General features: G+C 43.3%; 2 protein-coding genes across 2 annotated transcripts; both read right to left on the minus strand.

Annotated features, from left to right (window-relative positions):
- Nucleotides 1–25,130: 25,130 nt before the first annotated feature.
- On the minus strand, nucleotides 25,131–25,493 carry LOC127316151 (uncharacterized mitochondrial protein AtMg00310-like). The gene has a single exon (XM_051346563.1). It carries the CDS (start codon nucleotides 25,491–25,493, stop codon nucleotides 25,131–25,133), a length of 363 nt encoding a protein of 120 aa, XP_051202523.1.
- Nucleotides 25,494–29,594: 4,101 nt separating this feature from the next.
- LOC127317915 (serine carboxypeptidase II-2) lies at nucleotides 29,595–38,211 on the minus strand. Its single transcript, XM_051348518.2, has 10 exons — nucleotides 37,802–38,211; nucleotides 36,480–36,587; nucleotides 36,091–36,186; nucleotides 35,873–35,965; nucleotides 35,682–35,767; nucleotides 32,410–32,676; nucleotides 31,906–32,039; nucleotides 31,094–31,189; nucleotides 30,621–30,729; nucleotides 29,595–30,016 (listed from the first exon to the last, which is right to left on the minus strand). Exons 1-10 carry the CDS (start codon nucleotides 38,067–38,069, stop codon nucleotides 29,852–29,854), a joined length of 1,422 nt encoding a protein of 473 aa, XP_051204478.1. The 5' UTR covers nucleotides 38,070–38,211; the 3' UTR covers nucleotides 29,595–29,851.
- Nucleotides 38,212–72,089: the final 33,878 nt, after the last annotated feature.

Below are 72,089 nucleotides of genomic sequence, written 5' to 3' on the forward strand. Positions count from 1 at the left end.
GATGGTCCCTTCTATTAAAATGCATGCATCCGGACGCTGTTTGAGGGACGCGGCTGGAAAGGGTCTCTTTTCTGTACAGATTTTTGATCTCTTTTTGTCCGGCGCGGTCCTAAACGCGCCCCAAATAATTTGTGCCGGACGTTTTTTGAGGGACGCGACTGGAGATGCTCTGAAACACAGCGAGGTCACGGTCTCCGCGATTAGTAGGCACCGCGATGCAAGATTGAGCCAGATGCCGGTGGGGGTGGTGGGCGAGATGGAGACGCCCTCTGATCGGGAGAACACGAAGGAAGGAGGAGGATGAGGGGATTCATGAGGGACGCTTGCCGCGGGCATCGAATCATCTGGCACTCAGGCTGGGAAGATGAGGAAATGGAGGCGCTGATCGTGGTGCGTCATCAGGAGTATGAGATCCATACGGGAGTAGATAAGGATAGAGTCCCTCCAGCCTAGGCCCACTTGCACACCGAGTTGAATTTTTCATCTACGCGCATGTCTTTCCCGCTGCGTGGTTTGAAAAAAGATTCAGCCATGAATGATAACAGGACTTGGAAAAATATATCTTCTATACGAACACACTGATCTTATTTCAACGAGCAGATAAATTTTATTCTGGAATCATCTCAACGCAAGGTCAGGCAAAATTGATGGTAAAATTACATGCATATATGATGCTATTTCATCTAGCCCGAAATATTTCTCACGGAATTGACTTTTGAATACGAGCTACATATTATTGGGACCTAAACTAACATCATAGTCTTGGTGGATTGCGGTGCGGGTAAGTTAAAGTATTTGAGTACTTCAAAGATGATACACTTGATAACTGATATGACATCGGGTGAGAAACTTACCAATATGATAGTTTTCCACCTCTGCGACGGGGAAAATGATTTTGTGGCCGTATGAATCTGAGTTCATATGGAAAACTGGATATGAGAGTACTCAAATAATTCAAACATGATGGTATGTGATTTGTTTGAACTCCTCCTATTGGAGTTTGTGTTGAGTTGCGCCAGTGTCATTCCACCGGAGGACAAACGAAAAATGATTGTGAAATTATTCAAATCATCATTTTCTTGGAGGTGCGGCGGCGATGACCGTGACCAAAATAGTATCCTTGTAACACATCTAGAGTAACTCAAATTTACATGTTACAAGAATAGTATCCTTGTAACACGTTTTTAGACCTTGCTTATCATATGTTACTGTCTGTATTTGTAACACACATGATGTGTTACCCCACTTTTACTTGTAACACCTTATTTAAAGTGTTACATGATTGTGTTACCAAAGCTCTGTCCTGTTGTAGTAGCTTCCTTTGTTGCCGGTGCAGGCGGTACAGGAACAGTTTCCGTTACTGCGCTACTCTGATCAACGAGTATAGATTCATCAATCTCATCGAGTTCTACTTTTCTTCCAGTCACTTCTTTAGTGAGAAATTCTTTCTCAAGAAAGGTTCCGTTCTTAGCAACAAATATTTTTCCTTCGGATTTGTGATAGAAAGTGTACCCTATAGTTTCCTTAGGGTATCCTATGAAGACGCATTTCTCCGCTTTGGGTTCTAGCTTATCCGGTTGTAACTTCTTTACATAGGCTTTGCAACCCCAAACTTTCAGGAACGACAGCTTAGGTTTCTTATTAAACCATAATTCATACGGTGTCATTTCTACGGATTTTGATGGTGCTCTATTTAAAGTGAATGCGGCTGTCTCTAATGCATAACTCCAAAATGATAACGGCAAATCAGTAAGAGACATCATAGAACGAACCATATCTAAGAGAGTTCGATTACGACGTTCGGACACACCGTTTCGTTGTGGTGTTCCCGGCGGTGTCAATTGTGAAAGTATTCCTCATTTCTTTAAATGCATGCCAAACTCATAACTCAGATATTCACCTCCATGATCAGATCGTAGAAATTTAATCTTCTTGTTACGTTGATTTTCTACTTCACTTTGAAATTCCTTAAACTTCTCGAAAGTTTCGGATTTATGTTTCATGAAATAGATATACCCATATTTACTCAGATCATCTGTGAAGGTTAGAACATAACGATAACCACCGCGCGATGCTACGCTCATTGGTCCGCACACATCGGTATGTATGATTTCCAATAAGTCAGTAGCTCGCTCCATCATACCAGAAAATGGAGTCTTAGTCATTTTTCCCATTAGACATGCTTCGCATCTATCAAGTGACTCAAAGTCAAGTGATTCAAGTAATCCATCGGTATGGAGTTTCTTCATGCGTTTCACTCCAATATGACCAAGACGACAGTGCCACATATAAGTAGAATTATCATTCAATTTAATTCGCTTAGCATCAATGTTATGTATATGTGTATTACTACTATCGAGATCTAACAGAAATAAGCCATTCTTTTCAGGTGCTCGACCATAAAAGATATTATTCATAAAAATAGAGCAACCATTATTCTCAGACTTGAATGAATAACCGTCTTGCATTAAACAAGATCGAGATATAATGTTCATGCTCAACGCGGGTACAAAATAACAATTATTTAGGCTTAAAACTAATCCCGAAGGTAGATGTAGAGAAAGTGTGCCGACAGCGATCACATCGACTTTGGATCCATTTCCAACGCGCATCGTCACTTCATCTTTCAGTAGTCTTCGTTTATTCTTTAGTTCCTGTTTCGAGTTACAAATATGAGCAACCGAACCAGTATCAAATACCCAGGTACTAGAACGAGAACCAGTGAGATAAACATCTGTAACATGTATATCAGATATACCTTCTTTCTTCTTCTTGACAAGGCCGCTCTTCAGATCAGCCAGATACTTGGAGCAATTACGCTTCCAGTGTCCCTTCTCCTTGCAGTAATAGCACTCAGCATCAGGCTTAGGGCCGTTCTTAGGTTTCATAGGAGGCGTGGCAGCTTTCTTGCCACCCTTCTTGAATTTTCCCTTAGACTTGCCCTGTTTCTTGAAACTGGTGGTCTTGTTGACCATCAACACTTGGTGCTCTTTCTTGATCTCAATCTCAGCAGCTTTTAGCATGCCAAAAAGTTCAGGTAACTCCTTGTTCATGTTCTGCATATTGTAGTTCATCACGAAGTTCTTGTAACTTGGTGGCAGTGATTGAAGGACACGATTAATCCCCAGTCTGTTAGGAATCACTATTCCCAAGTCACTGAGTTTCTTCGCATGCCCGGTCATGGCGAGCATGTGCTCACTAACGGAGCTGCCTTCTTCCATCATGCAGCTGAAGAAATGTTTCGATGCTTCATAGCATTCCACGGCCGCATGAGTCTCAAAAATAGCTTTCGGCTCTTTCATCAACTCATGAGGATCGTGGTGCTCAAAATGTTTTTGAAGATCGGATTCCAGACTGCACAGGATGGCACACTGAACTTGAGAGTACCGAGTTTTCCGAGTCTCGTAAACAGCTTTTACTTCATCGGTTTCAGTTTCTGCAGGAGGGTCACCTAGCGGTGCATCAAGCACATATTGCAGATTTCCGCCAGAGAGGAAAATCCTCACATGACGGAACCAGTCGGTGAAGTTGCTACCGTTGCTCTTAAGTTTTTCTTTCTCTAGGAACTGGTTAAAATTGATTGGGGACGCCATCTCTACAACATATATTTGCAAAAGTTTAGACTAAATTTATGACAAATTGAGTTCAAATTTTAATTCAACATAATTAAAAATCTAGGTGAACTCCCACTCAAAACAATATCCCTCGCATTGTCTTAGTGATCACACGAACCAAATCCACCGTACCTAAGTCCGATCATCACGAGACAAGGTGTGATTTCAACGGCGAACACTCAAAGTGTTCATCATATCAACCATATGATTCATGCTCTACCTTTCGGTATCACGTGTTCCGAGACCATGTCTGTACATGCTAGGCTCGTCAAGGCCACCTTAGTATCCGCATGTGCAAAACTGTCTTGCACCCGTTGTATGCACTTGTTGATTCTATCACACCCGATCATCACGAGATGCTTCGAAACGACAAGTCTTGGCAACGGTGCTACTAAGGATGAACACTTTATTATCTTGAGATTTTAGTGAGGGATCATCTTATAATGCTACCGTCGCGATCTAAGCAAAATAAGATGCATCAAAGGATTAACATCACATGCAGTTCATATGTGATATGATATGGCCCTTTTGTCTTTGCGCCTTTGATCTTCATCTCCAAAGCACGGACATGATCTCCATCATCTTCGGGCATGATCTCCATCATCGTCGGCGTAGCGTCAAGGTCAATGGCGCCGTCTTCATGATTGTCCTCCATGTAGCAACTATTACAACTACTTTGAAATACTACTCAACATGAAATTTAAAGACAACCATAAGGCTCCTGCCGATTGCCACAATACAATAATGATCATCTCATACATATTCATCATCATATTATGGCCATATCACATCACCAAACCCTGCAAAAACAAGTTAGACTTCTCTAATTTGGTTTGCATATTTTACGTGGTTTAGGGTTTTCAAGAGAGATCTAATCTACCTACGAACATGAACCACAACGTTGATACTAATGTTGTCAATAGAAGAGTAAATTGAATCTTCACTATAGTAGGAGAGACAGACACCCGCAAAGCCTCTTATGCAATACAAGTTGCATGTCGAACGAGGAACAAGTCTCATGAACGCGGTCATGTAAAGTTATTCCGAGCCGCTTCGTCCCACTATGCCACAAAGATGCAAAGTACTCAAACTAAAGACAACGAGAGCATCAACGCCCACAAAACCATTGTGTTCTACTCGTGCAACCATCTATGCATAGACACGGCTCTGATACCACTGTAGGATAATGTTGCATAGAAAACAAAAAATTTCCTACCGCGAACACGCAATCCAAGCCAAGATGCAATCTAGAAGACGGTAGCAACGAGGGGATTATCGAGTCTCACCCTTGAAGAGATTCCAAAGCCTACAAGATGAGGCTCTTATTGCTGCGGTAGACGTTCACTTGCCGCTTGCAAAAGCGCGTAGAAGATCTTGATCACGGCGCCACGAACGGGAAGCACCTCCGTACTCGGTCACACGTTCGGTTGTTGATGAAGACGACGTCCACCTCCCGTTCCAGCGGGCAGCGGAAGTAGTAGCTCCTCTTGAATCCGACAGCACGACGGCGTGGTGTCGGTGGTGGTGGAGAAATCCGGCGGAGCTTCGCTAAGCGTGCGGGATGTGGTGGAGGAGAGAGGGCCGCTAGGGTTTGGGAGAGGGGGGCGCCGGCCACTAGGGGTGCGGCCACCTTGGTGGTTCTTGGGGTGGCCGGCCCCCTCCCCTTGGCCCCTCATTATATAGGTGGAAGCCCCAAGAGTTGGACTGCAAGTCTCCGAATAAGACCCGAACCCAAAACTTTCCATGTGATAGGGAAACCTACCCAAGGTGGGAATCCCACTTGGGGTGGGATTCCCCCCTTCCATGTGGGGGGGGTGGCCGGCCGTCCACTTGGGACTCCTCCCCCTCTAGGGTTGGCCGGCCATGGAGGTGGAGTCCCTCCGGGACTCCGCCTTCCTTGGTGGTTTCTTCCGGACTTTTCTAGAACCTTCTAGAACCTTCCATAGAACCTTCCGGATCATTTTAAATCTCATAAAATGACTTCCTATATATGAATCTTATTCTCCGGACCATTTCGGAACTCCTCGTGATGTCCGGGATCTCATCCGGGACTCCGAACAAATATTCGAACTCCATTCCATATTCAAGTTCTACCATTTCAACATCCAACTTTAAGTGTGTCACCCTACGGTTCGCGAACTATGCGGACATGGTTGAGTACTCACTCCGACCAATAACCAATAGCGGGATCTGGAGATCCATAATGGCTCCCACATATTCAACGATGACTTTAGTGATCGAATGAACCATTGTAACATCCCAAGTTTCAACAATAACAATCAAGAAAGAAAATTTCCCCAAACTCAAAAATTGCAATTAACAAAAACTTTTTCTATGCATATAGTGCCACATATAGTTTCATGCATTTGAGTGAATTTCTTTTATGCAATTTCCATGATGAGTGTTAATATGATGATCAAGTTTGCTTAAACCCTAAACCAAGATCATCTAACCCTAATTTGAGAAGAAAAGAAGAAATTGAGAAAAACCTATTTCTCCCTCACATATACATTATGCCAAATTGCAAATCTTCACCCTAGGCCAAAATTGCTTGCTCTCTTGCTTGTAGAATACTTAAATACGATAAACTAACACAATTGCATCATTGAAACAAGAATCAAACCAAAGGAAATCTAAAAATCTTCACACATATGATAATGGTCATATGTCACCAAAATATTTTCTTCACTACTTTACCCCTCTGGTTTTCTTTATTCCTAAACTAAACTTGGTCAACCAAAGCCATGTCATCCAAGACCATGTCAAGGTGAGTAACTTTCATGTTGACCACCATTGCTAGAGTTGACTAGGTTGACCAGTATGAATGTGACAAGTAGTGATGCTGAAACAAAGAGAAGATCATCTCACTTTTGCCATTTTGCAAAACAACTCCAAATTGAACAAAACCACCACCATTCCAACACATTAATTATATAAATTAGATTCACCAAAAAGAAAACCAAAATTCAACCAAAATGTTCATGCGGCCATATGACCGAACACTTGGCAGGCATAGTTTCAACTTTGTGTTACACTCTATTGTCCACTGGTTTCTTGCCTAAACCACCTTTAACCCGTGATCATTTGATCCCTCTGCCTCCCCTGCATCGAGCTTGGTACTTGCTAGGGTTGGGTAGAGTGGAAAAGTGAGGAGAAATGAACCATGCCATGCACACCCGGCCACCTTTGGCATCTCTCCCTCTGGCCACCATCTCAACGCTTCTCCTTGTCCTGGAGCATCTATGCCACTCAAGGACGCCGACGGTACACGCCCCAGCGACGCCAAGCCACGGCATTGGCCAGACGAGCCGCGTCCAAAGCATGCCAGGACGTGCCAGCCCACGCGGTGACCGCGCTCTGGCCGCGCCAGGACGCCATGCGCTCGAGCACCCCCGTCCTCCCCTGCCCAAGCTATCACTGCGTCGAGCATCTACTCCCCGCCCTCTACACGCTAGACAAGCGCCCAGGCCTGCCCCTGCTCCGTCGCCGTCGTCCTCATCCACTTTTGGCCGCGCGCCCCGTGACAGACATTGGATGCGCTCGAGCCATCCTTTCACGCTTTGGCCGCGCCAGCTACAAGTTGAGCATCGCCAGGACGAGAGCTAGCCCTAGCCGTCCTTCACTTGCCCCTTGGATCGCCAGAAGCGCCGCGCCATGGACGCTCCTCCACAGCACACTCGGCCACCTCCCTCCCGCTATAAATAGAGCACCTCAGCCCTCCATCTCTTCATACACCTTGCTCCCCTCTCCTCACTGATCAATCTCCCCCAACCAATTTCACCTCCCACCGCCGGAGTTGCTCGAATCGCGAGCTCGAAGCCGCCGGAGCCCGCGGAAGCTCTGCTTCGCCTGGAGCCTCGCCGAGCTCCGCTGCTGCACCAGGGGCTTCCTCATCGACGTCCACTTCCCCGAGCAGCTTGCCCACCACCTGCAACGGCCTGGTACTCCCTCCCACCCCCTAGGCTCGCCGCCAGGGAGCTCGTCGCTCGTCGGAGACGACGACGCTCACACGCCATCGATTTCTGTTCTAATCCTACGGCTTAGATCCCGCGTACCGTTTCGCTGGCTTAAACGCCACTGACAGGTGGCCCCCACCTCGTCAGGGCAGCCCATTCGCACCCATTGCTTGTTGGGCTGCGCAGCGTTTTTAATTTCTGTTTCGGCCCAGTAACGTTTCCCGCCTAAGCCCACAAATTCAAAAATAGGTTTAATAATATTTCAAATGTGCTGCAAATGCTTTAGTAAATTTTGAATAGTTTGAAATCTGCCTAACCAAATTTAGCAAACTTTATACCGTTGGAAAGCCCATGAAATTATCTAACTAATGCCACTGGTCTCATCTTCAAATTCGAAATAGAATTAATCTGAGAAAAATAACAAGACAGGGACTTTTGTAAATTCAAACTTTATTTAAAATTCAACCATAATTGATTTTGAATTGATTCCAACTCTAATAAATCACAAATAATGTCCTCTAATTGATTATTCAATAATATAGACATGTTATTTGTATGATCATGGACTAGATCAAAATAGTGGCTATGTAGCCATTACTAGTGCATTGAAAATGTGGAATTCAAATTCTATAAATAGTATGAGAGCTACTCTCTCATTTAAATCTTGATCCTAAGTAATATAACCAGAGGGAATAACCTTAGGCTAATGAACCTCTGATAATTATTACTTAGAGATTTTAAATCATTTAAAGGTTAGTAGTAAACTATGTGAAGTGTAGCACTTCAATTAAATTATACTCACATATAATAGATATGGAATGTTGACTTGGGTCAACCTATATTTCATGCCTGATTATTATATGAAGAGACTAAATCTTAATAGGATTTAATGAGAGGAAGTTATTTTCCCTAAAGATCTAAATAGCAAATTAAAGAAATAATAATAATGAGAGGAAATTATTTTCCCCTTAAATAAGAACTAACCAAGTAATCCACCATGCCATGTTTGATTGATGATAGGATTAGTGTGTGAACTCTTTTGAGTGTTTTTAGTTTGGTATGTGAGCTTGGTTTAGTATTTATACCTCGTATTCGTATATAGACGCTAATAACGAGGAATATCAAGAGGAGGAAGCCTACTCCCAGGAAGAAGAGGAGAACTTTGACAGCTACCCAGCTCAAGGCAAGCTAACCCTTGCTAAACACAAGTGCTTAGATCTACAAGAGCAAAGGCACCATCACACTTTATATTATGTCTTACCTATCCCATGTTTTTACTTTACATTTACTTTTGCTTATTTATTTCAAAGTACTTTTTGATTTATGATTCAGTTGGTCTAGAGTAGAACAATATTTAAAGTTAGCTTAGCACCAATCAAAGCTAGATAGCACCCCTCATGAAATAGTTGCTAGTGCTAATCAAATAAAATTGACTACTCTAGATGGGAACATGGTGAAGTGAAATGACTTTGAAAGAATGTAAAGTGGAGGTGGATATGAACAAGAGAAGATGGTGATTTTTGATAAAACTGATGATTGGGTCTGAATGCGATACCCTTCCAATTATACAAGTACCCCCACAATACCTGATTATGGGTAGAGCTTAATTAGAAACTTGTGTATTTTAGTATGGGTTCCCTCTAAACAAGCATCATAGGGGTTACGCCGAGGCTGCCTCCGTTAAGTTGGAACGATGTTAATATGAGGTGAATGTACGGCCCAAGCCCTGTGCAGTTCCCGGGTTAACTGCGGTTTTCACCGGGAGGCCAAGCTCATGGGGAGAGGTGCTCATACTAGCATATATAAGTGAAAGGTTATGGTTGATGATCCGCGTACTGTGTTACGATGATTCGGGGTTATCCTCGACGGATGTAATCAAAAGTTGTGGCACAAGAGTACAACCTCTGCAGAGTGTTAAACCTATTCGAATAGCCGTATCCACGGTTACGGACGGTTGGAAAGGCCATACTGTCTCCGTTATCATAAATTTGATCCTAAAATGGAATGATGAATTGAAAGGTGATATTGAGGTGAATCAACATGAGTTGTGGGAATGACACTAATGTTCCCACTTGAGTTAGTCTAGCACATGATAAGGCTTTACTAAATGTTTATCAAACTAAAACTTGGCTTTATGCAAATAAACCTAGAGCTTAGCACCCCCTTACTACACTTACTAAGTAATTACTTTAGAGTTAGTTTGCGAGTACTTTAAAGTACTCATGGCTTTGCCCTGGCTATTCAAATGCCAGACTTTGAAGGAGAGCAACAGTATCAGGATGACGGATAGCAGGACGTCTACGATAACTAGGATCGTCTTCTAACGTCAAGCGTTGCCTGTGGAATAGATAGTCCACTACTACTTCGCTTCCGCTACTATGTGTGTTGTTGAACAATATATTTGTGTAATATTGGATCATGTGATCTATGGTTGTAAGACAATATGTGTTGTAATAAATGATGACTCTATGCTACTTACTATTATGTCTCGCAAAAACATTATTCCTGGGATTGCGATGTACGGCATAATAGGCATCTGGACTTAAAAACCCGGGTGTTGACAAGTTGGTATCAGAGCCATTGTTTGACCTTAGGAGACCCTAGTTAGAATGGACGTTCAAAAACTTAGTTTCAAATTCCATGAATTATCTAGTTACGAAAACGTTATTCCCCCTCTTACCTTGAAGAGTCTTTGGCAAACTTTAAATTCATGCTCCTTCTTATGAGTGAATTAAAATTTGGAACACTTGCACCTCTCTAACTTAATCATCTAATCCCTCTACAGATGGATCACGTCGTCGATGCGCAGCCTTTCCTCCAGACTGAGTTCTATCAGTTGGGGAATGGTGGAGAGATCATTTTCGAGAGGGATCTCTTCTCCCTCTCGGAATTCCTCGGACGCCCACCACCGGAGATCTTTGGTGGAATGATAAATGACCAGCCCAGTGGTCAACTCCAATGGGTGATCATGGTGGACCTCCGTGGAAGGTTCACACTCCCGATGAGCCAGAGGATCCAGTTCTCCTTCCGGGAGAACAACTGGGCGGATGGTCTCGCCCGTGGACTTCAGGAGGGGCTCGCACGTCTGTGCGGGCAAAACTTCATGGACCTCGAGAGTAGTCGCTTTGTGCACTATGCAAGGCACAACTCTCTTGGGGTGCCCATGAACCTGCCATCGCAACCTCAACTGCGCCACCATGTGGATCATCTCGACTTTATGTTGAATGAGACCCACATCGACTTGGACAACTCCCGCGAGTATGCCAACCACACCCACCTTCAGCTGGCCCAGCAGGCGGAGACCATCAAGGTCATCGCCGGGGAGCGCAGGGCTCTCCGCCGCGCCAACCAGAAGAAGGACTACGCCATCAACCACCTCAAGGCCACGATCGCCACACTGAAGGCGACCATCGCCACCCAAGCCGAGCAGATCCAGGAGCTGGAGGGTGAAGGTGAAGGGGAGAACATCCAGGGGGACGGCTACTCCTACGTCAGCAACGACGACGACTACGAGGAGGAGGAAGACGACGACCTGGAGTTCCACCCTTACGAGGATGGCCACGAGCACCTTGCTGCCGGGGTAGACAACGTCTACCCGATCAACGTCGATGGCGAGTAGTCCCGTCTGAGCACTTGCGTCCCGTGTTATGTATCGGTCCTTTGTATCCGCCCCATGTATCGTAGATTGTTGAAAGGGTTCTTCAAACCCTCCGGATTTGTTGGCTTGTAATATTTGCTACCTCCATGACTATGTTTGTGTGTGTGTAATATTATTATTATTTTATGAATAAAGTTTTAAATTGTGTGAAATTTTATCCCAAAATGAGCCATAGAAATTTCCCTCTCATCTCATGATCCCTATCACTGTTCAGATGGCACCCCCAACCCGCAACATGACTCAGGAGGCAATGCTGCAGATGCTGCAACAGATGTTGGCTGATAGAGAAGTTGAGAGAGCAGAACGGCAAGCCAACTTAGCTGCACTTCAACAGATTGCTCAGGGCAATCAAGGCCACGGAAACCACGACCACCCAGGGTCGAAGCTGAAGAACTTCCAAAACACCAACCCACCGGTGTTCAGCAAGATGGAGGAACCCCTCGATGCTGATGATTGGCTCCAAACCATGGAGAACAATCTCGAGGTTGCCGGAGTGGAGGACAACGAGAAGGTGTTGTTCGCCACCCACTATCTGGCTGGACCTGCACGTGCCTGGTGGACGAGTGCTCGCGCATTGAATGCGGGGCAAATGATGACTTGGGAGGATTTCAAACTCAAGTTTAGCAAGTATCATGTGCCCCCGGGCCTGATCAAGAAGATGAGGGATGAGTTCAGGGAACTGAAGCAAGGCCGGATGACCGTGGTGGAATACCGCGACAAATTCCTCACTTTGTCAAGGTACGCCCAGGATGAGACGGATACCGTCGAGAAGAGGAAGGAGAGGTTTCTGAATGGACTGCATGATGAGATGCAGACTGTACTGATCAATATCCCCTTTGCTGACTTAGAAGCCCTCGTTGACTCCGCCATTCAGATGGAGGGGAAGATACACCAAGCCAATGAGAACCGCAAGCGCCGCATGATGAATCAGAGTGGGCCCAGCAATAACCACAAGTATCGCCCCAGCTCAAGTGGAGGGTTCGCCCCAAGAAACAACAAGCCCCCGATGCAGAATCCACGTCCGAGTTATCAGAACCGGAGTGGAGGAAACCCCAGGCCAGGAGGCCACAACAACTACAACAACAACAACAACAACTTCAACCGCGCTCCACCCCGCGCCCCCAACAACAACTCCAACACCGCTCCAAGGACTGGGAGCAATGCTGTTCCCATCACCCCCAAGGACAAGTCCACCTACAACTGCTACGAGTGCGGAGTGGCAGGACACTTCTCCTACGAGTGCCCCAAGAAGCTCGCCAAGACTGCCGCCAACACCTCTGGCCCTGCTCAGCAGCAACGCCGTGTCACCAACAACAAGAACTTCACCCCCAACAACCCGAACAACCGCAATGGCCGCCTCTACCACATGAATGCGGAAGAAGCTCCGGAAGCCCCAGATGTTGTGCTGGGTATGTTCTCTGTTAACTCAATACCTGCAAGAGTGCTGTTTGATTCTGGAGCATCGCATTCATTTGTTACCGAAGATTTTGCATGCACTAGTAAGATTCAACCCATCAGTTTGAAGCATGTCATGATAGTTCAAATACCTGGATCAACAACTAAAGCTAGAAAAATTTGCAAAGATGTGCCTATCAGAATACATGAAATAGAATTTTATGCAAATTTGATTGCTCTGGGAGCCAAAGGTTTGGAAGTAGTCCTGGGTATGGACTGGATGGCGAAACATCATGGACTGATTGATTGTGCCAAGAAGGCCATCACCATGACTAGTAGCACCGGAATAATAGTCGAGCACATATCTGAAAGAATGCCCAGAAAGTTTACCTGCAACCAAAGTCTAGCCAAACCCACCTTGGATCAGATCAGGGCCGTTTGTCGATACCCTGATGTGTTTCCGGATGATCTACCCGGTATGCCCCCAGATCGGGATATCGAGTTTATCATCGAGTTAATCCCTGGAACCGGACCTATAGCCCAGAGAGCCTATAGCATGAACCCGGCAGAGTTAGTGGAACTGAAGAAACAACTGGATGATATGCTATTCAAAGGTCTGATTCAACCAAGTGCGTCGCCTTGGAGATCGCCAGTTTTGTTTGTGGATAAGAAGGACGGTGCCACTCGTTTGGTTACGGACTATCGTAAGCTTAACGATGTCACCATCAAGAACAAGTATCCGTTGCCCAAGATAGAAGATCTGTTTGACCAGCTGACCGGTGCCCAAGTATTCTCGAAGATTGATCTGCGGACAGGATACCATCAGCTGAAGATTCGTGCCACCGATATCCCCAAAACTGCCTTTACCACCAGATATGGATTGTACGAGTACAATGTCATGTCATTTGGATTGACCAATGCCCCCGCTTACTTCATGAATCTCATGAATAAGATCTTTATGAACTTCCTGGACAAGTTTGTCGTTGTCTTCATCGATGACATCCTCGTCTACTCCAAGTCCGAAGAAGAACACGAGCAACATTTGGAAGTGGTCCTAGATACCCTTCGGGAACATCAGTTGTATGCCAAGTTCAGCAAGTGTGAGTTCTGGTTGAAGGAAGTAGGATTCTTGGGTCATATCTTGTCTGCCGGAGGAATTGCCGTTGACCCCGAAAAAATCAAGACTGTTGAAGAATGGAAAGCCCCAACCACTCAGACCGAAGTCCGTGCATTTCTCGGATTGGCGGGATATTACCGCCGGTTCATTGAAGGATTCTCGAGCATAGCAAGACCGATGACTCAATTGTTGAAGAAGGACAAGAAGTTCGAATGGACGGACAAGTGTGAAGAGAGCTTTCAACAGCTCAAGAGCAGATTGACATCAGCCCCAATACTAGTTATGCCGGACATTACCAAGCTATTTGATGTGTACTGTGACGCCTCCAAGATTGGTCTTGGATGTGTGCTGATGCAAGAAGGCAAAGTGATATCGTACCTATCAAGACAGCTGAAGCAACATGAACAGAACTATCCAACCCATGACTTAGAGCTAGCAGCCGTGGTTTTAGCACTGAAAGTATGGCGTCACTACCTCATGGGTAATCGATGCGATATTTACTCGGATCACAAGAGCCTGAAGTATATCTTCACGCAGAAGGAGCTGAATATGAGGCAGCGCAGATGGATAGAACTAATCAAGGATTACGACATGGAAATCCACTATCACCCCGGCAAGGCCAATGTGGTAGCGGATGCTCTGAGTAGACTGCCGTGTCAGTTGAACTCCATGTTAGCAATCGAGCAACCCAGCCTGTTTGAAGAGTTTGAACAGTTTAGACTTGAACTGGTTAGCGAAGGATATCTCGCCAGCATTGAACTCCAACCCACCCTGGTTAGTCAGATCAAGGAAGCTCAGAAAGGAAATGCTAGCATTGATGGGATAAAGAGCCAAATAGCTGCGGGAAAAGCACCGGGATTCACCCTAGATGAAGAAGGAATGCTATGGTACAACGGACGCCTTTGCGTGCCGTCAGACTCAGAGTTGAAGCAAGTTATTCTGAAAGAAGCTCACGACACCCTTTACTCCATTCATCCCGGAGGAACCAAGATGTTTCAAGACTTGAAGGAACAATTCTGGTGGCATGGAATGAAGAGAGAAATTGGAAGCTACATCGCCAAATGTGACATCTGTCAAAGAGTCAAAGCAGAACATCAACGCCCCGCAGGACTGTTGCAACCCCTACAGATTCCCGAATGGAAGTGGGATTCCGTAGGAATGGACTTCATCACCGGACTGCCCAAATCTAGTAAGGGAAATGATTCCATCTGGGTAGTGGTCGACAGACTGACCAAAGTCGCCCACTTCATCCCCGTCAAGACCACCTATCAAGGACCAAGACTCGCAGAGTTATATATCTCACGGATAGTCAGCTTGCACAGAACCCCGAAGTCGATAGTATCCGATAGAGGATCCCAATTCACCTCCAGATTCTGGCAGAAAGTACATGAAGGACTCGGAACTCGTCTGAATTTCAGCACCGCCTATCACCCGCAGACAGATGGACAGACCGAAAGAGTCAACCAGATACTAGAAGATATGTTGAGAGCTTGCGTGCTAGAGTATGGATCTAAGTGGGAAGACTGCTTGTCGTACGCAGAATTCTCGTACAACAACAGCTACCAAGCCAGCTTGCAGATGGCCCCCTTCGAAGCACTGTATGGAAGGAAGTGCCGTACCCCTCTGAATTGGTCGGAAGTAGGAGAGAGTCAAGTCTTTGGACCAGATATTCTCCGAGAAGCAGAAGAGAAGGTTCACAAGATCCGCGAGTACCTCAAGACAGCCCAATCAAGATAGAAGAGCTACGCCGACAAGAGACGCCGAGAGATGACCTTTGAGATCAGAGATTTCGTATATCTCAAAGTGTCCCCCCTTAAAGGAATGCAGAGATTCCAGCTTAGAGGAAAGCTTGCACCCCGATATGTCGGACCCTTCAAAGTCCTAAGCCGCCGAGGAGAAGTGTCCTATCAACTGGAGTTACCGGAAGAAATGTCAGCGGTGCACAATGTGTTTCACATCTCGTTACTCCGGAAGTGTTTAGAGGTACCTGAGAAGACCGAGGTTTTCAAGAACATCGACCATCGAGCTGTGGATATCAACTCAGATCTGACATACCGCGAAGTACCTATTCGCATCTTGGAAGAAGCTTTCAGAACCACCCGTATCCGAAGTATCAAGTTTCTGAAGATCCAATGGAGTAACCACACCGAAGAAGAAGCCACTTGGGAGAGAGAAGACTTTATGAGGACTGAGTACCCAGATCTCTTTAGTACCTAGTTTTCTCTCAGATCTCGGGACGAGATCTTTTGTAAGGGGGAAGGGTTTGTAACATCCCAAGTTTCAACAATAACAATCAAGAAAGAAAATTTCCCCAAACTCAAAAATTGCAATTAACAAAAACTTTTTCTATGCATATAGTGCCACATATAGTTTCATGCATTTGAGTGAATTTCTTTTATGCAATTGCCATGATGAGTGTTAATATGATGATCAAGTGTGCTTAAACCCTAAACCAAGATCATCTAACCCTAATTTGAGAAGAAAAGAAGAAATTGAGAAAAACCTATTTCTCCCTCACATACACATTATGCCAAATTGCAAATCTTCACCCTAGGCCAAAATTGCTTGCTCTCTTGCTTGTAGAATACTTAAATATGATAAACTAACACAATTGCATCATTGAAACAAGAATCAAACCAAAGGAAATCTAAAAATCTTCACACATATGATATTGGTCATATGTCACCAAAATATTTTCTTCACTACTTTACCCCTCTGGTTTTCTTTATTCCTAAACTAAACTTGGTCAACCAAAGCCATGTCATCCAAGACCATGTCAAGGTGAGTAACTTTCATGTTGACCACCATTGCTAGAGTTGACTAGGTTGACCAGTATGAATGTGACAAGTAGTGATGCTGAAACAAAGAGAAGATCATCTCACTTTTGCCATTTTGCAAAACAACTCCAAATTGAACAAAACCACCACCATTCCAACACATTAATTATATAAATGAGATTCACCAAAAAGAAAACCAAAATTCAACCAAAATGTTCATGCGGCCATATGACCGAACACTTGGCAGGCATAGTTTCAACTTTGTGTTACACTCTATTGTCCACTGGTTTCTTGCCTAAACCACCTTTAACCCGTGATCATTTGATCCCTCTGCCTCCCCTGCATCGAGCTTGGTACTTGCTAGGGTTGGGTAGAGTGGAAAAGTGAGGAGAAATGAACCATGCCATGCACACCCGGCCACCTTTGGCATCTCTCCCTCTGGCCACCATCTCAACGCTTCTCCTTGTCCTGGAGCATCTATGCCACTCAAGGACGCCGATGGTACACGCCCCAGCGACGCCAAGCCACGGCATTGGCCAGACGAGCCACGTCCAAAGCGTGCCAGGACGTGCCAGCCCACGCGGTGACCGCGCTCTGGCCGCGCCAGGACGCCATGCGCTCGAGCACCCCCGTCCTCCCCTGCCCAAGCTATCACTGCGTTGAGCATCTACTCCCCGCCCTCTACACGCTAGACAAGCGCCCAGGCCTGCCCCTGCTCCGTCGCCGTCGTCCTCATCCACTTTCGGCCGCGCGCCCCGTGACAGACATTGGATGCGCTCGAGCCATCCTTTCACGCTTTGGCCGCGCCAGCTACAAGTTGAGCATCGCCAGGACGAGAGCTAGCCCTAGCCGTCCTTCACTTGCCCCTTGGATCGCCAGAAGCACCGCGCCATGGACGCTCCTCCACAGCACACTCGGCCACCTCCCTCCCGCTATAAATAGAGCACCTCAGCCCTCCATCTCTTCACACACCTTGCTCCCCTCTCCTCACTGATCAATCTCCCCCAACCAATTTCACCTCCCACCGCCGGAGTTGCTCGAATCGCGAGCTCGAAGCCGCCGGAGCCCGCGGAAGCTCTGCTTCGCCTGGAGCCTCGCCGAGCTCCGCTGGTGCACCAGGGGCTTCCTCATCGACGTCCACTTCCCCGAGCAGCTTGCCCACCACCTGCAACGGCCTGGTACTCCCTCCCACCCCCTAGGCTCGCCGCCAGGGAGCTCGTCGCTCGTCGGAGACGACGACACTCACACGCCGTCGATTTCTGTTCTAATCCTACGGCTTAGATCCCGCGTACCGTTTCGCTGGCTTAAACGCCACTGACAGGTGGCCCCCACCTCGTCAGGGCAGCCCATTCGCACCCGTTGCTTGTTGGGCTGCGCAGCGTTTTTAATTTCTGTTTCGGCCCAGTAACGTTTCCCGCCTAAGCCCACAAATTCAAAAATAGGTTTAATAATATTTCAAATGTGCTGCAAATGCTTTAGTACATTTTGAATAGTTTGAAATCTTCCAAACCAAATTTAGCAAACTTTATACCGTTGGAAAGCCCATGAAATTATCTAACTAATGCCACTGGTCTCATCTTCAAAGTCTAATTAGAATTAATCTGAGAAAAATAACAAGACAGGGACTTTTGTAAATTCAAACTTTATTTAAAATTCAACCATAATTGATTTTGAATTGATTCCAACTCTAATAAATCACAAATAATGTCCTCTAATTGATTATGCAATAATATAGACATGTTATTTGTATGATCATGGACTAGATCAAAATAGTGGCTATGTAGCCATTACTAGTGCATTGAAAATGTGGAATTCAAATTCTATAAATAGTATGAGAGCTACTCTCTCATTTAAATCTTGATCCTAAGTAATATAACCAGAGGGAATAACCTTAGGCTAATGAACCTCTGATAATTATTACTTAGAGATTTTAAATCATTTAAAGGTTAGTAGTAAACTATGTGAAGTGTAGCACTTCAATTAAATTATACTCACATATAATAGATATGGAATGTTGACTTGGGTCAACCTATATTTCATACCTGATTATTATATGAAGAGATTAAATCTTAATAGGATTTAATGAGAGGAAGTTATTTTCCCTAAAGATCTAAATAGCAAATTAAAGAAATAATAATAATGAGAGGAAATTATTTTCCCCTTAAATAAGAACTAACCAAGTAATCCACCATGCCATGTTTGATTGATGATAGGATTAGTGTGTGAACTCTTTTGAGTGTTTTTAGTTTAGTATGTGAGCTTGGTTTAGTATTTATACCTCGTATTCGTATATAGACGTTAGTAACGAGGAATATCAAGAGGAGGAAGCCTACTCCCAGGAAGAAGAGGAGAACTTTGACAGCTACCCAGCTCAAGACAAGCTAACCCTTGCTAAACACAAGTGCTTAGCTCTACAAGAGCAAAGGAACCATCACACTTTATATTATGTCTTACCTATCCCATGTTTTTACTTTACATTTACTTTTGCTTATTTATTTCAAAGTACTTTTTGATTTATGATTCACTTGGTCTAGAGTAGAACAATATTTAAAGTTAGCTTAGCACCAATCAAAGCTAGATAGCACCCCTCATGAAATAGTTGCTAGTGCTAATCAAATAAAATTGACTACTCTAGATGGGAACATGGTGAAGTGAAATGACTTTGAAAGAATGTAAAGTGGAGGTGGATATGAACAAGAGAAGATGGTGATTTTTGATAAAACTGATGATTGGATCTGAATGCGATACCCTTCCAATTATACAAGTACCCCCACAATACCTGATTATGGGTAGGGCTTAACTAGAAACTTGTGTATTTTAGTATGGCTTCCCTCTAAACAAGCATCATAGGGGTTACGCCGAGGCTGCCTCCGTTAAGTTGGAATGATGTTAACATGAGGTGAATGTACGGCCCAAGCCCTGTGCAGTTCCCGGGTTAACTGCGGTTTTCACCGGGAGGCCAAGCTCATGGGGAGAGGTGCTCATACTAGCATATATAAGTGAAAGGTTATGGTTGATGATCCACGTACTGTGTTACGATGATTCGGGGTTATCATCGACGGATGTAATCAAAAGTTGTGGCACAAGAGTACAACCTCTGTAGAGTGTTAAACCTATTCGAATAGCCGTGTCCACGGTTACGGACGGTTGGAAAGGCCATACTGTCTCCGTTATCATAAATTTGATCCTAAAATGGAATGATGAATTGAAAGGTGATATTGAGGTGAATCAACATGAGTTGTGGGAATGACACTAATGTTCCCACTTGAGTTAGTCTAGCACATGATAAGGCTTTACTAAATGTTTATCAAACTAAAACTTGGCTTTATGCAAATAAACCTAGAGCTTAGCACCCCCTTACTACACTTACTAAGTAATTACTTTAGAGTTAGTTTGCGAGTACTTTAAAGTACTCATGGCTTTGCCCTGGCTATTCAAATGCCAGACTTTGAAGGAGAGCAACAGTATTAGGATGACGGACAGCAGGACGTCTACGATAACTAGGATCGTCTTCTAACGTCAAGCGTTGCCTGTGGAATAGATAGTCCACTACTACTTCGCTTCCGCTACTATGTGTGTTGTTGAACAATATATTTGTGTAATATTGGATCATGTGATCTATGGTTGTAAGACAATATGTGTTGTAATAAATGATGACTCTATGCTACTTACTATTATGTCTCGCAAAAATATTATTCCTGGGATTGCGATGTACGGCATAATAAGCACCTGGACTTAAAAACCCGGGTGTTGACAACCATTCACATACGATACCAATTCCCTTTGTCACGCGATATTTTACTTGTCCGAGGTTTGATCATCGGTATCACTCTATACCTTGTTCAACCTCGTCTCTTGACAAGTACTCATTACTCGTACCGTGGTATGTGGTCTCTTATGAACTCATTCATATGCTTGCAAGACATTAGACGACATTCCACCGAGAGGGCCCAGAGTATATCTATCCGTCATCGGGATGGACAATCCCACTGTTGATCCATATGCCTCAACTCATACTTTCCGGATACTTAATCCCACATTTATAACCACCCATTTACGCAGTGGCGTTTGGTGTAATCAAAGTACCTTTCCGGTATAAGTGATTTACATGATCTCATGGTCATAAGGACTAGGTAACTATGTATCGAAAGCTTATAGCAAATAACTTAATGACATGATCTTATGCTACGCTTAATTGGGTGTGTCCATTACATCATTCATACAATGATGTAACCTTGTTATTAATAACATCCAATGTTCATGATTATGAAACTAATCATCCATTAATCAACAAGCTAGTTAAGAGGCATACTAGGGACTCTTTGTTGTTTACATATCACACATGTACTAATGTTTCGGTTAATACAATTATAGCATGATATATAAACATTTATCATAAACATAAAGATATATATATAATAATAACCACTTTATTATTGCCTCTAGGGCCTATCTCCTTCAAGTTCCAGCCGTCCCCCCGGCAGAAAACCCCCAACCTCGACCATTTGACATATTTCAAACAAATTCAACATAAAATTTAACAAGTTCGGCGAGCAAGAGTACGAAAATTGCTGAAACAAATTCGGCGATAATCAGTACAATGTTTAACAAGTGCTGAAACAAATGAAGCACACAATTTCACAATTTTTCAAACAAATTATGACAGACTAGTTGGCGTCGGCGTTGGCGTTGCCTCGGAGCGTCCATATGTGCTCCACCAGATCATCTTGCAGCTGCTGATGCATTGTAGAGTTTCGAATCTCCTGGCGCATAGCAATGAAGGTGGCCCATGATGGAGGCACCTGGTGATTAGGCTGTGCAAGAGGACCCTCTCTCTCATATGGTGCTTGTTGCTCAGCCAGAGGAACCAGATGTTTTCGCTCATTTTCAATAATCATATTGTGTAGGCACACACAACAGTTCATCACCTCCCACATCTGATCTTTGGACTCATAGCGGGGAACCGGACGACAGCAAATCTCTGCTGGAGGACACCAAATGCACGCTCCACGTCTTTTCGGCAAGCTTCTTGTTTCTTCACAAACTCGCAAATGCACGCTCCACGATAGGCCTTCGTCGAAAGACGGCGGAATATAGGCAGGTGGAGAAGGAGGGACGGCGGAATCTGGGCAACAAGCCGGTGGGGTGGTGCCGGCGGCGAGAGAGATACGAGGGGTGGGGGAGATTTTGAGCGAGGTGGCGGTGGGGTTCGTGTGTCGAGTCGCCGACAGATTGGGCCCTTCCCCGCTTTTCACTCGTCTGGAGTCCCCGATAGATCCCCGGGGGGCCGGGGATGGCGTGGGCTCGCCGGATGGATGAAGGGCCAAATCCGGACGAAAACGAGGAACCGGGGGCGCGACTGGGCCGAATTTCGCCGTCCGGATGGGAAAAACGTCGCTCGGAGGCCTCGTCGGGGAGACGAGTGGAGATGCTCTCAGGCTCATCACCTTTGGTTACTCAGCTCTGGTTTTGTAGCCGAGAGACTAAAAGGCAATCAAGCCATAAATTAGAGCCATTCGTGTAAATATATAGTTTTCAAATTTATAGTGTATATTGTCAAGAAAAGGTATTTAAAACGTGTAAACTACTTCGCATATATTACACAAGGACGGCACAAAAAATACAATGGACGATACATTCTTTCGAGATAGTGAAGTATATGTTTTATAAATTTGACCAGCACATCAAGATAGCAAACAACATATAAAGGGAAAAAATGCCCAAAGTTTGGCTAACAAGAGACCCATCACTCGAATCATTACGACCAGCACAAAGCCACTACTTAGAGCCTACCACTTAATTCTACTAAGAACACCAACAACAAATGTCACAAATTGCATCAACCGAGGCACCAAGAAAGTACTTGGAAGAACGTATCATTAGAACTCAATGTTGGAAGAATGTACCATTAAGACTTAATGTTGTCGAAACCAACAAATGAAGACTGGAGCAAAGGTTTCCACCCCTGGGTTGTTCACCTTTGCACAAATCAAATACTTAGAGCCTACCACTTAATTCTACTAAGAACACCAACAACAAATATCACAAGTTGCATCGACCGAGGCACCAAGAAAATACCTAAAAGAATGTATCATTAGGACTCAATGTTGTCGAAACCAACCAATGAAGACTACAACAAAGGTTTCCACCCTACGTAGTTCCAGCGACGGAGCCAGGAAAGTAACACAAGGGGGGCCAATTGCATGTCAAATTTATTGGAGAGGGGCATATACGTAAACTTAGGCAAATTGCAAACCAAATATACATATTAACCAGGGTTTTTTCACACACAAAATTCACCATGAGGGAGGCATGGCCCCATCCTACCCCTGCTGGCTCCGTCCCTGCGTACTTCACCTCCGCACAAAGCCACTACGTAGAGCCTACCACTTAATTGTACTAAGAACACCAACAACAAATGTCACAAGTTGAATCAACAGAGGCACCAAGAAAATACCTTGGAGAATGTATCATTAAGACTCAATGTTGTCAAAACCAACCAACAAATACTAGAGCAAAGGTTTCCACCTTGCATAGTTCACCTCTGCAGAAAGCCACTACTTCGAGCCTACACTTAATTTTACTAAGAACACCAACAACAAGTGTCACAATTTGCATCAATCGAGGCATGAAGAAAATGCCTGGAAGTATGTATCATAAGGAGTCAATGTTGTTGAAACCAACCAATGAAGACTAGAGCAAAGGTTTCCACTATGCATAGTTCAGATGAATCCGTTGTTATGGACCAGCATGCGAAGGCCAAGTGACCATACATATTACTCCATGAACACCTTCAAGAAGGAGAAGATCCATGTAATTGTTGTCGTTGCATGATTCAATCAACTAAGGCTAGATCTAGACAAAGACCTTGCATCTCAAAAACAAATGTCACTCGATCAAATCAGTAAAGGCTAGATCATTGCCTACAAGTATGTTGTCAGACTTCAAAGCATAAGCCCTAGATTGGTCAATAACAATGCAATCACAATATCTTCGTGTTTTCATAACTTGCTCCCCAAATGACAATCCAAGTGGATTCATGGAGAGTAGATGGATCAACCAAAATGATAAGCCCATCAAAATAGTTACAAGCCTACAACCACCCTAAGGAGGCACAACAGGATCCCGACTATGTAGCTAGGGAAGGGAGAGGCCAGGCAGTGGCAACAAGGGAGAGCTAAGTATAGAGAGAAGCTTTGGTTGATTATGTGGAGATCTCTGGAATTCGTCTTGGCAGCTGCTCATGAGGAAACAAGAATGACAAATGTAGGGTGTAGAGTGCACAAACAACTCTTTTAATTTATTGCAAGTTTACCCATCTGCCCAACGTCCTACTTAGGTAGAGGATCAAGCAACCCCGGACTTTAGTTATCCGAAAACTAAGTTGTGAGATGATTGTAACAAATATTGGTGTTGTTTCAAAGATATCTCACCATAGACACAAACGTTCATGAAAGATTTGGAGTGGGAAAGAAGGTTTTGATTGGTTGTACATACTCATATGTCAATGTTATCAGAACAAACCAATAACAGACAAAATAAAGGTTTTGTCCTTGTGGAGTTCACCTCAATATGTTGTCCTGCACCAACCATTGAAGGCCAAATCACCATGGGAATAAAGGTACCCCATGCAATGCCATCAAGGAGAAAATAAATGCTAAGTCCAACAACTTAGGCCAAAGTAGTAAAGGTTTTTTTTTGAAAGCTCAACGGTGGGGGAACCCCACCTGAAGTGATTTTATTACCGATGTTGCAGAATACAGGGGCGAGCCCAGCTCGCAGAATACAGGGGGTTGTTGATCGCTACAGATTCAGTAAGAAACCAGCTGAACCCTATGCATAAAAATCACACACGTCTAGCGGCTACCCACACATCAATCTGATGGCGCTCGTACCGTTGAGGCAGTCGGTGGAGCCACAGTCCGCAGTGTGCCACGAGGAGGGAGAACATCTGCCGGGGGCCCATCCTGTGCCCGTCGAAAATCATACGGTTCCTACTCTTCCAGATGATCCACAGGACGAGCAGCACCAAGGTGTGTCCGATAAAGGGGTTGAGGGGGCGAAGCGCACCAGCGAGTGCGCGACATCCATCCTCCAAACCGGCGGCTGAAGTGGCCGCAGGGCACCCGATGGCTGCGTACCACGGCGCGAGCCTGGGGCATCCAAAGAAGAGGTGCTGCAAGTCCTCATCGGCGGCACAAACGGACAACACGGCGACGGCAAGCACCCGTGCCGGTGAAGGAGCACACGAGTCCTGGTGTTCCCATGGCGTGCAATCCAGAAGAAGACTCGGACCTTGAGGGGCGCAAAGTTTCTCCAGTTGAAATCAGCCAGTGGTATGACGACCCCAGAGGAGTGCATAAAGTGGTAGGCGCTCGACGTGGAGAAGGCCACACCACCGGGCAGCACACGAGTGTCGGGCTCAGCGACAAGCTCCGCCTGCCGGAGGGAGTCAGCGAGAGCGGCAAGCTGCGCTTGTGCAGCCGACGTGACATGCGAATGCAGTGGAAGCGTGATGTGGCCATGCGCAAGGGCCGCGGCCACCGTAACAGTGTGGTCTGTGCAGTGCGATAGCAGGTCGGGGACGCAGGCGAACAGCGGCCTAGCCGCGTGCTAGTTGTCAAACCAAAAGGAGGTCGTCGAGCCATCCCCTACTTTCACCTTGGTGAGGCCACGGTATATGGAGAAGACACGCTTGAAGGCGCGCCAGCTGGGGGTGTCCGTCGGCGAGGGTGGACTGGAGATGCCTCCAAGGCCATACCATCGGCGAACCCACCGCGTCCAAGGAGTGTCGTCGCCGCGCAACAGCTTGTGCACGAACTTCAGGAGGAGGCTTACGTTCTGACAGTGGAGGTCACGAACGCCCAGGCCTCCCTCCTCGCGCGAGCGGCACATATCACGCCAGGCCACCTGACAGTCACCACCCGAGCAGGTGGCTTTTCCCTTCCAGAGCATGCCGCGCCGCGGCCTGTTCATACGGTCCAGCGTGGTCGAGGGGAGAGGGGAGAGGGATCACACTCATGGCGAAAGATGGCAAGGCGGAGAGAACAGCGTCAGTGAGTGTCAGTCGTGAGCCGCGGTTCAGGAGGGAACTTTTCCAGCCAGGCGCAAGGTGCTGGAGATCTTGAACACGGAGCTTGCGGGCCGTCAGGGGGAGCCCCAGGTACGTCTGGGGGGAAAGCTGCAGGGACGCACCCCACGAGGACGGACAGTTCGGCGGTGCGCGCGTCAGGAACGCAGATGGGAACAAATGTCGACTTCTGGAAGTTGATTTGCAGGCCCGTAGCTCGCGAGAAGGCATCCAAGAGTGTTTTGAAGCGAAGGAGCTGCTCGGGGGTGGCGCGTAGGAGGAGCAGCGTATCATCAGCATATTGGATCACGGGGCACGGCAGATCATCGACGAGGGGGTGTTGCAGGTGCCCCGGCGCAGCGTCGCCAGCGATGAGTTGCTGCAACACATCCGGTACGATGATGAACAGGTAGGGAGATAGGGGGTCGCCTTGCCTTAAACCCACTTGCAATCAAACCATCGCCCCGGAACGCCGTTGAGGAGCACGGCTGTGCGGCCCGATTCGAGGATGGCCCTGATCCAACTGCACCAAACATCACCAAACCCACGTGCCCGGAGAATGCGGTCCAGCGCAGCCCAGTCGACGGAGTCGAACGCTTTTCTGAAGTCAAGCTTGAGGACGATCGTGGGCGAGCGCCGCTTGTAGCAGCACTGGACGAGCTCAGCCGCATACGCAAAATTGTCGGTGATGTTCCACCCTCGAATAAACCCAGATTGATCAATAGCCACAAGCGCCGGGATGTGAGGTTGGATCCTGCGCGTCAGCACCTTACACAGGATTTTAAGAGCCGTGCCTTGCAGCGAGATAGGCCTGAATCCATCCGCGGTGAATGAGTCATCGAACACCAATTAATGCCTAATCACCCGAATTGTGAAGAGTATCCACAATGAAGATGCCCCATCGGAATCACTACAACCACCACAAAGGAGGCACACGAAAAAGGATCCTATGGCATTGCTAGGTGGCAAATAGGTCGGGCAGTGACGATAAGGGGGAGGTAAATGAAGAGGGACATTTGAGCCATCTTGGTGGCGCCCCAGGAGGAAATTGGAATGACGAATTTAGTGTGTGAATTGCGACATCATTCCATTAATTTACTGGAAATCTATGAATGTTGAAACCCCATCATCCCAATGTCGTACTTTGGTGTAGAGTTAAGCAATCCTGACCTTAGTTATCCAACCAAAAAGTCCTGGCATGCTTGCTTGTAACAACAACAAAAACCTTATGAAGTCCTATCCTAGACGATCAAGAGGTGTGTATGAACATGATCATTGACCTCCATGCAGTACTACTAGGCACGTGGACGCCGAGTCAGATGGATGATCAAGCAACAATCAGCTGGGTGGGACTAATTAAGCCTTCCTTCGTAGCACGCGTGCCAATTAGCAGCGACAAACCATGTACTGCGTTTCCCTGGCAACTTGCACAAGTCGTGGTATGCTAATCTACGGCAATTCGATCAGTGCTTCTCCATCATCCCATCCATCCTATTGTATATTGTTGCTACATCTCACTCTCACAGTCTCACAGCACGCAAGCGGCGTGCGTGTCTCCTATTGTGTTGCGGTGTGATGTGGCGAGCCGCGGCCGAGCGCCGGTGGTGCGGTTGGGGAGCCTTGTCCGCGGCGATGGCGACATGGTGAAACAACAGGCTAGACCGAAAGGCGCACGGAGGAGAGAGTGGCGTGACGTGATCTCGTGAGAAAGCAAAGCAGTTTAAAGTGAAGCTACGGCAGATCGGCGACGAAGCTGTCGCGTGTTGGGGCAGGAACTGGAACGCCTTGGACCCCAGCACGTGTCGGCTGTGTGATATACCCCGAGAGTAAAATCAAGGAGGAGGCCTAATCGCCTAGAGGCTAGTAAAGTGGTAGGTGAAACTACATTTGCAATGACAAGAGAATGGATAGGATGACACACCTAGCAGCTGAATCTGTTTTCAACTAGTAGTACATTGGATGTCAAGTTGTCAAAACCCTACGGTGTTAACCTGGCACATGATTGATCCGATAAAAATCTTTGCTGTCACGGAGCAACTACCTTTTGCTGTCCCTAGTCTCCAATGCTATTGTTGTCCCTAGTCTCCAATGCTAGCCACAAACCTAACACAAACCACACAATTGCAACGGCGTATCAGTGTATCATATATCACATCAGCAAAGTAGACACGGTCACATCGACAATAAGACATGCACTGATCTATCACTGTGTCATCCCTAGTCGCATAGATTAAAAAAGTAGACCTGACACGGAGCTTAGCCAGAAAATCAAGAGTAGACACACAATTTTAAGAACCGACACTATCTCATAGACATTAAAAAATTCGGTGGATGTTAAGCTTAGTAACTAGAGCCATGGAAAATGCAATAAAAGGGCCATGAACAATCCATGATGCCTCTGCAATTTTAACTAATTTGAAAATTTTACCAGCCTATGCAATGTTTATCAAATGGGGTCCCAAGAGAGAGCCGTCGAAAAGGGTGAATAACTTGTTGAGGTTTGATCATGAAAACCACATCTGGTGAGAGAGCAAACAAGGAGGATCACTTGTTCCCTTCAGCAACTTTTATGCTGAAAGATTGCAAACGTCACGCTCTGAGTTTGTGTAACTTATCAAATGCAACATTGCAGCCGCATGTCAAAACACCTGTAATCCCAGACACACGGCAGGTTGAATGACACAGAAGCTAGAAAACGCTGACACCCAGCTTCATGAGTCAGTGGAAGGTAAATTTGTCGTGTGAGGTCAAATTATATGAAAAATACATCATAGCACAAGGCGCTGGGAAATATCTGACATAGCGGTAAAATGCATGCAGAAATTCCGAACAAACTCAAGATTTGTACCAGAAAACAGAGTGGTCTAATTCAATAAACAGGTGCATGCCTTTCATGCAAAGTACTTTAATACTGAAATGGTTGAACAAGTATACATGAGATATACAGAACCAAAATTTCAGACTTGTTTGTGGATGTGCACTAACTTGGACGCGAAGTGCCTATTGATTAACATACACCATAGCACTCTTACTGAGAGAAAAGGAAGAATTTTTAGAACTTACATTTAACAAAGATGATATCTGATCTGAAGCATGGTGAACAAAACCAATAATTTGAACTACAGTATTCTCCATTCTTCGAAGTGCCGATCTTGGTCAGAAAAAATCGGTAACATCAAAAAGACCTTTTTCTCTAAAAAGTGAGATCAATATGAAAAAAGAAGCAAAAAACAAGAAAGAGGCTAGCTTTCTTTCCTGGTGGAGGATGATGTGTGTTTTATTGAAGTAGGAGCACTAAAACCTCAACAAATGAAAACAATAGGGTAAGAGAAATTGCAAACCTTACTGTGATGATCTGCCATAGCTAAGTTCTTCAAAGCCCTGGTTGAAGCTGAGGTGTTCATCAATAAAAGCATTGGCAAATGTGCAGATTTAGCAGCTGATGTAGTAATTATTTGAGCATAGAGTAAACAAGTATAGACTGGATAATAAATAGGTTGCACAAGCTGAAAATTGATCTTAAAAATATTAAAGGTAACCAAATTATTCCCCTCAGAAGTCAAATCGATAAAAATAACAATATACTTTTTTGGGAAAAAATAACAACATAATAACAAAGGAATTTTGTATTCTGGCATATGATTATGGATTCCAGTTTTAACCCCATTTCAAAAGAAAAATAATAATACACTGAGAAGCAAAGACATCTAAATGGCAAACAGAGGAGGCAAAAGACTTTAGATTGGAATGAATTATGTTCCACTACAGTTTTTTATTGGCGTATTATGTTCCGCTACAGTTTGCTCAGAGTCGAGGAAAATCAAGGTTCCAGCCACTGACCTGCTTAAACAGATGCATGGTATGCAGCCTGCACAGATGCAAGACAGCAAGAACTGCTGTGGAGACTGACTCTAGACATCACATCAGTAACCACATCTTACCAAAAAAACAAAAAAAGAAGACTATGCTGCTCAGTGCTTACTATAGATGGCAATAAAAGACAGTACTGAATGCTGAAAGTAGATTCAGACGTATATTTAGTTTCAAATTAGTTTAACAGGCAGTATCAATTTGTGGCAGGAAAAGTATTCCAGAATAATGTTCTCCGTTTTCTAAAAGGGGGGAATTGGTGCCAATAGCACTGACAAATGACAACAGCTAAGGCCATCCTTATATTGTGAAAGTTCCTGTGTGGAGTTCCAACTACTGACTGCCGTGGTAGAGCTGGAATTTATGATGCTCGTCATGTCTTGAGCTAAACATATTACATATCGCTGTGTAGATCAGACAGCACAGGCATTTGGCTCCCAGCCAGAAATGATTTGATGAGAGTAAGAGCTTGCTTGGGCCGGTGCAGAGGAACCTCGTGACCTGCACCCCTCACAGTCACAAAGTTGAGACCCTTGTACCCTTGGCTCCAGCCACCGACCTGTTTAAACACAGAAAAGTTCAAAATCTAGGAACAGAATGGAGGAGGGATACCGAGCGGCGGGTTCGGTTAGCTAATTGTAAACAAAACAAAAAAAAGGAGTGGAGGATGGATATCCCAAATAACTAAGTGCATTGGAGTGGGCTAGCAAAAAATAAAGAATAATATAAAATGTTCACTTAGTTCTGATTTAGATTCTAAGGAAATTCAGACAAACTAGTACTGCATTTATTAGTATTACTTCGACCAATCCAAGCTATGTTGAAAGTAGTGCTATCCAATAGAAAAAGCAAGACCGCTTCTTTCTCTGTGTTTTAGTTGACTAAAAGCTAAAATGTAGATTAATATGGTACAAGATTTTGATCTAGAATGTAGACTAAATCAGAACGGATGGAGTAGGTATCATATATGAACTGCAAAACTTTTTCTTCTTTGAGTAAGAAGTGATTGACTATTCGAACAGAGGTTCGGCATGGACACATGCCCCAGGCCAAAATATAAATAGCTTGAGGATGAACAAATTATGCACGAGACAAACTACAATGCTTCAGGCTACTGAAAATTCATGGAATCATGGGCGTATTGATTAAGAAGAAGCCTATACCTCGCCATCATCATCATACCAAGCATGCCAAGGAGTCACTGTTGGAAGCTTGAGAGCATCAATACTGTATCTAGTTGATGTTACTGGAATCACCGCATCTGTGTCTCCACTGGACAAAGTAAAGAAAATATCAACACAAAATATACTTATATGTCTGTCCATCATTTATACAAGCCATTCCCACAATGTTTGAATACAGAGAGGGAGACAAGTAGCTACTTAAAAGGTTTTACCAGCATCTTATGGTACGCCAAAATTACACAACCATGTTAAATGTGGAGACTAAAAAATAGTTCACGTCAAGCTAGGTATATAATTCATGATAGTCATCTTATAAACCCACTTCTGTGAGGAGACAATACGTGAACTATTTTAAGTTAGGAAATATACTGAATCCTAAGTGTATGGCAGGGGGCATAGTATTAGAAACATCCTGCCTGAGTTGGCAAAGACTCCAGAGAGTTGGGAATAACCTGAACATCCATATACGAAGCCCATACTGTATAAGTTCATGATAGATATGCAGTACAGATCTTTCACAGTCCCTCCAATTAGTGTTAACAACTTCACTGCAAAGAATGTCAGTAGTACCAACATGTTAAAAGAGTAAACAAGAACAAGAAACATGCTAGTGGATCTGCTTATCGGCATTACATGTCACTGGCGTTCAAGTTTTCCCATTAAGTTACTAAGAAATTATCTCTAAAATAGGATAATACATTATGACATGTAAAATGCCGTGATGTTGGGCTTTTTCCAGAGAAGGAGATGAAAAAAAAAAGGTGGCTGCCTTCTCTTGACTAAGAGATACCTCTTACCACTGAAGACATTTTTCTCCTTAGTATTGGATGCCATCTCTTAGTCAAATGTTTTTTACTTAAAAACTTAATAAGCAAATAAATTTAGAGACATGCAAACATTTCTTGCTAAAGATAGCACTAAGAGATAACCAATTATATAACATACAATATTGCCATCTCTAGATGACGTGGAGGAGAAGAGAAGGTGTCTCAACCACTGTACATGCCCTTAATACTGCAAAGCAGTATAGACATAACACCTATTTTTTTAAGACTAATCATATATATTTAGAAAAAGTATTCAGCGAACAGCCCTACATCATGGAGCATGGAATCAAATTTAGTTACTGATAGTATGAGTAATATTACTACGATTTTCAAAAGACGGTTTTCCGTAAATTTATTATAGCAATGCACTGGACAAACTTACGTTGTAAGGATGGTAAAATCAATTCCAATCGTTAAAAATCTGCTCACAGCATTACCTGCAGGTCTCCCATTTTGATTTGCCAATGACTGGATTAACGTGAAGTGCCTTCTGCACCTCAGCTAGATTGAAGTATACAATTGAATGCTTTTCAGTGCATGGATCATACTGCTCTCCCATTTTTCCAACAGACTATCAAAACACATCATGGTAAGAATCAGATGTACAGAAAACGTGTGAAGTCATGAAGCATTAGAGTTTTTATTTTATGAGCGGTAAGTGTGCTTTTTTACATGATAAGAAATATGGTGATGAATTTGGTACAAGGTCATTGTCTTTTTAAAAAATTGAAACATGGTATGCACTTAAATGGACAGTCCAGATGAAGGAAAGATTCCCCAGTTAGTTCATAAAAGACAATTTTCATGCCAAAGTACAGAACTCTTTAAGTTTTTCTTAAAATCAATACAGGAAAATATGGTGCACAAAACTTAGGATCCCAAGATAGGAAGCCATGGTTGTTTTAATTAGAGACTTGAGTTGCAGGAGCTTCAAAACTTACCCGAAGCCTTTTCACCACTTTGTTCCTTGAGGAGGCAAAAGATGAATGACAAGTAGGTGTGAAGATGCTATATGAATCAATGTTCCCAGCTTCAGTGCTAGCAATGTCAAGAATCTTATCACATTGTGGAGATGAATGCACAAAGGACTCAAAGTCACAGAAAATGTTCAGTAGCTTGTATGTTTGATCAGAAATCAAGCCGGTGGTCCACATATATTGAAATATTCCATAGTGGTCACGGAAATCATCAGTCAGGGCATTTCCTACCTATAAGCAATGACATTAGTAAAGAGAACAGAAACATAAGGAAACCACAACAATGAGAGAAAAAAAGAACAAAATAAACTAAGATTCCAGCACATGGATCACTGATTTTCATGCGGTCCTATCAAGAGCCAAATCTTTAGGGACATTCCAGTCCCTCAAGTCTCTTTTTACCACCTCCGCCCATCCATGTCAGCTTTGGTCGTCCTCTGCCCCTCCTTGTATTTTCACTCCTTAAAATTCCAGTGTTAACTGGTGCTTCTGAAAGTCTTCGTTGGATATGATCAAACCTCCTTAGTCGGTGTTGGACTAGCTTCTCGTTGACCGGTGCCACCCCCAGCCTATCACGAATTACCTTGTTCCTAATCCGGTCCTTTTTTGTATGGCCACGTGTCCACGTAGCATGCGCATCTCCGCAACACTCATTTGTTGGATGTGTTGTTTTTTAGTGGGCCAACATTCTGCTCCGTATAGCATCGCCGGTCTGATTATCGCTCAAGAGGCATATACGTGAACACCAAGGGGGTAACATCAATTTTAGGAGAAATTGCGAAAGCCCAACATTCTGCTCCGTATAGCATTGCCGGTCTGATTATCGCTCAAGAGGCATATATGTGGACACCAAGGGGGCAACATCAATTTTAGGAGAAATTGCGAAAGCCAGGACTCGAGCTCGAGACCTTAGGATTTAATACCAAGTGAAGCTTAACGCACTAGCCATCGTAGCCAAAAGTACGAACTGAGGGGCAAGTGCAATTCACTTATGCACATCAACAGTTGCCACTTCGTCCATCCTGCCTTGATCCCGTGGCAAACATCCTCATCGATATCACCATCACTTTGCAGCATTGGCACCAAGTATCGGAAGGTGTCCCTCTTAGGCACTATCTGTCCTTCTAAACTAACATCTCCGTCTTCGCACCTAACACCACTAAAGTTGCATCGCAAGTACTTGGTCTTGGTCCTACTAATTTTAAACCCCTTTGATTCCAAAGTCTACCTCCATAGCTCTAACTTCCTATTTACGCCAACCCTGGTTTCATCCACTAGCACCACAAAAGAATAAACGAATTAATCAAGTCAAAAGGCAATCTACCAAGAAGTCTCTCCTAATTTACAAGGAAAGCAAATGGAGGACTTAGTAATTAGTATTACAATTATTCCTCACTTTCTCCAACATACAAAGGCCAGTCTGCCATTGCATAAGACAAAATACTACTTTCCTCGGCCAGATATACGCACCAGATGTACTGCATTTCCTTTAAAAATCTGAATTAACCGACAAATTCAAACTAGCAGAGTGACTCGTGCATTTAGTGGCTAGATCTATTATGTATTGTTATATGTGTCTTCATTAAGTTATGATGTTGCCTTCGAGATATTGGTAGGTCATTAAGTACACATCTAAAATGATATGAAAACGGGTAGCCAATATATACCAAGTGGAACTGATTTGGCAATGTTTCCTTGGTATTTACCTAGCAAATATTGACACCTTGAGGAAACGCTATTGGACTTTCCTGAGAATCTCATCATTAAGTGCATTGGGTTGTTTGTAAGGGTAGGGTATGCGGCAATAGAACACTGCTAATTTCTTGATTTCCCTCTTAGACTACTCAAAGTGGGAGTAACATAGGTAGTAACATCACACATTCCAAAACATTTTGGTGACATGGCATGAAAATAAATGAAGAAAGAGACTGAGGCAGTAACTAACTATGTTACCGTAATATCACACTTCCCAAGACAAGATGAGTCTACAACCTAATAAATATGACCTTGCATGATACCACACATATGTTACCACCCACTATAGAGGTAGTAACATAGAGTACATGTTACTACTCTATGTTACTCCCCACTATGACTAGTCTTACCACTTCACCGCATCAATCATGTATATATTTCCATCAAGAGTTTTTGATAACCCACCAATAATTAACTCTAAACATTGATGGCTTGTATCTAAACTTCGCGTTCTATTCCTCCTCTTGCCCCATCATTGACCGTATTTCTGTTTATCCATTTGTGCAATGGCCGCCTCAAGATGCTTCCAACAAGCTCATCTCACTATAATTATCTATGTCGCTTGGCCATCTAAGGAAATTTAATTGCCGGTATATATTCATCAAAAAGTTGCTAAATCATTCTCTCTCACTCATTCAAATTACTGTGTGCTCTTGTTTGGCCATCTATGTTCTACTGAATCGACCTATTTTCCTAAACCATCCATGTTTATACATCTAAGCAACAGATGTTACATGTAAGGGTACATCTACATAGGTCATCAATTACTATTCCCTCCGTTCCATAATTCTTGTCGTTGTTTTAGTCCCTATTGCAGGTGATCGACTGGAAATAAAATTGCTAAATTTGTTTAAATTTTTATTCAAATTTGAGTTTTAAGTTTAGATATAGATATATGCATTCCTTTTCTAACCACCACAGCTTATGATCTTTCAGGAGACCTTCAGTTCCATCATATATCAACATTGGTCAAAACAGAAGATATTAAATGTACATTGGTCATCTTCATATTTGTTTCCATCTGTATCTTATAATTTCTATCATCTATACATGATATGCATGATTAATAATGCAAAATATGATTCCTTATTTTTATGTAGCAATCTCTTCTCTCATACAGGTTGTATGGTGCCTTTTGAAGATACACTTTTGTTACATGATTATCTTGTACGTACTATGATTGTATGTAACTTCACAACAAATCAAATCTCAACCCATATAATTAAGATCAATGGCGCATATATTTGTAATCTATGTGGAAGTGGTGACTTCTTTGCCTATGATTTAAAAATATAATATATTTCTCATCAAAACGACCTAGAACATCAAGGATAAGAAAATTGCTACTATGGAAATATAAAATAAGGGCAGCTATCCAATTTGGGTCTTAATGAATACATATATATTGATATTTGTGTCCTAAATAATCAAAATACAGGATGAAATTTGATAATCAAAATGCAGAAGTACCAAAGCCATACCATATAACCCTTAAGATTGATTGTTTTGTCTCCAGTGGCCTCATGGTGCCTCTTTATGGCTTGAGCCAACTGAGGAACGTAGTGACCTAACCAAACCAGTTATAAGTGAGTTTCCAAACCTTTCTATATAAAGAAGAAATAGGCAGTAGAGTACAAAAAAAGAAATAAAGGCCTGTAAAGATTCTACGAACCAGCATAACTCTCTCCAGTTAAATAAAATTCACGCTCCTTGTATTGAGGAAATCGTTCAAGCCACTTGGTTAGAAACACCAACGAATCCTTGGCTGCAAGATAATGCTAATTACAGTGAGCAAACTCCAACAGTAATACATCACTAGTTTGGAGTATTTTAGAGGATATGAATTTCATGTAAACAGTAGGACAGACAGAGTGAAAGGGGTTGCAGTACCAGTCCTCTCATCCCCATTGCTTAAAATATCGGCAGAGGTGTTTGAATATGAATAACCAACACCAACCGGTGAATCAAGGAACAAGATATTAGCAACTGCAAATATTGAGAAGTTGTTAAATAGATATATATCCTCCAAACCAAACTGGAGAGCAGGGAACATCACAAACTCGGAAGTTTAGCAAAATAAAATGACTACTGATATTAAACAGGAAAGGATTATAAGACTGAAAAGTACAGCTATACTCCAACAAAAGCATAAGTAACAATTCAATAATCCAATTCATCAAATAGAAATAGTACTACTAAAGGTAGCGGCATATGAAAATGTTCAATTAGTGACAGTGCTGGTATTCATCTGAATTGAGTTTTTTTTTGTTGGTTGCTACCTTTGTTCCAAGAGTAAGGATTCATATGTACACCCTTTCCATCTGCATTAACATGGAAAGGCCCCACTTCTTCCCCAAGTCCAAAAGCAATTGATGAGCAACCTGGCCCTGGAAAATGAAATAAAATATACTCTCGATTCATTCATGGTACTTTTACAAAATGAACCACGATGAACAAGCCAGGACTTAATACCTGGGATAGATTTATCAATACCCTAGCAGAAATACTTAAAGAAAACTGGTTACCACTGAAGTTAAGTTAGCTAGCAGAAACTAGGATAAGGTGGGTGGAATAGAGAATGTGTGGGATTTATTTGTATTTTAATAAATTCTACTGGTGTTAAGTTAGTGAGATTTTAGTTTGACTTTTTAAGTCACGAAACTCATAAGAACTAATTCAAAGAAAACATTTGCTGGACAGTTGCATACTCTATATCAATCCAGCTGAACATTTCTATAGATTATGAACACTGGCAAAATATAAACCAGATTTACAGTCTCTTGGTGAACCTGGGCCATGGCCCATGCTTAAAAAATTACCAGGCTATATGATCCATTTAATTACTTTGTCTATGATGAGGAAATCACTCCACATTAATCTAGCCCGGTCTTAATAATCGGCCACACTCCACTTGCATAACATAGGGTTTGTTTGGATTGTTGCCAATGGTTATCCTTCCAAAATTTTAGCGTTGACCGAGAGCATAAGGCAGCGTTTGGATTGAAGCCGCGTTCCACAAGCCATACCAAAATACCGGTCGCTACCTCAGATTTCACGCCCGCGCGCTGGCGAAACAGGGGCGGACAAATCCCTCGCCAAAATATTGGCGTGCCAGAGATTTGGCGTGGCGGCCGTGGGCATGAACCAAACAGCCCCATAGTACCAGCAACTAGAAAGCGCTCAAAGTTTTCATGTCAGCATGAATAAATGGGAGGTTTGGTTCTGGAGTACTCAACAACACCATGCTTCAAAAATTAACACCATTACCATCCAATACTATGGTGCAACTGGGATGTGGATATATCAACCAAATTTCACAATTAGCTAACCCATATGGCAGTAATGAACTGACTGTATTTACCAATTTTCTGGCTGAATCAGGGCCCCATAGGCAATGAGTGCAGCCGAGAACTAAAGATCGTGTCATCGCAATGGTCGATTCACTGAGAACTACTACAGTCCAGCACTACAAAATCGTTGGCACACACAATTAACTACAGATCACGGATCACGGTGGTCAGCGGCGGTACTAGTAGCAACTTCACTGGTACAAAAAGAAAACAAATTACTAAATCACAGAAGGTGCGGCCGGCGGCAGTACCTCCGTTGAGCCAGAGCACGAGGGGCTTGGACGCCGGGTCGGTCGCGGCCTCGAAGAACCAGTAGAAGAGCGCGGCGCCGCGCTCCTCGCTGACGGTGACGTACCCCGCGTAGTGCGCGAAGCTGGTGTTGAACGCCTGCCCCGGCACGCGCGGCACCCGGTCCCGCTCCTGCTCCCCCCGCCACGACCCGGGCCCCGCCGCCGCTGCGGAGACGGCTGCGGCGAGGAGCAGGAGCAGGACGGACAGGGGCCCGGAGGCGCCCGACATCGCCGGTTCGCGGCGGCCGCAAGAGTAGGCTGTGGCGCGACTGGTCGCACGGCCGGCGACGTGGGGACTGGCGGTTCGCTGCTTCAGTGAATGACTACTAGAGCAGACAGTAGAGTAGAGTAGAGCAGTGGTTGATCGTGGCGACTGGCGAGTGGTGTGTAGGGCTGGTGGTGTGGGCTAGTTGCGGTAACGTGCACTCACGTGCGCCGTAGCAAGGATGCCAACATCTCACGCAACGAAGAATCGTGCGGGTATTTCCGGTAGAGAAATACGTAAGCAATTGAGGGCCATGATTTATGCTGGTGAGAGCATCTCCATCGACAACCCCTAAATAGTCTCCGGTAGGGGTGCCAGCACTACTATATGAGGCCGTCAGCGGTGCATTCTCCATTTGAAAATGTTGTTCCCACATCGGCGCCTTCCAAATGGTGGCCCCTAATTTTTTTTCTTTTGACAATATTTTGAAATCATATCAATCACATTTTATTCATACAATCACACAAATAAAATAAAATTATTCATACAATCAATCAAACAAATAGTACTTAAATTATTCATACAACCAATCAAACAAATAGTACTTAGATTATTCATACAATCCAACAAACAAATAGTACTTAAATTATTCATACATGCAAATAAATAGAAATAAAATCATGCATTGTTGGCGGCTCCTCTCCTCGCCCGCAAATGCGCAGCTAGATCCGCCTTCAGTTGTGCGTGAACATCTGCATCTCGAATTTTATTGTGCATTCTATCTCTAAAAGCCGCTAGGCTACCCGCCCATTGAAGGCAACTGAGGGGGAAAATCCATCGCGACCTTCCGTTTAACAGCGACAGTGAATTCCTGAGCCCATGTTTCACCCTGGCCGTCGGATGCGGTAACTTTTTTCTCACCCGCTGCTGCTCGTTTAGGGACTATGACAACTGGGCCCGTTTTTGTCCGGGGCCGTTAGCAGAGACGCAACGACGGTAGGTTTGCGTCGCCTTTCTTTTCCAACGAGTGTAGGTAGTGGTGAAAACCTAGATCGGTCAATCGCTCCCTCAATCGGCTTCCTCCTCTCCCCCCAATCCCCGTCTCCACTCCTCCTCCTCCAATCCCCACCTCCCCTTCTCTCTCTGCAATCCGCCACCTCCTCCGGTGTGCCGGCCGACTTCTTCTCCTGCTCCATGAGGTGGTGCCGAGGAGGCAGACGCTGGGGTTGAGGCTGTGCAGAGGATGTGGGGGACGAATGCGAACAGAGGATGTGGGGGCGGAGGCGGCGCAACATGGAGGAGGAGGGGGAGGAGCGCGCAACAGCAATGGTGGGCTCAGATGCGGCAGGCCGCTGGTGGGAGGTCGGCCGCGACTTGGGCCGAGGCGCGAAGATGGGTGGGAGGTAGGCGGCGACTCGTATGAAGAAAAGCGGCAAATTCTTGGGGTACATGCTCTACCTCAGGGAGTGGCCCTTGATAATCAAATGGTTGATCATCCTGCACATGTGCGTCGCGCTCGCTCTCAATGATCATGTTCTGCATGATCACACAGACGTTCATCACCTCCCACATCTGAGCCTCAGACCAAGTGAGAGCAGTGTACCTGACAATGGAGAAACACTGCTGAAGCACCTCAAAAGCACGCTCAACATCCTTGCGTGCTGCTTCCTGGCATGTTGCAAAAGAGGCTTCCATCTCGTTTGATGGAGAGGGAATTGTCTTCACAAATGTAGCATACGTCGGGTAGATACCATCAGCTAGATAGTATCAATTGTTGTATGCGTGGCCGTTTACCTCAAAGTTCACGATGGCACCTATGCCTGCTTGCTCGACGAGCTCTTCTGCGGACAGATTTTCCTCGTTTCCGAGGATGCGTCCTTCTCCGGAATCCTGCAAGATGCGATATCGCACCCGTTGCGGAGTTTCGAAATCGGACGATCCAGCTTCCATGGGGTCGGAGGGAGTTGTTTCTTCATCAGTTCCTTGCTCCAGCCCAGTTATGGTCGCAAAGACCTCCTTAGGCGGCGCGGATTCCGCCTCGGCTTTTTCCTCATCCTCTAACTCTTTCATGGTGCGGTTGTACTCCTTTGTATCCATAGTGGAAGCATCGCCAGAGATTGGGCTTAAGTTTCCAAGGATTGATTCTTCTTTGTCTCCGGCATCCTCTTGCTGATCCGGAGCTTCGCCGTTTTCGACAGCTTCTGGCTGGTCCGGGGCGTCGCTATCTCCGGTTGCCTCAACCTGCATGGGTCCAGCGCCCTCCGGAGGAGGCGCGGTTCCTGCAGTATGTGCAAGTAAGTGCACGAAGTGACATCTTTGCTTCTCTAACACCTGGGAGACCCAGGCGGATCTGCATTGGTCTTCCACCGTAATTTCCTGCTCAGGGGCGGATTGGGTGGGATTTGAAATTTCTAGATCTAAGGCGGAATCTTCCTTAGGAAGCTCCTGCATCTCAGATCGGATCTTCGCGACTGTGTCCTGCTCAGTGATACTTCTCCAACGTATCGATAATTTCTTATGTTCCATGCTTGTTTTATGACAATACCTACATGTTTTATACACACTTTATGTCATATTTATGCATTTTCTGGAACTAACCTATTGACGAGATGCCGAAATGCCAGTTCCTGTTTTCTGCTGTTTTTGGTTTCAGAAATCCTAGTAAGGAAATATTCTCGGAATTGGACGAAATCAACGCCCAGTATCTTATAATTCCACGAAGCTTCCAGAACACTGGAGAGATACCAGGGGGAGCCAGGGGGCCCCACACGCCAGGGCGGCGCGGCCAAGGGGTGGGGCGCGCCCCCCTATTGTGTGGCCCCACCAGGGCCCCTCCGAGGCTGCCCTTCCGCCTACTTAAGGACTCCGTCGCGAAAACCCTAAAAGAATAAGCCACGGTACAAGAAACCTTCCAGAGCCGCCGCCATCGCGAAGCCAAGATCTGGGGGACAGAAGTCTCTGTTCCGGCACGCCGCCGGGACGGGGAAGTGCCCCCGGAAGGCTTCTCCATTGACACCACCGCCATCTTCATCACCGCTGCTGTCTCCCATGATGAGGAGGGAGTAGTTCTCCCTAGAGGCTAAGGGCTGTACCGGTAGCTATGTGGTTCATCTCTCTCTCCCATGTGATCTTTATGTGATCATGAGCTTTGTGATCTAGTTGAATATCATCTATGTGCTACTCTAGTGATGTTATTAAAGTAGTCTATTCCTCCTTCATGATGTAAAGGTGACAGTGTGTGCATCATGTAGTTCTTGGCGTAGGTTATGATTGTAATCTCTTGTAGATTATGGAGTTAACTATTACTATGATAGTATTGATGTTGATCTATTCCCCCTTTCATAGTGTAATGGTGACAGTGTGTATGCTATGTTAGTTCTCGGTCTAAATTGCAATGATCTATTATGCTCTAAAGGTTACTTAAATATGAACACCGAATGTCGTGGCGCTTGTTAACTCCGGCTTGAGGGAGCTCTTGTAGCCCTACACAATGAATGGTGTTTGTTATCAAACAAGAGTATATGTAGCACAAAGGAAGAGAAGTTATTTATTATGTGATCAATGTTGAGAGTGTCCACTAGTGAAAGTATGATCCCTAGGCCTTGTTTCCAAATACTGCAATCATCGCTTATTTACTGTTTTACTACATCTTTACTTCCTGCAATATTACTACCATCAATCGCACGCTTGACAAGCTATTTTCTCGGCGCCGTTACTACTGCTCATATTCATTCATACCACTTGTATTTCACTATCTCTTCGCCGAACTAGTGCACCTATACATCTGACAAGTGTATTGGGTGTGTTGGGGACACAAGAGACTTCTTGTATCGTGATTGCAGGGTTGCTTGGGAGGGATATTTTGACCTCTTCCTCCCTGAGTTCGATAAACCTTGGGTGATCCACTTAAGGGAAAACTTACTGCTGTTCTACAAACCTCTGCTCTTGGAGGCCCAACACTGTCTACAAAAATAGAAGCGTGCGTAGACATCAAGCTATTTTCTGGCGTCGTTGCCGGGGAGGCATAGCTCTACTCATAAGTTCACCTGGGGAGTACACTCTACCTCTCTCTCTCTCTGTTTTTGTTTTATTTTATTTTATTTTGCTTAGTTTACTTCTGTCTAGTATTATTTTGCTTAGTTTACTTTTGTCTAGTTTCTTTTTGTCTTGTTTTATTTTCCCTATATACCCAAAAATCCATAAAAATTTGAAAAACCAAAAAATTAAAAACTGTTGTTATGGGAGAACCCACAACCTATTTGGAGCTTATTGAAATATATATGAATTATAGAGAATCAAGAACGGGAAAAGTTATGAGTGCTGTGATAGAAAAATTGAATACAATTGCTAAAATTTTGCTTAAACGCCATGATATAAACTGTTGCTCTAAACATGATACTAAACATCTTAAATTTCAATGTGGCTTTAGTGAGGAAGTTTTAATTAAGAACTATAATTGGAATAGCTATATTCATTTTGGGTTCGAAGAAGTAGAACAATTTGTTTTGTTTATGGGAGCCTCTGAGATAGAATCCTTCATGTCTAAAAATTATGAAACTTGTGTTGTTTGTAAGGACCTTAAAGATTATGTCTCTTCTATCCTTAATTTTTGCATGGAAAGTTACAGCAATAATTCTTATATCATTGATTATAAAGAGAGACTCATTAATGCACAAGAATGCACTCACAATTTGCAGGAACCAGTGGAAGAAGAAATTGATGAACCTGAAAGCTCATTGGATGAAAAAGAAGAGGAGAGTAATGAACAAAAGGAGGAAGAATGGATTAGCTACCCATGCCAACCTTCTAATGAGAGTAACTCTTTATCTCTTACACTATTTGATTGTCCTCCATGCTTACCAAAGGAGGATGAATGTTATGTTCCTGTGGATTCTCTTGCAATATTCCCTATGAGTAAAACTTGTGAGAATAATTATGCTACTATTATTTATGATAATCCATGCTATTTTGATAAATCTTATGATAATGCTTTGTTTGTGCCTGATGTCGAAATGCATGGTACTAAAGAGTTTTGCTTAGCAAATGTTTATGATAAAGCTCTAGATGATGGTCCTATGTTATTTGATAATATTAATTATACCACTAATGAAAATGGGATTGGAGAAGTCTTGACTATATCTATGAGTCCCATATCTCTTGAGATTGATCAATCATCTTGTTATATTATTGCTAAAAAGTGGGTTTGAAAGTTTTAATTCCACTATTTTTGAGCTTGATGAAAATTATGTGTTTATGGATCATGAAAAACATGCTTTATGTGATAGTTATATTGTTGAGTTTATCCATGAAGCTACTAAAAATTATTATGAGAGAGGAAAATATGGTTGTAGAAATTTGCATGGTACTAAAACACCTCTCTATATGCTGAAAATTTTGAAGTTACTCTTGTTTTATCTTCTTATGCTTGTCACTTTATTCTTCATGAATTTATTTGTGTACAAGATTCCTATGCATAGGAAGTGGGTTAGACTTAAATGTGTTTTGAATTTGCTTTTTGATGCTCTCTTTTGCTTCAACTCTTATTCCTTGTGAGTGCATCATTAAAATTGCTGAGCCCATCTTAATGGCTATAAAGAAAACACTTCTTGGGAGATAACCCATGTCTTTATTTTGCTACTGTTTTGTTGTGTCTTGGAAGTTATTACTACTGTAGCAACCTCTCCTTATCTTTATTTTATTGCAATGTTGTGCCAAGTAAAGTCTCTAATAGAAGGTTGATGCTAGATTTGGATTTCTGCGCAGAAACAGATTTCTATCTGTCACGAAATTGGGCAGGGCTCTCTGTAGGTAACTCAGAAAAATCTGCCAATTTACGTGCGTGTTCCTCAGATATGTACGCAACTTTCATTAGTTTTGAGTTTTCTGATTTGAGCAACGGAAGTACCTCTAAAAAATTCGTCTTTACGGACTGTTCTGTTTTGACAGATTCTGCCTTTTATTTCGCATTGCCTGTTTTGCTATGTTTGATGGATTTCTTTGTTCCATTAACTTTCAGTAGCTTTGTGCAATGTCCAGAAGTGTTAAGAATGATTATGTCACCTCTGAATATATGAATTTTCAATTATGCACTAACCCTCTAATGAGTTTGTTTCGAGTTTGGTGTGGAGGAAGTTTTCAAGGGTCAAGAGAGGAGGATGATACAATATGATCAAGAAGAGTGAAAAGTCTAAGCTTGGGGATGCCCCCGTGGTTCATCCCTGCAAATTTTCAAGAAGACTCAAGCATCTAAGCTTGGGGATGCCCAAGGCATCCCCTTCTTCATCGACAACTTATCAGGTCACCTCTAGTGAAACTATATTTTTATTCAGTCACATCTTATGTACTTTACTTGGAGCGTCTGTTTGTTTTTATTTTCGTTTTGTTATTTTCATTCTCTGAATAAATTCATGCTTGTGTGGGAGAGAGACATGCTCCGCTTTTTCATATAAACACTGGTGTTCTTAGTTCTATCTTTAATGTTCATGGCGAAGTTGAAAACTGCTTCGTTCATTGTTATATGGTTGGAAACAGAAAATGTTGCATGTGGTAATTGGTATAATGTCTTGAACAATTTGATACTTGGCAATTGTTGTGCTCATATAGATCATGTTTAAGCTCTTGCATCATGTACTTTGCACCTATTAATGAAGAACTACATAGAGCTTGTTAAAATTTGGTTTGCATGATTGGTCTCTCTAAGTCTAGATATTTTCCGGTTAAGGTGTTTGAACAACAAGGAGACAATGTAAAGTCTTATAATGCTTACAATATGTTCATATGTGAGTCTTGCTGCACCGTTTTATACTTGAGTTTGCTTCAAACAACCTTGCTAGCCTAGCCTTGTATTGAGAGGAATTCTTCTCGTGCATCCAAATCCTTGAGCCAAAAACTATGCCATTTGTGTCCACCATACCTACCTACTACATGGTATTTCTCCGCCATTCCAAAGTACATTACTTGAGTGCTACCTTTAAAATTCTATTCTTTGTCTCCGCAATACATAGCTCATGGGAAAATATCCTTAAAAACTATTGTGGTATTGAATATGTTGCTATGTATCTTATTTCTTATAAGTTGCTTGTTGAGCGGTAACCATGTTTCTGGGGACGCCATCAACTTTTACACCTTTGTTGAATATCATGTGAGTTGCTATGCATGTTCATCTTGTCTGAAGTAAGGGCGATTTTCATGATCAAATGGTTTGAGTATGCATATTGTTAGAGAAGAACATTGGGCCGCTAACTAAAGCCATGAATCATGGTGGAAGTTTCAGTTTGGACACTAATCCTCAATCTCTTATGAGAATATTATCTGTTGTTGAATGCTTAAGCATTAAAAGAGGAGTCCATTACCTGTTGTCTATGTTGTCCCGGTATGGATGTCTAAGTTGAGAATACTCAAAAAGCGAGGAATCCAATGCGAACTTTCTCCTTAGACCTTTGTACAGGCGGCATAGAGGTACCCCTTTGTGACACTTGGTTGAAACACTGTTATGCAATGATAATCCATGTTAATCCAAGCTAATTAGGACAAGGTGCGAGCACTATTGGTATACTATGCATGAGGCTTGCAACTTATAGGATGTCTTATACATAACGCATATGCTTTATTACTACCGTTGACAAAATTGCTTCTATGTTTTCAAAATAAAAGCTCTAGCACAAAAATAGTAATCCATGCTTCCCTCTACGAAGGGCCATTCTTTTACTCTATGTTGAGTCAGTTTACCTACTTCTTTATATCTTAGAAGCAAACACTTGTGTCAACTGTGTGCATTGATTCTTACATGTTTACCTATTGCACTTGTTATATTGCTTTATGTTGACAATTATCCATGAGATATACATCTTACAAGTTGAAAGCAATTGCTGAAACTTAATCATCCTTTGTGTTGCTTCAATGCCTTCTACTTTGAATCTATTGCTTTATGAGTTAACTCTTATGCAAGACTTATTGATGCTTGTCTTGAAAGTACTATTCATGAAAAGTCTTTGTTATATGGTTCAGTTGTTTACTCATTGTCTTTACCATTGCTTTGAATCACTTCATTCATCTCATATGATTTACAACAGTATGATCAAGATTATGATAGCATGTCACTTAAGAAATTATCCTTGTTATCGTTTACCTACTCGAGGGCGAGTAGGAACTAAGCTTGGGGATGCTGATACGTCTCCAACGTATCGATAATTTCTTATGTTCCATGCTTGTTTTATGACAATACCTACATATTTTATACACACTTTATGTCATATTTATGCATTTTCTGGAACTAACCTATTGACGAGATGCCGAAGTGCCAGTTCCTGTTTTCTGCTGTTTTTGGTTTCAGAAATCCTAGTAAGGAAATATTCTCGGAATTGGACAAAATCAACGCCCAGTATCTTATAATTCCACGAAGCTTCCAGAACACCGGAGAGAGACCAGAGGGGAGCCAGGGGGGCCCCACACGCCAGAGCGGCGCGGCCAAGGGGTGGGGCGCGCCCCCCTATTGTGTGGCCCCACCAGGGCCCCTCCGAGGCTGCCCTTCCGCCTACTTAAGGACTCCGTCGCGAAAACCCTAAAAGAATAAGCCACGGTACGAGAAACCTTCCAGAGCCGCCGCCATCGCGAAGCCAAGATCTGGGGGACAGAAGTCTCTGTTCCGGCACGCCGCCGGGACGGGGAAGTGCCCCCGGAAGGCTTCTCCATCGACACCACCGCCATCTTCATCACCGCTGCTGTCTCCCATGATGAGGAGGGAGTAGTTCTCCCTCGAGGCTAAGGGCTGTACCGGTAGCTATGTGGTTCATCTCTCTCTCCCATGTGATCTTTATGTGATCATGAGCTTTGTGATCTAGTTGAATATCATCTATGTGCTACTCTAGTGATGTTATTAAAGTAGTCTATTCCTCCTTCATGATGTAAAGGTGACAGTGTGTGCATCATGTAGTTCTTGGCGTAGGTTATGATTGTAATCTCTTGTAGATTATGGAGTTAACTATTACTATGATAGTATTGATGTGATCTATTCCCCCTTTCATAGTGTAATGGTGACAGTGTGTATGCTATGTTAGTTCTCGGTCTAAATTGCAATGATCTATTATGCTCTAAAGGTTACTTAAATATGAACACCGAATGTTGTGGCGCTTGTTAACTCCGGCTTGAGGGAGCTCTTGTAGCCTTACACAATGAATGGTGTTTGTTATCAAACAAGAGTATATGTAGCACAAAGGAAGAGAAGTTATTTATTATGTGATCAATGTTGAGAGTGTCCACTAGTGAAAGTATGATCCCTAGGCCTTGTTTCCAAATACTGCAATCATCGCTTATTTACTGTTTTACTGCATCTTTACTTCCTGCAATATTACTACCATCAACTGCACGCCAGCAATCTATTTTCTGGCGCCATTACTACTACCCATATTCATTCATACCACTTGTATTTCACTATCTCTTCGCTGAACTAGTGCACCTATACATCTGACAAGTGTATTGGGTGTGTTGGGGACACAAGAGACTTCTTGTATCGTGATTTCAGGGTTGCTTGAGAGGGATATCTTTGACCTCTTCCTCCCTGAGTTCGATAAACCTTGGGTGATCCACTTAAGGGAAAACTTGCTGCTGTTCTACAAACCTCTGCTCTTGGAGGCCCAACACTGTCTACAGGAATAGAAGCGTGCGTAGACATCACTCAGCGGCGGTCGCGTCAGCGTGACTTATCAGGGCGTTTCCGTCGGAATCGACGGTCTCGCCGATGAAGATGTGAATGCCGCCGAATGGGACGATGGAGAGCTTGACAGGGTCGGTTTTAGCCGGAATCCAGCACTCGTCCAGAGGGACGATCGGAAAGTTTCTGGCGTAAAAAACATGCCCCACAGCGATGGATTCCTCGTAGCTTCCCATGGCGGAACCCTCCCGGTTCCGGCCTCCAGACGTCGCTGGCCCCACGGTGGGCGCCAATTGTCGTTGCCTATTCGACGGTACCTCGGAGGAGAGATCCTCACGAGGGGGAGAAGAAGTAGGGGCCATTGGGAGAGTCCTCGGGACGGTGGTACGCGATTTACCCAGCTTCGGAACACCTGCGCGATGACAGGGCCTACTGCTGCTTGTTTGGAATTATCTGGGCGCTTTCGCGTTGTTACAATGAGTAATGGTTGTGCCTCTAAGGCTCCCAGGATCCATCTTATAAAGACGCCCGGATCTAGGGTTACACGGAGAGTCCTAGCGGAATACAAGATGCCTAACTACAGAATATTACATTACCGTGCACGTCAAGGATCCACCTTTCCTTATGCGCCGTACTGGATCCGGATACTTCATGGGCCTTCACGGATCCGACTATCTTCGTAGGTCGGTGATGTCTACTTCCCCCTCCTTTTCCTGTAGACAGTGTTGGGCCTCCAAGAGCAGAGGTTTGTAGAACAGCAGCCAGTTTTCCCTTAAGTGGATCACCCAAGGTTTATCGAACTCAGGGAGGAAGAGGTCAAAGATATCCCTCTCATGCAACCCTGCAACCACAAAGCAAGAAGTCTCTTGTGTCCCCAACACACCCAATAGGTGCACTAGTTCGGTGAAGAGATAGTGAAATACAGGTGGTATGAATATATATGAGCAGTAGCAACGGTGCCAGAAAATAGCTTGCCGGCGTGTAGTTGATGGTGGTAGTATTGCAGCAGTAGTAACACAGTAAAACAGTAAACAAGCAGTAGTAACGCAGCAGTATTTAGGAACAAGGCCTAGGGATTACACTTTCACTAGTGGACACTCTCAACATTGATCACACAACAGAATAGATAAATGCATACTCTACACTTTTGTTGGATGATGAACACATTGCGTAGGATTACACGAACCCTCAATGCTGGAGTTAACAAGCTCCACAATAATGCTCATATTTAAGTAACCTTATAGTGTAAGATAGATCAACAGACTAAACCAAGTACTAACATAGCATGCACACTGTCACCTTCATGCATATGTAGGAGGAATAGATCACATCAATATTATCATAGCAATAGTTAACTTCGCAATCTACAAGAGATCATGATCATAGCATAAACCAAGTACTAACACGGTGCACACACTGTCACCTTTACACACGTGCAGGAGGAATAGAACTACTTTAATAACTTTGCTAGAGTAGCACATAGATAAATTGTGATACAAACTCATATGAATCTCAATCATGTAAAGCAGCTCATGAGATTATTGTATTGAGGTACATGGGAGAGAGATGAACCACATAGCTACAGCGGAGCCCTCAGCCTCGGAGGTGGATTACTCCCTCCTCATCATGGAGGCAGCGATGGCGGTGAAGATGGCGGTGAAGACGGCGGTGGAGATGGCTCCGGGGGCAATTCCCCGTCCGGCAGGTGCCGAACAGAGAGTTCTGTCCCCGAATTGGAGTTTCGCGACGGTGGCGGCGCCCGGAGTCTTTACGGAGTTTCGTCAATTGGTACTGCGTTTTTAGGTCGAAAGGGCTTTTATAGGCGAAGAGGCGGCGCAGGGGGCACTGGGGGCGCCACACCCTAGGCCGGCGCGGCCTAGGCCTGGCCCGCGCCGCCATGTGGTGTGGTGGCCCCCGGCCCCTCTCCGACTCTTCTTCGGTGTTACGGACGCTTCCGGGAAAAATAGGAGGTTTGGCGTTGATTTCGTCCAATTCCGAGAATATTGCCCGAACAGCCTTTACGGAACCAAAAACAGCAGAAAACAGAACTGCACCTTTGTGGCATCTTGTTAATAGGTTAGTTCCGGAAAATGCATGAAAATGATATAAAGTGTGAACAAAACATGTTGGTATTGTCATAAAACAAGCATGGAACATCGAAAATTATAGATACGTTGGAGACGTATCAGCATCCCCAAGCTTAGTTCCTACTCGTCCTCGAGTAGGTAAACGATAAAAGATAATTTCTGAGGTGACATGCTACCAACATAATCTTAATCATACCATTGTAAAGCATATGAGATGAATGCAGCGATTCGAAACAATGTAAATGCAATGAGTAAACAAGTGAATCATATAGCAAAGACTTTTCATGAATAGTACTTTCGAGACAAGCATCAATAAGTCTTGCATAAGAGTTACTCATAAAGCAATAAATTCATAGTAGAGACATTGAAGCAACACAATGGAAGATTAAGTTTCAGCGGTTGCTTTCAACTTGTAACATGTATATCTCATGGATAGTTGTCAATGCAAAGTAATATAACAAGTGCAATATGCAAGTATGTAGGAATTAATGCACAGTTCACACAAGTGTTTGCTTCTTGAGGTGGAGAGAAATAGGTGAACTGACTCAACAATGAAAGTAAAAGAATGGTCCTCCATAGAGAAAAAGCATCGATTGCTATATTTGTGCTAGAGCTTTGATTTTGAAAACATGAAACAATTTTGTCAACGGTAGTAATAAAGCATATGTATCATGTAAATTATATCTTATAAGTTGCAAGCCTCATGCATAGTATACTAATAGTGCCCGCACCTTGTCCTAATTAGCTTGGACTATCGGATCATCACAATGCACATGTTTTAACCAAGTGTCACAAAGGGGTACCTCTATGCCGCCTGTACAAAGGTCTAAGGAGAAAGCTCGCATTGGATTTCTCGCTATTGATTATTCTCAACTTAGACATCCATACCGGGACAACATAGACAACAGATAATGGACTCCTCTTTTATGCATAAGCATGTAACAACAATTAATAATTTTCTCATTTGAGATTGAGGATGTATGTCCAAAACTGAAACTTCCACCATGGATCATGGCTTTAGTTAGCGGCCCAATGCTCTTCTCTAACAATATGCATGCTTAACCATAAGGTGGTAGATCTCTCTTACTTCAGACAAGACGGACATGCATAGCAACTCACATGAAATTCAACAAAGAGTAGTTGATGGCGTCCCCAGTAAACATGGTTATCGCACAACAAGCAACTTAATAAGAGATAAAGTGCATAATTACATATTCAATACCACAATAGTTTTTAAGCTATTTGTCCCATGAGCTATATATTGCAAAGGTGAATGATGGAATTTTAAAGGTAGCACTCAAGCAATTTACTTTGGAATGGCGGAAAATACCATGTAGTAGGTAGGTATGGTGGACACAAATGGCATAGTGGTTGGCTCAAGTATTTGGATGCATGGGAAGTATTCCCTCTCGATACAAGGTTTAGGCTAGCAAGGCTTATTTGAAACAAACACAAGGATGAACCGGTGCAGCAAAACTCACATAAAAGACATATTGTAAACATTATAAGACTCTACACCGTCTTCCTTGTTGTTCAAACTCAATACTAGAAATTATCTAGACCTTAGAGAAACCACTCATGCAAACCAAATTTTAGCATGCTCTATGTATTTCTTCATTAATGTGTGCAAAGCATATGATGCAAGAGCTTAAACATGAGCACAGCAATTGCCAAGTATCACATTACCCAAGACATTATAGCAAATTACTACATGTATCATTTTCCAATTCCAACCATATAACAATTTAACGAAGAAGAAACTTCGCCATGAATACTATGAGTAGAAACCAAGGACATACTTGTCCATATGCTACAGCGGAGCGTGTCTCTCTCCCATAAAGTGAATGCTAGGATCCATTTTATTCAAACAAAACAAAAACAAAAACAAACCGACGCTCCAAGAAAAAGCACATAAGATGTGATGGAATAAAAATATAGTTTCAGGGGAGGAACCTGATAATGTTGTCGATGAAGAAGGGGATGCCTTGGGCATCCCCAAGCTTAGACGCTTGAGTCTTCTTGATATATGCAGGGGTGAACCACCGGGGCATCCCCAAGCTTAGAGCTTTCACTCTCCTTGATCATGTTGCATCATACTCCTCTCTTGATCCTTGAAAACTTCCTCCACACCAAACTCGAAACAACTCATTAGAGGGTTAGTGCACAATATAAATTGACATATTCAGAGGTGACACAATCATTCTTAACACTTCTGGACATTGCATAATGCTACTGGACATTAGTGGATCAAAGAAATTCATCCAACATAGCAAAAGAGGCAATGCGAAATAAAAGGCAGAATCTGTCAAAACAGAACAGTTCGTATTGACGAATTTTAAAATGGCACCAGACTTGCTCAAATGAAAATGCTCAAATTGAATGAAAGTTGCGTACATATCTGAGGATCACTCACGTAAATTGGCTTAATTTTCTGAGCTACCTACAGGGAGGTGGACCCAGATTCGTGACAGCAAAGAAATCTGGAACTGCGCAGTAATCCAAATCTAGTACTTACTTTTCTATCAACGGCTTTACTTGGCACAACAAAACACAAAACTAAGATAAGGAGAGGTTGCTACAGTAGTAAACAACTTCCAAGACACAAATATAAAACAAAGTACTGTAGCAAAATAACACATGGGTTATCTCCCAAGAAGTTCTTTCTTTATAGCCATTAAGATGGGCTCAGTAGTTTTAATAATCCATTCGCGGGAAATAGTATTTGAAGCAAAAGAGAGCTTCAAGAGGCAAATTTAAAACAAATTTAAGTCTAACATGCTTCCTATGAAGAGGAATCTTGTACACAAATGAATTCATGAAGAACAAAGTGACAAGCATAAGAGGATAAAACACGAGTAACTTCAAGATTCTCAACATAAAGAGGGGAAACTTAATATTATTAAGATGCATATAACCATATTTCCCTCTCTCATAATAACTTTCAGTAGCATCATTGATGAAATCCACAATATACCCATCACTTAAAACATTCTTATCATGGTTCATATGCATAGAAGTATCATTAATTTTGGCATAAGAAGAGTTATTCTCATTATTAGTAATTGGAGCAAGATTATTATCAAGAATTTGAACATGGTAAACAAGTTGCATATTAAAAGAATTGTTTTTGGTAATCCAATCATGACTATGACAAGTTTCATAAGGATAATTATAACCTATATCATAGCATTCTTTATAATAATCATCAAAGATCGGAGGCACAGTGTCATCATAAGAAATAGAATAGTTATCTTTCACAGTCGGTTTATCTATAACCATACCATCATTGTTATTAGAAGGAGATGTATCAAACACATAATGATCAGTAGCAAAAGGATTTTCAAACACCTCTTCCCCAAGCTTACAGCTTTCTATATTATTATGGGAGGAAGCATGGATAGCACCGACACTATGGCAATTATTATCATCATTTTCAGAATTAGTTTCCCAGAGATTTGCAATATCAAAAGTAGTGTGTTCATTCAAATCATGATTGCTAATGTATGTAAAGGGCATAGGAAGATCATCGTATTCAGATTCATTATCACAATAATCATTAGGAGCAACATACTTACGGTTACCTAGCGTTATCTCATTCACGCGGGGATACGCCGTTACCTCTTTCTTTTTATTCTCCTTCTTCTTCTTCTTCTTCGTTCCCTTCTTCTTCTTCTTCTCTTCCTTCTCCTCGTTCCCTTCTTTAGGAGGAAGAGGCTTGAAGGGTGGCTCGTCCGCATAACCTGATTTACTTTCAGAAACAATAGAAGAAACTTGGGAGGATCCCTCCTTTTCATTAATTAGTTGAAAACACACAGCGGTCCTATCATATTTTGGCAAGGTGTCATCTTCTAAAATATTTTGTATGTAAGTATTTGTATGGCTATTATCAATGCAATAAGAAAAACACCCATGCAGGACATCATCAATATCAAGATCACTCATATGTAACAAAGAGATTTTTCTCGACAGTTCTTCACACCCCAAAAATAAAGTAAGTTCATCATGCTGATTAGGAGTAATTTCATCATCACAATACAAATTTGCAGCACTCATTGGGTTCAAATTATCATTGGAGGAGCATTGAAAATTAAAATGACCCACTTCATGGCAAACTTCACAAATAAAAGGATAGAGGGCACAAACTTTTTTACCAAGATCATCTAGAGCCCTAAACCACTTTCTAGTTTTTTCATTAATATGATGGATGCAATATTCATCTTTGACTTGATTAATTCCGCAAGGCCTATGCATTCCACAAAAATTAACATGCTTATAAGAAATAGCATTCTTAGGAGTTTGAGCATGCTTATTGCAATAATTAACAACAATTTCATTCTTCATGCAAGCCTCTTTAAAAGGTTCATGATACTTATCAAAATTCTTCTTAGGCAATTCAAAATGAGAAGCAAAGGCTTTATAAAGATTTGCAGCAACTTGAGAGTCAAGACCATAAGTAGCACTCATATTTCGAAATTTATCGGTATCCATAAAAGCTTCAATGCATTCATAGTCATAATTTATACCTGACTCTTTACCTTTGTCGTTCTCCCATCCTTCAGCGTTGTCCTCAATCCGATCAAGAAGATCCCACCTAGCTTCAACCTCCTTGCTTGTGAAAGATCCCTCCGAACACGCGTCCAGATAGTCCTTGTGTTGTCCTGAAAGTCTCGCATAAAAATTGTTAACAATAACATTACGGGGGAGCTCATGAATGGGACATTTGAGCATTAGTGACTTTAGTCTCCCCCACGCTTGAGAAATACTCTCTCCATCACGAGGATAAAAGTTATAAATATAATTCCTATCAATATGCACTTCATGAGGAGGATAAAATTTAGAATAAAAGAGAGGTGCAATTTCCTCCCAACCAAGAGAATGACTATTCTCCAACAATTTATACCAATGCGCCGCCTTACCATTCAGCGAGAAAGAGAATAGCTTCTTCTTCACTTCATCCATAGAGATACCTGCACACTTGAATAAACCGCATAATTCATGCAAGAACAATAAATGATCTCCAGGGTGGACAGTTCCATCCCCTGTATAGCGGTTATCCATAACGTGTTCAATAATTTGCATAGGTATTTTATAAGGAATACTTTCGGCAGGTGGATTTAAAATATCAGAAGCATCATTAGAGTTATCGCATATGAGAGATAAAGCATTATCAGAGCAAAATATTTCTTCCAAAGCTGAGGAGCAAAAAAGATTATTTTTATATAAACTAGCTTCCCCAAGCTTAGACTTATCCATAGTATTAGCAGTAATTGCATTCATACTAATAACATCGCTACTAGCACGCAAATAAGGTTCCATAGGTTTTTTAATTTTCGCATCAAACAATTCTAAATCAGGAAAAAGATTAAAAAGCTGACCAATTTTTTTGTTGTTTTCCATTATGCCTAACTAGTGTAAACAAGAAACAAAAAGATGCAATTGCAGGATCTAAAGGAAATAGCTTCGAGTACTTACAACGACGGAAAATAGCTTGGTAGCCGAGGTCCGGAGTGTGAGTACCTTTTACCTTTCCTCCCCGGCAACGGCGCCAGAAAATAGCTTGATGTCTACTTCCCCCTCCTTTTCCTGTAGACAGTGTTGGGCCTCCAAGAGCAGAGGTTTGTAGAACAGCAGCAAGTTTTCCCTTAAGTGGATCACCCAAGGTTTATCGAACTCAGGGAGGAAGAGGTCAAAGATATCCCTCTCATGCAACCCTGCAACCACAAAGCAAGAAGTCTCTTGTGTCCCCAACACACCCAATAGGTGCACTAGTTCGGTGAAGAGATAGTGAAATACAGGTGGTATGAATATATATGAGCAGTAGCAACGGTGCCAGAAAATAGCTTGCCGGCGTGTAGTTGATGGTGGTAGTATTGCAGCAGTAGTAACACAGTAAAACAGTAAACAAGCAGTAGTAACGCAGCAGTATTTAGGAACAAGGCCTAGGGATTACACTTTCACTAGTGGACACTCTCAACATTGATCACACAACAGAATAGATAAATGCATACTCTACACTTTTGTTGGATGATGAACACATTGCGTAGGATTACACGAACCCTCAATGCCGGAGTTAACAAGCTCCACAATAATGCTCATATTTAAGTAACCTTATAGTGTAAGATAGATCAACAGACTAAACCAAGTACTAACATAGCATGCACACTGTCACCTTCATGCATATGTAGGAGGAATAGATCACATCAATATTATCATAGCAATAGTTAACTTCGCAATCTACAAGAGATCATGATCATAGCATAAACCAAGTACTAACACGGTGCACACACTGTCACCTTTACACACGTGCAGGAGGAATAGAACTACTTTAATAACTTTGCTAGAGTAGCACATAGATAAATTGTGATACAAACTCATATGAATCTCAATCATGTAAAGCAGCTCATGAGATTATTGTATTGAGGTACATGGGAGAGAGATGAACCACATAGCTACAGCGGAGCCCTCAGCCTCGGAGGTGGATTACTCCCTCCTCATCATGGAGGCAGCGATGGCGGTGAAGATGGCGGTGAAGACAGCGGTGGAGATGGCTCCGGGGGCAATTCCCCGTCCGGCAGGGTGCCGGAACAGAGAGTTCTGTCCCCCGAATTGGAGTTTCGCGACGGTGGCGGCGCCCCTGGAGTCTTTCCGAGTTTCGTCAATTGGTACTGCGTTTTTAGGTCGAAAGGGCTTTTATAGGCGAAGAGGCGGCGCGGGGGGCACCTGGGGGCGCCACACCCTAGGCCGGCGCGGCCTAGGCCGGGCCCGCGCCGCCATGTGGTGTGGTGGCCCCCTGGCCCCTCTCCGACTCTTCTTCGGTGTTCTGGACGCTTCCGGGAAAAATAGGAGGTTTGGCGTTGATTTCGTCCAATTCCGAGAATATTGCCCGAACAGCCTTTCTGGAACCAAAAACAGCAGAAAACAGGAACTGGCACTGTGGCATCTTGTTAATAGGTTAGTTCCGGAAAATGCATGAAAATGATATAAAGTGTGAACAAAACATGTTGGTATTGTCATAAAACAAGCATGGAACATCGGAAATTATAGATACGTTGGAGACGTATCAGTCGGTCGAGATCCGGCTCCTGTTTCCTGTACTAGACCTCATCCATCTTGATCTACAGCAACTGGGCCGCCCGATGGACCACACACCACCATCACCGTCTGTGGGCCACCCGGGCTTTCCGGATCCAGGTCATGTTGTAGATATACCCATAAAGTATACCCACAACAGCGCTGCAACATATTGATATCATTGTTTGTTCCTGCCATGCCAAAAAATGCATGCCAAATCCAAAGCTCATGGTCTTCCACCGCCTCAAGAATGACATTGCACTCGCCAGTATGCCCCTTGTAGATCCCCTGCTAAGCAAAAGGGCAATTCTTCCAGCCCCAATGCATACAGTCAATGCTTCTGAGCATCCTAGGAAACCCTCTTGATGCATTCTTTTGCAGGATTCGAGCTGTATCATCTTGTCTTGGTGCTCTCAAATAGTCTTTAGCAAACACCGCTATGACGGCTCGGCAGAACATGTAGAGTCTTTGTACATGTCGACTCCGCCATCCGTAGGTAGTCACTGGTTGTATCTGGAGGAGCTTGATACGTCTCAAACGTATCTATAATTTCTTATGTTCCATGCTACTTTTATGATGATACTCACATGTTTTATACACATTATATGTCATTATTATGCATTTTCCGGCACTAACCTATTGACGAGATGCCGAAGAGCCAGTTGCTGTTTTCTGCTGTTTTTGGTTTCAGAAATCCTACAAAGGAAATATTCTCGGAATTGGATGAAATCAACACCCATCTTATTTTTCCACGAAGCTTCCAGAAGACCGAAAGGGAAACGAAGTGGGGCGACGAGGCGCCGACACAACAGGGCGGCGCGGCCCAGGTCCTGGCCGCGCGGCCCTGGCGTGTGGGGCCCTCGTGCCGCCCCTAAACCTACCCTTCCGCCTACTTAAAGCCTTCGTCGCGAAACCCCCAGTACCGAGAGCCACGATACGGAAAACCTTCCAGAGACGCCGCCGCCGCCAATCCCATCTCGGGGGATTCAGGAGATCGCCTCCGGCACCCTGCCGGAGAGGGGAATCATCTCCCGGAGGTCTCTTCATCGCCATGATCGCCTCCGGATCGATGTGTGAGTAGTTCACCCCTGGACTATGGGTCCATAGCAGTAGCTAGATGGTTGTCTTCTCCTCATTGTGCTATCATGTTAGATCTTGTGAGCTGCCTATCATGATCAAGATCATCTATTTGTAATGCTACATGTTGTGTTTGTTGGGATCCGATGAATATTGAATACTATGTCAAGTTGATTATCAATCTATCATATATGTTGTTTATGTTCTTGCATGCTCTCCGTTTCTAGTAGAGGCTCTGGCCAAGTTGATACTTGTAACTCCAAGAGGGAGTATTTATGCTCGATAGTGGGTTCATGCCTCCATTGAATCTGGGACAGTGACAGAAAGTTCTAAGGTTGTGGATGTGCTGTTGCCACTAGGGATAAAACATCAATGATTTATCTAAGGATATTTGTGTTGATTACATTACGCACCATACTTAATGCAATTGTCTGTTGTTTGCAACTTAATACCAGAAGGGGTTCGGATGATAACCTGAAAGTGGACTTTTTAGGCATAGATGCATGCTGGATAGCGGTCTATGTACTTTGTCGTAATGCCCTGATTAAATCTCATAGTACTCATCATGATATATGTATGTGCATTGTTATGCCTTCTTTATTTGTCAATTGCCCAACTGTAATTCGTTCACCCAACATGCTATTTATCTTATGGGAGAGACACCACTAGTGAACTGTGGACCCCGGTCCATTCTTTACATCTGAAATACAATCTACTGCAATACTTGTTCTTTACTGTTCTTCGCAAACAAACATCATCTTCCACACTATACATCTAATCCTTTGTTTACAGCAAGCCGGTGAGATTGACAACCTCACTGTTACGTTGGGGCAAAGTACTTTGATTGTGTTGTGCAGGTTCCACGTTGGCGCCGGAATCCCTGGTGTTGCGCCGCACTACACTCCGTCACCAACGACCTTCACGTGATCCTTGACTCCTACTGGTTCGATAAACCTTGGTTTCTTACTGAGGGAAAACTTGCTACTGTACGCATCACACCTTCCTCTTGGGGTTCCCAACGGACGTGTGTTAACTGCACGCATCAAGCACTTTTTCTGGCGCCGTTGCTGGGGAGATCAAGACACGCTGCAAGGGGAGTCTCCCACATCCAATCTCTTTACTTTGTTTTTGTATTGCTTTACTTTATTCTATTTACTGTTTTGTTTGCTTTCTTATATCAAAAACACAAAAAAAGTTAGTTACTTGCTTTACTTTACTTTATTTAATTCGGTTTGCTTTATTACTGTTAAAATGAATACTCCTGAGAACACTAAGTTGTGTGACTTCACTAGTTAGGCTTAATGGAAAACAACAAAAAAATTAGAGATCTTTATGAACTTTATATTGAATTAGGACATGATGTGTTTGAAGAGAGAATTAAAAAACCCATGGAAATTTGTTTGCAAAATAGTTGTAGCAATGTTTTTAGCATGAATTCTTTGAACACTATTATTTTTAATGCTATGGAAAAGTCTAAACTTGGGGAAGCTGGTTGTGATATTTTTAGTCCCCCAAGCATTGAGGATGAAATTAATTATGATTACAATATGCCTCCTATATATGATGATTATGGTGATGAGAATAATAATGATAGCTATCTTATTGAATTTGCTCCCACTACAATTAATGGTAATGACTATGCTTATGTGGAGAGTAATAATTTTATGCATGTAGCTCATGATAAGAATGTTTCATGTGATATTTATATTGTGGATTTCATCAATGATGCTACTGAAAGTTATTATGAGAGAGGGAAACATGGTTATATGGATCCTAATAATATTAAGTTTCCCCTCTTTATGTTGAGAATCTTGAAGTTGCGCTTATGTTGCCTTCCTATGCTTGTTGCATTATGCTTACATGACTTGTTTATTTACAAGATTCCTTTTCATAGGAAGTGGGTTAGGCTTAAATGTGTTTTGAATTTGCTTCTTGATGCTCTCTTTTGCTTCAACTCTTATTTCTTGCGCGAGCATCATTAAAATTACTGAGCCCATCTTAATGGCTATAAAGAAAGCACTTCTTGGGAGATAACCCATGTATGTTTTTATTACTGTTTTGTTGAGTCTTGGAAGTTGTTACTACTGTAGCAACCTCTCCTTATCTTTATTTTATTGCATTGTTGTGCCAAGTAAAGTCTTTGATAGTAAAGTCAATACTAGATTTGGATTACTGCGCAGAAACAGATTTCTTGCTGTCACGAATTTGAGTAGAATTCTCTGTAGGTAACTCAGAAAAATCTGCCAATTTACATGCGTGATCCTCAGATATGTACGCAACTTTCATTCAATTTGAGCATTTTCATCTGAGTAAGTTAAGTGCCCCAGAAAAATTCATATTTACGGACTGTTCTGTTTTGACAGATTCTGCCTTTTATTTCGCATTGCCTGTTTTGCTATGCTTGATGGATTTCTTTGTTCCATTAACTTTCAGTAGCTTTGTGCAATGTCCAGAAGTGTTAAGAATGATTATGTCACCTCTGAATATATGAATTTTCAATTATGCACTAACCCTCTAATGAGTTTGTTTTGAGTTTGGTGTGGAGGAAGTTTTCAAGGGTCAAGAGAGGAGGATGATACAATATGATCAAGAAGAGTGAAAAGTCTAAGCTTGGGGATGCCCCCGTGGTTCATCCCTGCATATTTCAAGAAGACTCAAGCATCTAAGCTTGGGGATGCCCAAGGCATCCCCTTCTTCATCGACAACTTATCAGGTCACCTCTAGTGAAACTATATTTTTATTCAGTCACATCTTATGTGCTTTACTTGGAGCGTCTGTTTGCTTTTGTTTTTGTTTTTGTTTGAATAAAATCGGATCCTAGCATTCTTTATATGGGAGAGAGACACGCTCCGCTGTTTCATATGAACACATATGTTCTTAGCTTTATTCTTAATGTTCATTGCGAAGGTTGAACTACTTCGTTCATTGATATATGGTTGGGAACGGAAAATGCTGCATGTGGTAATTGGTATAATGTCTTGAATAATTTGATACTTGGCAATTGTTGTGCTCATATAGATCATGTGTAAGCTCTTGCATCATGTACTTTGCACCTATTAATGAAGAACTACATAGAGCTTGTTAAAATTTGGTTTGCATGATTGGTCTCTAGAGTCTAGATATTTTCTGGTTAAGGTGTTTGAACAACAAGAAGACGATGTAAAGTCTTATAATGCTTACAATATGTTCATATGTGAGTCTTGCTGCACCGTTTTATACTTGAGTTTGCTTCAAACAACCTTGCTAGCCTAGCCTTGTATTTAGAGGGAATTCTTCTCGTGCATCCAAATCCTTGAGCCAAAAAAAAAACTATGCCATTTGTGTCCACCATACCTACCTACCACATGGTATTTCTCTGCCATTCCAAAGTAAATTACTTGAGTGCTACCTTTAAAATTCTATTCGTTGCCTTTACAATACATAGCTCATGGGAAAATAGCCTTAAAAACTATTGTGGTGAAGAATATGTACTTATGTATCTTATTTCTTAATAAGTTGCTTGTTGAGCGGTAACCATGTTTCTGGGGACGCCATCAACTTTTACCTTTGTTGAATATCATGTGAGTTGCTATGCATGTTCGTCTTGTCTGAAGTAAGGGCGATTTTCATGATCAAATGGTTTGAGTATGCATATTGTTAGAGAAGAACATTGGGCCGCTAACTAAAGCCATGAATCATGATGGAAGTTTTAGTTTGGACACAAATCCTCAATCTCTTATGAGAATTTTATCTGTTGTTGAATGCTTATGCATTAAAGAGGAGTCCATTATCTGTTGTCTATGTTGTCCCGGTATGGATGTCTAAGTTGAGAATAATCAAAAGCGAGAAATCCAATGCGAACTTTCTCCTTAGACCTCTGTACAGGCGGCATAGAGGTACCCCTTTGTGACACTTGGTTGAAACATATGCTATGCAATGATAATCCGTGTTAATCCAAGCTAATTAGGACAAGGTGCGAGCACTATTGGTATACTATGCATGAGGCCTGCAACTTATAGGATATCTTATACATAACACATATGATTTATTACTACCGTTGACAAAATTGTTTCTATGTTTTCAAAATGAAAAGCTCTAGCACAAAAATAGTAATCCATGCTTCCCTCTGCGAAGGGCCATTCTTCTACTTTATTGTTGAGTCAGTTTACCTACTTCTTTCTATCTTAGAGCAAACACTTGTGTAAACTGTGTGCATTGATTCTTACATGTTTACCTATTGCACTTGTTATATTACTTTGTGTTGACAATTATCCATGAGATAAACATGTTGAAGTTGAAAGCAACCGCTGAAACTTATATGTTCCTTTGTGTTGTTTCAAAGCTTTCTACTAAGAACTTATTGCTTTATGAGTAACTCTTATGCAAGTCTTATTGATGCTTGTCTTGAAAGTATTATTCATGAAAAGTCTTTGCTATATGATTCATTTGTTTACTCATTGTCTTTACCATTGCTTCGAATCGCTGCATTCATCTCATGTGCTTTACAATAGTATTGATCAAGATTATGATAGCATGTCACTTCAGAAATTATCCTTGTTAACGTTTACCTACTCGAGGGTGAGTAGGAACTAAGCTTGGGGATGGTTGATACGTCTCAAACGTATCTATAATTTCTTATGTTCCATGCTACTTTTATGATGATACTCACATGTTTTATACACATTATGTGTCATTATTATGCATTTTCCGGCACTAACCTATTGACGAGATGATGAAGAGTCAGTTGCTGTTTTCTGCTGTTTTTGGTTTCAGAAATCCTACAAAGGAAATATTCTCGGAATTGGACGAAATCAACGCCCAGGGTCTTATTTTTCCACGAAGCTTCCAGAAGACCGAAAGGGAAACGAAGTGGGGCGACGAGGCACCGACACAACAGGGCGGTGCGGCCCAGGTCCTGGCCACGCGGCCCTGGCGTGTGGGGCCCTCGTGCCGCCCCTAAACCTACCCTTCCGCCTACTTAAAGCCTTCGTCGCGAAACCCCCAGTACCGAGAGCCACGATACGGAAAACCTTCCAGAGACGCCGCCGCCGCCAATCCCATCTCGGGGGATTCAGGAGATCGCCTCCGACACCCTACCGGAGAGGGGAATCATCTTCCGGAGGTCTCTTCATCGCCATGATCGCCTCCGGATCGATGTGTGAGTAGTTCACCCCTGGACTATGGGTCCATAGCAGTAGCTAGATGGTTGTCTTCTCCTCATTGTGATATCATCTTAGATCTTGTGAGCTGCCTATCATGATCAAGATCATCTATTTGTAATGCTACATGTTGTGTTTGTTGGGATCCGATGAATATTGAATACTATGTCAAGTTGATTATCAATCTATCATATATTTGTTTATGTTCTTGCATGCTCTCCGTTGCTAGTAGAGGCTCTGGCCAAGTTGATACTTGTAACTCCAAGAGTGAGTATTTATGCTCGATAGTGGGTTCATGCCTCCATTGAATCTGGGACAGTGACAGAAAGTTCTAACGTTGTGGATGTGTTGTTGCCACTAGGGATAAAACATCAATGATTTGTCTAAGGATATTTGTGTTGATTACATTATGCACCATACTTAATGCAATTGTCTGTTGTTTGCAACTTAATACCGGAAGGGGTTCGGATGATAACCTGAAAGTGGACTTTTTAGGCATAGATGCATGCTGGATAGCGGTCTATGTACTTTGTCGTAATGCCCTGATTAAATCTCATAGTACTCATCATGATATATGTATGTGCATTGTTATGCCTTCTTTATTTGTCAATTGCCCAACTGTAATTCGTTCACCCAACATGCTATTTATCTTATGGGAGAGACACCACTAGTGAACTGTGGACCCCGGTCCATTCTTTACATCTGAAATACAATCTACTGCAATACTTGTTCTTTACTGTTCTTCGCAAAGAAACATCATCTTCCACACTATACATCTAGTCCTTTGTTTACAGCAAGCCGGTGAGATTGACAACCTCACTGTTACGTTGGTACTTTGATTGTGTTGTGCAGGTTCCATGTTGGCGCCGGAATCCCTGGTGTTGCGCCGCACTACACTCCGTCACCAACGACCTTCACGTGATCCTTGACTCCTACTGGTTCGATAAACCTTGGTTTCTTACTGAGGGAAAACTTGCTACTGTACGCATCACACCTTCCTCTTGGGTTCCCAACGGACGTGTGTTAACTGCACGCATCAGAGCTCTGTATGCAATACAGCGCATTGCAGCAGTGCATTTCTGAATTGAGGTGAAGCCCCAGAAACCTGTGCAATCTTGCTTGGCCATGAAGTACTTTTCGTACTCCCTGACGCCGTGGACAATCTTCAAAAACAACTCCTTGTTCATCCTAAACCGGCGTCGAATTTCCTTCGGTGAATGAGTCGCGTCATCATTGAAGTAGTCGGCGTCAAGCAGCATTGCGTCGGCTTGACGATGCCGGTTGATGTTCCTCCTCTTGCCTGCCTTTGAGCCGCCGCGCCGAGGCATGACGAAGAAAGGCTGGCGAATACGCAACATGTTCGTCAGAATCAGCTGCTGCTGTTGCCGCCAAACAGCCTGAGCGTTATGCTCCTCTGTGAACAGCTGCACCATCATCTCGTCGCCGTTGTCCATCGCGGCAATCAGACGAACACCTTGCGGGCGGGGCGATACTATCGCGGTGGAGGCGAGCTCTGTTCCGAGCGAAACAGCAGCCGTCGGTCGAGGGGTTGCGGCCGTGTCGATGGACGGCGGTTCCTAGACAGTCGACGGTGTCTATTGCAAGCAGGGGCGCGGCCGCGATGGCGACAGTGGCAATCTAGAGGGGTGGGAGTCGGCTCAGGCGTGGGTAGGAGGTGGGAAATCGGTGTGTCTGGCTGCCAGGCGGAGCCCACGCTCATTTTCAGACGTAACACGAGGCACCGGCGCGCCTGATTCGCGCCCTTGGTGAAGGGGTCGGCACGGGGTTACCGGCGATTCTATTGGGCTCGAAAATTGGCCGGCGCCGTTTGGGGGCACACCGGTGCGAGCCCATTTTCACTGCCGGCCCCCAAAATACTATCGGGGCCGCTATGGGGGGCATCGGTGGAGATGCTCTGACACCAACCGGTCGCATCAGCCCCTCCACTTAGAGCATCTCCACCACGGTGTGTCCTATAGTTCGACCCTAACAAAGGTTTGGGGGTCTGGCTACTTTTTTAGGCCACACCAGCACGCCTAATAATGCATGTGCACCATTTGAAGTCTAATATAATAGCCGGTAAACCCGTGCCAGTCCTTTCATGAGGGGCGCTGAACAGGCGCGCTGGCACAAAATGCCACGTTGGATTCAAAGGGCGGGAGCGGCTGTCAGCGACTCTATGGCCAGCTTCATCCTTAAATTCGATGCCTCGTATGCTCTGTGGAGGGCACGGGGTGCATGTGGCAACAAAAGGGAAGAACAACAATGAGGCAGGCTCGTCGTGCGGCTTAACCGACGGCCCGTAGATTAGGTTCAATTCATCCTAGTTCAAAATTGCAAATTTCATTCAATTTTATGTAAATAATCCTAAATTTGAATGAAATTTGGCAGTTTAATTATGTTTGCTTATTCAAAATTATTTTTATTTTTAGGGACTCTTATTGGGGTTGTCGGTGTACGCAACCGCTCCCCAAATTGACGAGCAGGTGTCGGCGGCCTCCATAGCGTGATACCAACGCACCTGTCGGCACCTATTTAGAACGCACCGGTGAACATGCTTTTATACGATCTTAATATTGAAGCTATTGTATTATGCAATTTTTAACCAACGGAAGCAGTAGTACCTAGGACCCACATGCTCTATCTCCTTTTCCCATCTGTCTCTTTTTTTATCTTGCTCTTTTGTCATCAATCAAGGTGCTCAAATTCCCGCTAGGCACAGCGAATGCATAGCCTCAACTTGCACCAATCCCTAGGCTCGGACTGTCAGACTAGCTGCTCTGTAGGGGCTTCTTTAATTCATAGGATTCATATAGGAATTGTGTAGGATTTAAATCCTATGAACTTTTTTCCTACACTAGTTGTTTGATTCGTATGGATATATCTTACAATAACTAATCCGATAGAAATCTTAAAGTGCAAATCCTATAGAAATAAAATATTAGGTTATACCTCATGAAAAATTTCCCTTGGCACAATCAAATACAACTCATCTTCATATAGGATTCAAGTAGCCATGACATCTCAATCCTATGTGTTTCCTATTTCTATGATTTTCCTATCATATGAATCAAAGGAGCTCTAGGTTGTTAGGCCTTCTACAATGAGTTGTATCTTAGCACGCTACCCTAGGTACTAGTATATATTAAGAGATAATAACTCCAATGCATTGTATCTTAAAGGTTGTATCTACATTTAATGATTTTAGGGATAAGCATGCATGTGATTGGGCTAGCAATGTATTTTTCCTATGGTTCCGTGCAAATGTTGTACTCCCTCTCTCACAGTTTATTAGGCGTGCACGTATCCTTAGGTCGCAAATTTGATCAAATTAGTATTAGTTATATGTTATAAAAAACATATCATTAGAAAGTTTAGATGTTCTATTCTCTAATGATATAATTTTTGCATTATATAATTTAAATTATATAGGTTAAATTGGCGACCTAGGGGTACGGAGAATACTAGTAAACTGAGACGAAGGCGAATATCTTAACTACTACCTCCGTTAGTGATTATAAGTCCGACACATATTTCTAGGTTACCAATTTAACTAACATAACATGAAATATATAATACAAAAATTATGTCATTAGAAAGTAGAAGATATAAACTTTCTAATAATATATGTTTTGTAATATATATGTTTTATTAAGTTAGTTAAATCTATGACCTAGGGATACGTGGGGGGCTTATAATCCCAAACCGAGGTAGTAAGATACAATACCACTCTCTTTCATCATTTAATATACTACCACATAAGCAACCACGCTAATAAACCTCCATTTTGAAAGGCCTTAGTGCTCCTTCATCAAGAGGCGGGGTTCTGTAGATGAAAAGGAAAGGTCCTCGCAAAAATATATGGAGAGAGAGAGAGTGAGATACATGGTATGCAAGTGCTATCGTTTGATAGGCCCTCCTTTCTTTTCTCCGGGTGACATGATAACGAGGCAATAACTTCATGTCGGAGGAACAAAATCTATTGATATGCCTGATACGTCTCAGATGTATCTATAATTTTTGATGCTCCATGCTTGTTTTACACCAATGCATATGTGTTTTGCTTACATTTCGTTGCACTTTTACATGATTTCCGGCACTAACCTATTACGAAGATGCCACAGTGCCAGTTCCCTATTTTTTGCTGTTTTTGTATTTCAGAAAAGTTGTACATGAAATATTCTCGAAATTGGATGAAACAAAAGCCGAAGTAACTATTTTACCGAAACGAAGACGAAGTCCAGAGGGGGGTCGAAGCGGCGCAGTAGGGCGGCCAGACCACCCCTAGCCTCGCGGCTTGGACCTGGCCCGCGCCTAGGGTAGGCCTGGGCCCACCAGGCGCCCCACCGACCTAAATCCTCTGCCTATTTATACATCTTCTCGGGAAAACCATTGGGACCCGAGCCTCCATCCACGAAAAGTTCCGTCGCGCCCGCCATTGCCGAACCCATCTCAGGGGGTTCTGAAGGTCTTCCGGGCACCCTGCCGGAGGGGGAAATCATCACCGGAGGCATCTACATCGCCATGCCAACCTCCGAAGTGATGCGTGAGTAGTTCATCCCTGGACTATGGGTCCATAGCAGTAGCTAGATGATTGTCTTCTCCACTTTGTGCTTCATGTATCGATCTTGTGAGCTGCCCTACATGATCAAGATCATCTTTATGTAATCCTATATGTTTGGTTGGCTGGGATCCGATGAATATTGAATACTATGTTGAGATTGATTATATATTCATGGCATATGGTATCTGTGATCTTGCATGCTCTCCGTTGCTTGTAGAAACTCTGGCCAAGTGGACACTTTGAAAGTGCATGGAGCTCCCATGTGTGGTTTTGGTAATTAATGACAATCCCTATGGACTAATGTTTGCATTGAGTTATATTTGTAGGAGTTGTCCATAGGCAATTCTTGAACCATATGTTGGCTTCAAGGTTGCAATAAGAAGAATTTGATGAAGGATATCAAGTGTCAAGTATGTCTTGAAGATGAAGATGAAGTGAGCCCTCAAGTTACTTCAAGACATCAACATGTTTGTATTAGGTTGCAATAAGAAGAAATTGATGAAGGATATCAAGTGTCAAGTATGTCTTGAAGATGAAGATGAAGTGAGCCCTCAAGTTACTTCAAGACATCAACATGATGAAGAATGAAGAAATGAAGTGCAAGTTCAAGATGAGCCAACTCGAAGAGTTCATAAGCTTGAAGCTTGCCATGGAGAAATGAAGTGCAAGTTCAAGATGAGCCATCTCGAAGAGGCCCTTTGCTTGAGTCTTGCCATCCATATGGTGATCATGGATATGTGAAGATGCGCCGAAGAAGAAGCTCTCCCATGGTGGATTATGGGGGAGCAATCCACATGGTGGTCATGGTTATGTGAAGATGGGCCGAAGAAGAAGCTCTCCCATGGTGGATTATGGGGGAGCAATCCACAAGACTTCATCAAGAAAACACAAGCAAGAAAGGCGTTCCATCTTGTTGAGGTCAAGATCGTCGTCATCGAGCTCAAGTGGAATGCGCAAGTATAAGGTTTGCTCTTGATAGGGTTTCTTTCTCACCGGTCTCATAGTGTAGTTGGAGACCGGTTTATAGTTTAGTTGCCGTACTATCAAGAGGGCTCTCGAGTGAGTAACTCGATCGTATCGTTCGGAGAGAGCTCAAACCTTTGCATCCTTGCATCATCTTTCTTGGTTGTTATTTGGACCTTATCCATGTGATGTTTTAGAGCTTGTGCTTATTCTCATGACAAGCTCTAGTTCATCGAAAACGGATTTCGAATAGATCACTTGTTGCGTTTTCGAGTTTGGTTCATCATCTTTCTTGGTTTTATTTGGATCTTATCCATGTGATGTTTTAGATCTTGTGCTTATTCTCATGATAAGCTCTAGTTCATTGAGAATGGTTTTTGCATGGGCAACTTGTTGCATTTTCAAGATTGAAGGTTTTACCGGTATGTCTTTTTTAGATAGGTCAAACCTTTCATCATTTGTTTGTATCCTCCCTTGTTGGACTATGATGGTTTCCTGCATGATCTTGTAGAGCTTGTTCCTAGCTTTAAAACAAGCCCAAGATCATCAAAATCGGAGTCCGGATGCTAAAGTTATGCCCGTTTTAGTTTTGGTGTTTCTGCAGTTTTCTGGGGGGCGGATAATCCGGCCCGAATGCCAATTTTGGACAATATCCGGCCAAATATCCGGTCCAAGTCCAGGGGCGATTTTCGGGGGGCGGATAATCCGGCCCGGGGGCGGATTTTCCGGCCTGGGAGGTCCCAAACGGTCATATTTCATTGGGAGGGGGTATATAAGACCCCCTTCTTCCTCCTTGGGCTGGTTGGTTCACTCTCTCTCTCCCCTCCATTGTTGTCCTTCAAAGCTTGCCTTAGTTCTTGATTCTTCCCATGATTCTTGCATATTCTTGAGGGAAAAGAGAGAGGAGATCTAGATCTACATCTTGACCAATCAAATCCCTCTCTTTGTGAGGGGAATCCACTAGATCTAGATCTTTGTCGAAATTTGGTGTTCCTCCTCTTATTTGTTCTTCCTCTCTTATTCCCCCACTAGCTTTTGTAGCTTTGTTGGAATTTGAGAGAGAAGGACTTGAGCATCTTTGTGGTGTTCTTGCCATTGCATTTGGTGCATCGGTTTGAGTTCTCCACGGTGATTCGTGGTGGTGAAAGCAAGAAGGTTGTTACTCTTGGGTTCTTGGAACCCTAGACGGATTCTAGGACTTTGTGGTGATTTGTTGGGAGCCTCCAATTAAGTTGTGGATGTGTGCCCCAATCTTTGTGTAAGGCCCGGATTCCGCCTCGAAGGAAATCCCTTAGTGGAACCGTGACCTAGGCCTTTGTGGCGAGGGTCACCGGAGATTTAGGTGAGGCGCCTTCGTGGCGTTCGGTGTGTGGTGTGAGTACCGCATCTTTGGGTGAGGCCTTTGTGGCGTTGGTGTGCATCGAGCAACCACACCTCAAGGTGAGCCTCTTGTGGCGTTCGGGAGCACTAAGCAACCGAACCTCTCCACCGGAGATTAGCACTCGCAAGAGTGTGAACTCCGGGATAAATCATCGTCTCCCGCGTGCCTCGGTTATCTCTACACCCGAGCTCTTTACTTATGCACTTTACCTTGTGATAGCCATCGTGCTTGAAGTTATATATATCTTGCTATCACATACTTGCTTGTATTGCTTAGCATAAGTTGTTGGTGCACATAGGTGAATTCTTGCTTAGAATAAGTTGTTGGTGCACATAGGTGAACCATAGTATATAGGCTTTGGGCTTGACAAAGTAAACGCTAGTTTTATTCCGCATTTGTTAAGCCCATCTCGTAAAAGTTTTAAATCGCCTATTCACCCCCCCCTCTAGGCGACATCCGTGTCCTTTAACACTTGTGACTCCAGGAGGGGGTATTTATGCTCGATAGTAGGTTCATGCCTCTAGTTTTCTGGAAGAGTGACTTTATAACTTCTAAGATTGTAGATGTGTTGTTGCTACTAGGGAGAAAACAACAATGTTTTATCCAACGGTAATTCTATTGTTTACTTTACACACATTGCTTAATGCGATAGTCTGTTGCTTGCAACTTTATACTGGAAGGGGTGCGGACGCTAACCTGAAGGCGGATTATTAGTCATATACGCAGTTGAATTACGGTCTATGTATTATGTTGTAATGCCCAATACCAAATCTCGTAGTAATAATCTTGTCATGTGTGGTCGATATTCTGTCAATTTTTCAGTTGTAATTTATTCACCCAACATGCTATTTCTTTATGGAGAGACACCTCTAGTGAACTGTGGACCCCGGTCCTATTTCCTTTACTGACAAATTCAACTGCAATCCTGTTCTGTTTACTTTCTGCAAACATCTCCTTCCATTCGATACGTCTAATCCTTTGTGTTCAGCAAACCGGTGAGATTGATAACCTCACTGTAAGTTGGGGCAAAGTACTTTGGTTGTGTTGTGCGCAAGTTCCACGTTGTTGCTGATGCTGGTACTGCGCCCTGCCACTAGTCAGCCAGCAACACCTTCAAAAGTCACGTCTTTCTCCTACTGGTTGATTAAACCTTGGTTTCATACTAAGGGAAAACTTGTTGCTGTGTGAAAGGATCGTATGCCGCACCTAGAGGGGGGGTGAATAGGTGCTAACCAATTTTTAGTTCTTTTTCAATTTAGGCTCGACACAAAGGTAAATTCTCTAGATATGCAACTAAGTGAATTTACCTATATGACAAGGTTATCAACTAAGCAAGATATAGCTACGCACTATATAGGAGATAGAATGGGATAGAGGTAACCGAGAGTGGAGCACGCGATGACACGGAGATGATTCCCGTAGTTCCCTTCCTTTGCAAGAAGGTACGTCTATGTTTGGAGGAGTGTGGTTGCTACGCAAGCCAAACCAACAGCCACGAAGGCTTCACTCAGATCTCCTGTGAGCAACGCCACGAAGGCCTAGCCCACTTCCACTAAGGGATTTCCTCCAGGCGGAAACCGGGCCTTTACAAGGTTCTTGGGGCACACATCCACAACCGAATTGGAGGCTCCCAAATCTGTAACAATACAACAATCAACAACAACACATTAACACAAATCAACTAGGGAACCAAATAGGAACACTAGCATGAGATCCCTCAAACAAATGAGGGGGAAATAAAAATCGCTTCGGTGAGGATGTAGATCGGTGGCTTCTCCTTCGAATCTCCAAAGATCAAGAGCTTTGGTTGGGGGAGGAAGGAGATCTTGCAAATCTTGTGTTCCTTGAGGTGGCTCTAATGGTGGTGAAGCTTGGCAGATTTTTCTTGCAATGATTGAGCAACTTGTCCCTTTGGAGAAGAGAGCTATTTATATGATTGGAGCTCTCAGATCTGACCGTTTGGACCATTTCTCGTAACACCGGAAGTTCCGGCCAGGAGGGCCGGAAGTTCCGGCTGGCACCGGAAGTACCGGCCAGGAGGGCCGGAACTTCCGCCAGGAAGATTCTTCGTCAGGCAACCTGTCAGAAAAGATAGGGGCGGAACTAGGGCGGAA

Source organism: Lolium perenne, chromosome 7, assembly GCF_019359855.2.
Source record: "Lolium perenne isolate Kyuss_39 chromosome 7, Kyuss_2.0, whole genome shotgun sequence".
In the NCBI taxonomy this organism is placed as follows: Eukaryota; Viridiplantae; Streptophyta; class Magnoliopsida; order Poales; family Poaceae; genus Lolium; species Lolium perenne.

Bases quoted from the DNA above. Each gene is read 5' to 3' on its own strand.
- LOC127316151 (XM_051346563.1), bottom strand. From the start codon at position 25,493: ATGAACAGGCCGCGGCGCGGCATGCTCTGGAAGGGAAAAGCCACCTGC.
- LOC127317915 (XM_051348518.2), bottom strand. From the start codon at position 38,069: ATGTCGGGCGCCTCCGGGCCCCTGTCCGTCCTGCTCCTGCTCCTCGCC. The intron at 35,768-35,872 runs GTTCGTAGAATC...TGGTTTGGTTAG, and splicing joins AACTGGAGAGAGTTATGCTG to GTCACTACGTTCCTCAGTTG. The intron at 30,017-30,620 runs GTATAGGCTTCT...GTGTTTAAACAG, and splicing joins GGTATGATGATGATGGCGAG to GTCGGTGGCTGGAGCCAAGG.